General features: G+C 43.5%; 2 protein-coding genes across 2 annotated transcripts; one reads left to right on the top strand and one right to left on the bottom strand.

The window, feature by feature from the left end:
• Window positions 1-18,168: 18,168 nt before the first annotated feature.
• Window positions 18,169-42,462, top strand: YDJC (YdjC chitooligosaccharide deacetylase homolog). Its single transcript, XM_065418020.1, has 5 exons — window positions 18,169-18,332; window positions 35,685-35,844; window positions 37,642-37,741; window positions 39,839-40,016; window positions 42,120-42,462. Exons 1-5 carry the CDS (start codon window positions 18,169-18,171, stop codon window positions 42,460-42,462), a joined length of 945 nt encoding a protein of 314 aa, XP_065274092.1.
• Window positions 42,463-46,532: 4,070 nt separating this feature from the next.
• On the bottom strand, window positions 46,533-70,549 carry UBE2L3 (ubiquitin conjugating enzyme E2 L3). The gene is made up of 4 exons (XM_065417734.1): window positions 70,475-70,549; window positions 60,732-60,827; window positions 53,199-53,385; window positions 46,533-47,636 (listed from the first exon to the last, which is right to left on the bottom strand). The coding sequence occupies exons 1-4, from the start codon at window positions 70,499-70,501 to the stop codon at window positions 47,482-47,484; spliced, it is 465 nt and encodes a 154-aa protein (XP_065273806.1). The 5' UTR covers window positions 70,502-70,549; the 3' UTR covers window positions 46,533-47,481.
• Between the last annotated feature and the right edge of the window lie 1,540 nt (window positions 70,550-72,089).

Raw genomic sequence — 72,089 nt, 5'->3', positions numbered from 1 at the left:
TTAATTTTTTTAACTGCGATTAATTTTTTTGAATTAATCGTGTAAGTTAACTGCGATTAATTGACAGCCCTAAATAATAGGCATACTAAGCTTTGATAAAATAGTGTTTGGTTAAAGAAATAAACTGAAAGCCAAGGAACTTTATTCATTGGTATGTTTATGATTGATCTGTGATCACACCAAAACGTCTGGATTTCCACAAGTCTCATAATATCATAGGAGAATTAGTTGAATTCTTGAATAAGTTCCCTTGAAGTATTTTTTGGAAGACAATAGTGTACTTAACTGACTAGTATTTATGTGCAACCCTGCCATCTACTGGAAGAAATTAAAACTGCTCAGCTGCATGTTAGGTCGAAATGGGCAAATAATTCACAGAGAATTATTTCTGCAATGAATTTCACCTTTTTCCCCCCTGCTTGTGAATCGTCAAAACACATCACAAAATCCTTGAGCATATTTGTTGTTCACATTCAGTCACAAATTTCGTCATCGAATTAATGCTAGTTTGCAGATTGCTTGCAATTTGTTACAATATTGTGATGCAGACAATTCACAGTTATTGAAGGGTAAGCTAGCAACAGCCAGAGCTCACAGCAATAAAACACAAATAAACAAGAAAACTGTACATAAATGTTTTTGAGAGTTTCCCAAAACAAAGTTGGGAGGAGCAGTGCAATTAGATTTTCTTGGACAGATTTGGAATCCAGTTGGCAATCAAACTATATATAGCTCTTCTGCCTATCTAGATCATGTACTTATAGCCTTTATTACTATAGTATGTGAGTACCTCACAATCATTTAGCATCACAACACCCATGTGCAATAGGACAGTGCTATTTATCCCCATTTTACAGACAGGAAATGAGGCACAGAGAAGCTAAGTAACTTGCCCAAGGTCACACAGGAAGTCTGTGGCACTCCAGGGACTTGACCCAGAACTCCTAAGTCCTAGGCTAGTGTCCTAACTACTGGACCCTCAATCTTCTCTTGTAAGCTACTGGTTGTCCCCTGTAATTTTATGCTTCTGAGACCCCTGTTTGTCCTGACCACAAACCAGACAGATCACTTGCTTTTATCTTTTGGAGGAGACAATGTTAGCTCACAGGAAATACAGTTTTTCTCACAGAGATTTCTCAGCTTGGTTGGAGAGAGGAGAGAGGTTTCCAGCCCTCCAGCAGCAGGTGTTTGCACAGAGGGTCAAATTCAGAAATAGTGTGTAAGATGGTGTAAGTTAGGCTATGCTTCCCCTAGATCTACACTGCTACCTCGATATAACGTGACCTGATATAACACGAATTTGGATATAACGCGGTAAAGCAGCGCTCCGGGGGGGGCAGGGCTGCGCACCTGGTGGATCAAAGCAAGTTCAATATAACGCGGTTTCACCTATAACGCGGTAAGATTTTTTGGCTCCCGAGGACAGCGTTATATCGAGCTAGAGGTGTACTTACTCCCACTCTACCAATGTTTGAGGACACTGATTGTAATTTACATGCTGAGAAGCTGGAAGAAGCTAGAAGACGCTAGTATTATTTAAAGTAGAGTGGAAGATTCTAAAATTTACACTTTCTTCTAGCTCCTCAGCATGTAAGTTCACCAAGTTTGCTCCTTTACGCCTCAGCAGGGTGTGTGTAAGTTGAGCTAAGGCAGTCTGAGGGAATGAAAGGGGGTCTGTACATTACACCACCTTATGCAGCACTTCTGCATTTGGGCCAAAGGTTTTGTAGCTGGTCCACATAAATGAGTTTATTAGTCAAAGACAACTTCAGCCCTCTGTATTCAATAGACGTGATAGTCCTGGCTGCATGTAGGATTAGGTCCTTACAACCTGTGTGGGAGAGCGAGCTTGTATATTCCCACCACCACCAGTCCTGCCCTCAGCTAGGGGAGCCTAGAGCCCTTTCAGTGTAAATGCAATGTGGAATATTATGTTTTTGAGAGGATCAGGTGTGTGGGGAAGGGAAGAACAGCCAAGCCAGGTGGTTGTGGGGAGGGGAGAAGTGTGCAAGGGGCAGGTGTGGGCAAAGACAGAGGGCTGGTTATGAGGGGAGGAGGAAGGAGAGACAGGCCTCTACTACCCACTTAAAGAAGAACTGGAGAGAACTCATTTACACTTCTGAAATGATTCACCCATCAAAATCAAGAGAGGAAACACCTAGGCACTTGTCGTTTCTGCCATAATCTTCCTAGCCAAGAAGCTCTGCCTGCCCAGGAAACGCTTGAGGGATTTAACTCACAAAACCAGACTCACTACTATTTGATCCACCCTGGAAAATGCAGATTGGGTATTTTTTCAAAACTTGCTTGTTTTCCTCTGATTGCTTGTAATTAAAAGCCTCAGAGTACTTGGGAGTAATATATTCCTGTTTATCTTTTGACAAACCAATAAATCCTAGAACCAGCAGCACAATTAAAGACTCAGAAGACTAATTTTTCAAGGTGATAAAAACATATTAAACGTTTCATTACTTATTGATGGCAAATTGCCATCCTGTTGATCATTAGTCAGCACACAATTAAATACCGATAGGAATAATACACCAAGCGTAATGGATAGTCTACTAACTTACAGTATATAAAGAATGCTCTTTGAAAGCAGCTTGGAATAAAAGTGCTTTTTAAAAATATATTTCTAGCTGTGTCACATGCTTGGCTTATAGTCACTCCAGTTCTTTATGCATTTTAAAATGTAGGTCTCTCTTTCTGTCTATCTTAAGGTTTTAATCTATTGCCTATCAATGTTGTGTTTGAGCACCTTCCCCGTAAAACTGATAGCGCTCAATTTCCTATCATCACTCACAATTTCTCTGCCACTAAAGCTGAAAAGGTTATTTATTATTTGACAGTGCTCAACATGTACTAGGTGCCTCCCAATACAGATAAAAGAACAAAGGAGCTTACAAGCCATGTCACAGATTCAACACATCTCTTAAGCATGTGCTTAACTTTAAGCGTGTGAGTAGTCCCATTGACTTCAGTGCAACAACTAACAAGGTTGACGTTAAGTACGTGTATAAGCCTTTGCAGGATCCGGGCTTTGTTTCAGACATCCTCTCTCCCTGCATAGTGTCATAAGAAGGACCAGAAATCACCTACTACAGGACAGGCCCAACAAGGACAATAACAGAACACCACTGGCCATCACATACAGCCCCCAGCTAAAACCTCTCCAGTGCATTATCCACGATCTACAACCTATCCTGGAAAATGATCCCTCACTCTCACAGACCTTGGGAGGCAGGCCAGTCCTCGCTTACAGACAACCCCCCAACCTGAAGCAAATACTCACCAGCAACTACACACCACACCACAGAAACACCAACCCAGGAACCAATCCCTGTAGCAAACCTCGTTGCCTACTCTGTCCCCATATCTACTCTGGCGACACCATCAGAGGACCCAACCACATCAGCCACACCATCAAGGGCTCATTCACCTGCACATCCACTAATGTTATATATGCCATCATGTGCCAGCAATGCCCCTCTGCCATGTACATTGGCCAAAGCGGACAGTCCCTCCGCAAAAGAATAAATGGACACAAATCGGACATCAGGAATGGTAACATACATAAGCCAGTAAGTGAACACTTCAATCTCCCTGGTCATTCTATTACAGATTTAAAAGTCACTATCATTGAACAAAAAAACTTCAGAAACAGACTTCAAAGAGAAACAGCAGAACTAAAATTCATTTGCAAATTTAACACCATTAATCTGGGCTTGAATAGGGACTGGGAGTGGCTGGCTCATTACAGAAGCAGCTTTTCCTCTCCTGGAATTGACACCTCATCTATTATTGGGAGTGGACTACATCCACCCTGATTGAATTGGCCCTGTCAGCACTGGTTCTCCACTTGCGAAGTAACTCCCTGCTCTCCATGTGTCAGTATATAATGCCTGCATCTGTAACTTTCACTCTATGCATCCGAAGAAGTGAGGTTTTTACCCACGAAAGCTTATGCCCAAATAAATCTGTTAGTCTTTAAGGTGCCACCAGACTCCTTGTTGTTTTTATAAGAAGGACCTGATCCAAAACCACTGAAGTCAATGGGAATCTTTCCAATAACTTTGATGGAATCTTGATCAGACAGACCCCAAGACAGCAAGAAGAGCTACAGGCAAGAAGGGCAGGGGTAACATTAATATGCAGTTGCTCAGGCCAGATCTATACTAGGAAAGTTTTGCCAGTATAGCTACAATCGGCAAACTCCCCTAAGCTTTGTCTACACTAGCACTTTTGTCCATAAAATTTTTGTCAGGGGTGTGAAAAAACAACCCCCCTGACCGGCATAAGTTTCACCAACAAAAGCACCAGTGTGGACAGCGCTATGTCGGTGGGAGACACTCTCCTGCTGACATAGCTTCCACTGCTCGTTAGGGGTGGTTTAATTATGCTGGCGGGAGAGCTCTCTCCCACCAGCATAGAGCGGCTACACGGGAACGCTTACAGTGGCAATTTTCTTCCTCAATCAGTGCCACTGTATGGTCTGTAGTGTAGACAAAGCCCTAGTGTAGATACAGTTTATATCGGGGGGAAATGCTTTTGCTGGTATACCTTATAACAGTTCCTTGACTGAAATAAACTATACTGTCAAAAACAATTCTATGCCACTATTACTCAGTCTACTCTAGGGTTTTTGCTGGTATAGGACTGTCATAAAATAAATCACACCCCTAACTGACACTGCTATACTGGCAAAAGTTTCTAGTGTAGAACTGACCTCTTTGAGGCTAATGCCCAGCACAATGGAGTAAAGAACTTGTGCTTGGTTAAATACGTGCAATATATAAAAGTCCTTGCTGGCTAGTTTCTCATGGCATAGGGTAGTAGCCTTGGGATCAGCTCAGGAAGTGGTTTCTGGGAGGAGGGGGCAGCATGGAAGGGATTCAGAAATGTCCTCAATTTGCTGAGAGAGAGAAAAAAAAGATTTCAAAAGGGGGCAAAATGGCAAACTATAAATGTCTCTTAAGGTGTGGCTCTACCTCCTGCAGCCCTGATTCTGCAAAGGTTTAACATGTGCTTAGCTTTAAGCATGTGAGTTATTCCAGTTAAACCTGCATGAAAGTCTTTGCAGGATTGGGGCCTAAGAATAAAACATAAATAAGAAGAATAAATAAAATAAGAAGAATAAAACCTGTGTTACTACAGCATGCCTAGGAACCTTCTTTGCTCTTCTCTGTCCATAATGGCTCCTGACAGCCCTTTTGTGGCACTGATTGAGGAAGAAAATTGCAGGCTCCTTCTGTCTAAAACCTTGTCCCCAAGCTGTTACCTAATCCTAGCTTTGCCTCCCCTGTGATTAGAGCTCAGTTCCCCTCCCCAAGGTGCCCATATATAACAGCTAACAGTTACTCGTTTCAGGTCATCTTATAGAATCATAGACATGTAGGGCTGGAAGGGACCTCAAGGGATTATCAAGTCCAGCCCTCTGTGCTGAGGCAGGACCAAGTAAGCCTTGACCATCCATGACAGGTGTTTGTTCAACCTGTTCTTAAAAACCTCCAATGCCGGCGATTCACAGCCTGCCTTGGAAGCCTGTTCCAGTGCTTAACTATCCTTTAGCCTGGTCTACACTACGACTTTAATTCGGATTTAGCTGCCTTAATTCGAATTAACGCTTGACCCGTCCACACAACGAAGCCATTTAATTCGAATTAAAGGGCCCTTTAATTCGATTTCTGTACTCCACCCCGACGAGCGGAGTAGCGCCAAAATCGAATTTGTCAATTCGAATTAGCGTTAGTGTGGCCGCAATTCGATGTTATTGGCCTCCAGGAGCTATCCCACAGTGCACCATTGTGACCGCTCTGGCCAGCAATCTGAACTCGCATGCACTGGCCAGGTGGACAGGAAAAGCCCCGGGAACATTTGAATTTCATTTCCTGTTTGCACAGCGTGGAGAGCACAGGTGACCACAGAGAGCTCATCAGCACAGGTAACCATGCAGGCTGATAATCGAAAAAGAGCACCAGCATGGACCGTACAGGAGGTACTGGATTTGATCTCTATATGGGGAGAGGATTCAGTGCTAGCTGAACTGCGTTCGAAAAGACGAAATGCCAAAACTTATGAAAAAATTTCCAAGGGCATGATGGAGAGAGGCCACAATAGGGACACAGATCAGTGCCGCGTGAAAGTCAAGGAGCTCAGACAAGCCTATCAAAAAGCAAAGGAGGCAAACGGTCGCTCCGGGTCAGAGCCGCGGACATGCCGCTTCTACGCTGAGCTAAATGCATTTCTAGGGGGGGCCGCCACCACTACCCCACCTCTGACTGTGGATTCCGAGCTGGGGATAATCTCATCAGGTACACCTGATGATTCCGTGGAAGGGGAAGAGGAGGAGGAGGAGGACGAGCTGGCAGAGAGCACCCAGTTCTCCGTTCTCCCCAACAGCCAGGAACTGTTTCTCACCCTGACTGAAGTACCCTCCCAAGCCTCCCAAGCCAGCACCCAAGACCATGACCCCATGGAAGGGACCTCAGGTGAGTTTACCTTTTAAAATAGAAAACATGGTTTAAAAGCAAGCATTTTTAATGATTAATTTGCCCTGAGCACTTGGGATGCATTCGCAGCCAGTACAGCTACTGGAAAAGTCTGTTAACATGTCTGGGGATGGAGCGGAAATCCTCCAGGGACATCTCCATGAAGCTCTCCTGGAGGTACTCCAAAAGCCTTGCCACAAGGTTTCTGGGCAGTGCAGCCTTATTCCGTCCTCCATGGTAGGACACTTGACCACGCCATGCTAGTAGCAAGTAATCTGGTATCATTGCCTGACAGAGCCTGGCAGCGTATGGTCCCGGTGTTTGCTGGCATTCAAGCAACATCCGTTCTTTATCTTGCTGTGTAATCCTCAGGAGAGTGATATCGCTTAGGGTAACCTGGTTGAAATAAGGGAATTTAATTAAGGGGACTGAGGTGGCCGTTCCTACTGGGCTGTTTGCCTGTGGCTGAAAAGAAATCCTTCCCTGCATTTAGCCAAGTGCAAAGGGGGGGGGGAGGATTGGCCCAGAGCTTTTCGCGTTTTGCTAGCAGGGATCTTCCCTGATACCAGCCAGGCGGTGGGGGGAGGGAGAAAGCACTCATCCCAGAGAATTCATGGCGGGTGGGGGGGGGGGGTGTTAGTTTGGTTCCTGCAGGGATCTTCCCTGATACCAGCCACGCGGTGGGGGGAGGGAGAAAGCACTCATCCCAGAGAATTCATGGCGGGTGGGGGGGGGGGGTGTTAGTTTGGTTCCTGCAGGGATCTTCCCTGATACCAGCCACGCGGTGGGGGGAGGGAGAAAGCACTCATCCCAGAGAATTCATGGCGGGTGGGGGGGGGGGTGTTAGTTTGGTTCCTGCAGGGATCTTCCCTGATACCAGCCACGCGGTGGGGGGAGGGAGAAAGCACTCATCCCAGAGAATTCATGGCGGGTGGGGGGGGGGTTGTTAGTTTGGTTCCTGCAGGGATCTTCCCTGATACCAGCCAGGCGGTGGGGGGAGGGAGAAAGCACTCATCCCAGAGAATTCATGGCGGGTTTGGGGGGGGTGTTGTTAGTTTGGTTCCTGCAGGGATCTTCCCTGATACCAGCCAGGCGGTGGGGGGAGGGAGAAAGCACTCATCCCAGAGAATTCATGGCGGGTTTGGGGGGGGTGTTGTTAGTTTGGTTCCTGCAGGGATCTTCCCTGATACCAGCCACGCGGTGGGGGGAGGGAGAAAGCACTCATCCCAGAGAATTGGATGGGGGGGGGGGGTGTTAACCTTCAGCAGCAGAAAACAAGCTAACAGGAAAACTGCAGCACAACGGGCTTTGCTTGGTATGTGGGAAAGCAGGGCGCAGAAGCCTAAAGACAGTGGCTTACCATGGCAGCATGCAAGGTGAATTCTGTTGCCCCGACCTGCGTCTGTGATCTCTAGCAGCAAAGCCACAGGCACTCAATATTAAGAGGCAAAATGCGACCTTGCACAGAAATCACATGTGCTATGTAATGTGAATAGTATACACCGTGAAAGAGTATAAGCATTGTTCTGAAAAATGTATCTTTTAAAAAAATTCTCTCCTTTTTTCACTCCCTCCAGCAGGTGCAAATGTTTCAAGCCTCCCTCCTCCTTCCCGAAGGCTATCCCAGATAAGGCGTCGTAAAAAAAAGACGAGAGAAGAGATGTTTTCCGAAATCATGCAATCCACCAGGAATGAAAGAGCTCATCTGAATGAGTGGAAGGAGACGGTTTGCAAGTATAGGAAAGAAGCCAGTGACCGTGAGGACAGGAGGGACCAACGTGAGGACATGAGGGACCAACGTGAGGACAGAAGGGACCAACGTGAGGAGAGGAGAGACGCTCGAGATGAGAGGTGGCGGCAGGAAGATCAGAGGAGTCGGGAAGCAACGCTGGGGCTGCTGCGTGAGCAAACAGACATGCTCCGGCGTCTGGTGGAGCTTCAGGAACGGCTGCTGGAGAACAGAGTGCCGCTACAGCCCCTGTATAACCCCCCTACCTCCTCACCATGTCCCATAGCCTCCACACCCAGACGTGTAAGAACACGGGGGGGGAGGCTCCGTACACCCTCCCATTCCACCCCAGTGGACAGCCCAAGCAAAAGGCTGCCATTTTTTTAACCTTTTTTTACTGGGCTTTTCCTTCCCGCAGATCCTCCTCCCAAACCCCACTCAGGTTCTGTGCCGCTACAGCCCCTGTATAACCCCCCTACCTCCTCACCATGTTCCATAGCCTCCACACCCAGATGTGTAAGAACACGGGGGGGAGGCTCCGTACACCCTCCCATTCCACCCCAGTGGACAGCCCAAGCAAAAGGCTGCCATTTTTTTAACCTTTTTTTACTGGGCTTTTCCTTCCCGCAGATCCTCCTCCCAAACCCCACTCAGGTTCTGTGCCGCTACAGCCCCTGTATAACCCCCCTACCTCCTCACCATGTTCCATAGCCTCCACACCCAGATGTGTAAGAACACGGGGGGGAGGCTCCGTACACCCTCCCATTCCACCCCAGTGGACAGCCCAAGCAAAAGGCTGCCATTTTTTTAACCTTTTTTTACTGGGCTTTTCCTTCCCGCAGATCCTCCTCCCAAACCCCACTCAGGTTCTGTGCCGCTACAGCCCCTGTATAACCCCCCTACCTCCTCACCATGTTCCATAGCCTCCACACCCAGATGTGTAAGAACACGGGGGGGAGGCTCCGTACACCCTCCCATTCCACCCCAGTGGACAGCCCAAGCAAAAGGCTGCCATTTTCTTAACCTTTTTTTACTGGGCTTTTCCTTCCCGCTGATCCTCCTCCCAAACCCCACTCAGGTTCTCTCCCTCTTTTTATAATCAATTAATAAAGAATAAATTATTTTTAAACAATGGTGACTTTATTTCCTTTGAAAGCAAGCTGGGGGAAGGGGGAGGGTGGGTTCCTTACAGAGAATGAGTCAATAAAGGGAGCGGGTTTTCAGGAAGGATAAACAAACATAAATTTCACACTGTAGCCTGGCCAGTCATGAAACTGGTTTTCAAAGCTTCCCTAATGCGCAGCGCTTCATCGTGTGCTCTTCTAATCGCCCTGGTGTCTGGCTGCGAGTAATCAGCAGCCAGGCGATTTGCCTCAGCCTCCCACCCTGCCATAAAGGTCTCCCCCTTGCTCTCACAGAGATTGTGAAGCACACAGCAAGCAGTAATAACAATGGGGATATTGGTTTGGCTGAGGTCTGAGCGAGTCAATAAGGATCGCCAGCGACCTTTTAAACGGCCAAATGCACATTCTACCACCATTCTGCACTTGCTCAGCCTGTAGTTGAACAACTCCTGACTCCTGTCCAGGCTGCCTGTGTATGGCTTCATGAGCCATGGCATTAAGGGGTAGGCTGGGTCCCCAAGAATAACAATTGGCATTTCAACATCCCCCACGGTTATTTTCTGGTCCGGAAAGTAAGTCCCTTGCTGCAGCCGTTTAAACAGATTGGTGTTCCTGAAGACGCGAGCGTCATGAACCCTTCCCGGCCAGCCCACATGGATGTTGGTGAAACGTCCCTTGTGATCCACAAGTGCTTGCAGCACCATTGAGAAGTACCCCTTGCGGTTTATGTACTGGGTACCCTGGTGCTCCGGTGCCAAGATAGGAATATGGGTTCCATCTATTGCCCCACCACAGTTAGGGAATCCCATTGCAGCAAAGCCATCCACTATGACCTGCACATTTCCCAGAGTCACTACCTTTCGTAGCAGCACCTCCGTGATTGCTTTGGCTACTTGCATCACAGCAGCCCCCACAGTAGATTTGCCCACTCCAAATTGATTCCCGACTGACCGGTAGCTGTCTGGCGTTGCAAGCTTCCACAGGGCTATCGCCACTCGCTTCTCAACTGTGAGGGCTGCTCTCATCTTGGTATTCTGGCGCTTCAGGGCAGGGGAAAGCAAGTCACAAAGTTCCATGAAAGTGCCCTTACGCATGCGAAAGTTTCTCAGCCATTGGGAATCGTCCCACACCTGCAACACTATGCGGTCCCACCAGTCTGTGCTTGTTTCCCGGGCCCAGAATCGGCGTTCCAAGCCTATAACCTGGCCCATTAACATCATAATCTCCAAAGCACCGGGGCCCGCGGTCTCAGAGAATTCTGTGTCCGTGTCCATGTCCTCATCACGCTGGTCGCTGCGCTGCAATCGCCGCCTCCTCCTCCTCGCCTCTTTTTTCTGGTCCTGTGTAAGCATAAACTCCACGAGAAAGCGCGAGGTGTTTATAATGTTCAAGACTGCGTTCTGGAGCACAACGGGATCCATGCTTGATGCAGAATGGAGTCTGCAGAGTTCACTCAGGAAAAAAGGCGCGAAATGGTTGTCTGCCGTTGCTTTCAGGGAGGGAGGGGGAGGCTGTACCCAGAACTACCTGCGACAATGTTTTTTGCCCCATCATGCACTGGGGTCTCAACCCAGAATTCCAAGGGGGGTGGAGACTGCGGGAACTATGGGATAGCTATGTAAAAGCTACCCACAATGCAACGCTCTGGAAATCGATGCTACTATGGTAGCTTGGACGCAAACCACCGAATTAATGGTGCCTAGTGTGGCCGAATACATTCGAATTTATAAAATCGGTTTCCTAAATTCGAATTATATAAATTCGAATTAATCCTGTAGTGTAGACATACCCTTAGAGTTAGAAAGATTTTCCTAATATCTAACCTAAATCTCCCTTGCAGCAGATTAAGCCTGTTACTTCTTGTCCTACGTCCCGTAGATATGGAGAACAATTGATCACCCTCCTCTTTATAACAACCCTTACATATTTGAAGACTGTATTCAGGTCCCTCCCCCTCCCCCACTCTTCTTTTCTCAAGATTAAACATGCCCAGTTTTAAAAAACTTTCCTCATAAGACTCCGTGGGTGCTCCGGGGCTGGACAAGATGGTCATTTCCTTTGTGGGAAGCTTGCTCACACGATACATTCCTTTTGGAAACCATTTTCCACTGACTCATGTTTAACTTTCGCCCTCTCCCAAACATAAATGACTGTTTTCTGGGTGTGTCCATGTCTCATCTCTTTCTCTCTGAGAGTTGTGTCCATATTCAGTCATTTGTCGGGCTAATGACTCTAAACAACATCAGCATCTGCAAGGAACTCCCTGAGATTTGGATTTCTTATCCTAGGATTCCACAGAATTGAGAAAAGGCTTTTGGTTCCTGGAGAAACCTGCCAAAAGGGATTTGTCTAAATACAGGCAATTTTAACAGGATCCCACACACAACAATGGAGTACTTCGGTTAGCCTCTCCTTAGTCCAGTGGTTCTCAAACTTTTGTACTGGTGACTCCTTTCACATAGCAAGCCTCTGAGTGCGACCCCCCCCCCTTTTAAATTAAAAACACTTTATAAACGCTTTATAAAACCATTATAAATGCTGGAGGCAAAGCTGGGTTTGGGGTGGAGGCTGACCGCTCGCGACCACCCATGTAATAACCTCCCGACCTCCTGAGGGGGTCCCGTCCCCCAGTTTGAGAACCCTGCCCTAGTCCAACACCAGCTACTCTATTTAACCTTGCTACTTCTTCTTCTGGCCTACGCAAGAAGAGTACAGCAGTAGTCTGAACATTTAGGGACAATCCTAACAACTGAGATGAGGCTCACTGAACATTGATGAAACTTGGTCCCCTACTTTCATAGTTGAGAACATTGATAATATGTCTTACTCAACATTTTTGGGACTATTCACACAATCTATTAAACCTTTTTTCTCTCTGTATTAAGGAAAAGAAGCAGTTAAAAGCCCAAAGAAACAGGATTTTACATGCAACATAAGGGATAGGCCTGCATCCAATACTAAATGGTAGCTTGTGATCTAAGCTATGTTCCCCCAGACGATTTATCTATTCCACCCAATGCCCCTCCCCAGGATAGGAAGTTTAGGCACTTCCTGATTAAGGTCTATTGGATTGGATTTCAGCACTAGATCAACACTTAAGCTCAGAGCTGCAAACAAACAAAGGTAGGTAAAAAACAGGGCTGAGCAGCTACCCTGGCAATTCATGAACCAAATGGTGCCAGTGAAAAAAGATTTTGATTCATTTTACACTGAGGAAACAAAAGAAAACATCTCGTGTGATTGCACTAGTCATGCCATTTACAGCTGCAGGTACAAATCTAACTTCATCAGTAGGTCTGAGAAAGGGAATCATCTCTTTGTATGGTGAGTGTTGTGGGCATGTTGTCTGGGAGAAAAGGATATTCTATCTATCTGTCTATTTCAGGGCTTTCTATACCACTCATTACTGTAGTATCTAAGCACTTCCCAGGCATGGTAAGGCTGTGTTTGGGAATAGTTTTATATCTGAATCCATCGGGGCATGTTGGGGTGCAACAGGGGGAAATATACACCAAGGTCATATCAGAAAATATTAAATACAGTATAACCTCAGTTTTATGAATGTCTCACAGGACACCCAAGACCTTTGTAAATGTGAGGATTCAGATAACTCAGGTTTTCTTGATAATTGGTTGGTTGATTTAGCACACAAGAGCTTCAGTTTCATGGATCTTAGTGGCCCTGTAGAGCTTAGCAGATGGCGAGGAGTGTAGCTTCAGTCAGTGCAGCATTTGGGGGCCTACCTGCTGTATTGTTGAATAGAGTTTGGACAGTTGGATTTGCTCTAGGAAGCCCAGCTTAGTTGATCCAATAGGGGTTTCTTTCATTCTGAATAACATGCATTTCCTACTGGTGGGATTCAGGTTCTCATGAACCTGAGAATGCAACACAAAACTCAGCTGAAACCAGAGCATTTCAATTAGTTTTGTGACAAAGCTGTACAACGATGCAAACTGATGTGAAACCATAAATCAGCCCCAGGTTCAGCTATGGAAAAAAAAAAATTAGCCCAAGGTCCCTGGAAACATCCAGCATTTTAGTGCATCTTTGCATAAATGTAGACTGAGTTTTTGCATTTATAACAAAGCAGGAAAGCAGGAGAGGTGCCTGTGTTTTCTAGTTTCAGGAGTAAAGTTTGGTAATAATACCATCCAATCTTCTTGCTGTCTCGTACCATGGTGCTGGGTTAGGAGCACCCCGCCCTTTTGGTATAAATGAGGACACCCGCCATGCTCAGGTACTATGGCAATGAGTTCTATGGAAATGCCCACCAACAATGACAAGGTAAATAAAATATCTTTTATTGGACCAACTTCCAATGGGGAGAGAGAGAGAGAGAGACAAGCTTTCCAGCCATGCAGAGCTCTTCTTTAGGTGTGGGAAAGGAACTCCCAGGGTCAAAGCAAAATCCAAGGTGGAACAGATTGTTAAGCAAAAGTAGTTCACACATATTGTAAGAGACCATTCAGGGTCGAGTGGCCTGTTAATACCTTTGCTGTCACAGGACAAAAAGAGGGGGTTAGTGGGTTACATATTGTTGTAGTAGTTCAGTCCATGATTTTTGATGTCTGGCACAGTAATGAATTTAAGCTCCCAGGCGCATCTTTTGAAACTGTTGTGCAGGTTTCCTCTGAGGATGAGGACTGACAGGTCAGATATACAGAAATCGCTTTGTGAAAAATGTTCGCGCACAGGTGATATGGTGTTTTTGTGTTTTATCATTTTCCTGTATGAGTTCATTCAAGAGCATAGTGATTGTCTGGTTTCATCCACATAGTTGTTATTGGGGCAGTTAGTGCACTGGAGGAGGTATACCACATGTTGTGATAGGCATGTGTAGGATCTTGAAAGGTGTGTTGTTTGGGGGTGTGGGATCGTTATAGCAGTGTCAATATGTCTGCAGGTTTTGCATCTGTTGTTCTGGCAGGGTCTGGTGCTGCTTTGAGTTGGTGTGTCCTGGTCTGTGGGGAGCTTGCTTCTGATGTGAGCTTGGAGAAGTTGTGGGGTTGTTTGAAGGACAGAAGCGGGGTTTCCAGAAAGATTTCTTTCAGGATGGGGTCCCCATCGAGTAAGGGTTGTAGGTATTTGATGATAGCCAGTATGGGTTCCAGTGTGAGATGGTAGGTGACAACTAGGGGATGTAGGCAGAGGGGGGTTTATTTCTGAATTGAAGCAGGACAGGTTTTCTTGGGGTATTTGGGTGGCCTATTCCATGATGCAATCTACTTCTCTGGTGTAGTGTCCTTGTTTGGTGAAAGTGGTTTTAAGTGTGTTAAGGTATATCTTGGACTTTCTCCTTAGAGCATATTCTGTGATATCTGAGTGCCTGGCTGTAGATAACAGATTTCTTGGTGTGTTTGGGGTGGATCTATGAAGGTAGGTGTGGTGATCCATGGGTTTCTTGTATATTGTTGTCTGTCGGGTTCTATTATTGAAGCTGATTGTGGTGTCCAGGAAGTTGATGCTAGTGTGGGAGTGTTCCAGAGAGAGTTTAATGGATGTGAGTTTGTTGTTGAAGTTGTAGTGGAAATCTATGAGGGAGTTTAAGTCGTCTGTCCAGAGGAGAAAATATCATCAATGTATTTCAGGTATATCACTAGTTATGTGGTGCATTTGTCTAGAAATTCTTCTTCAAGGTGGCCCGGGAAGAGACTGGCATATTGGGAAGCCATCCTAGTTCCTATGTCTATGGCCATGGTTTGGATAAAGTGTTTGCTGTTGATTGTAAAACTGTTATGGGTGAGGATGAAATGGATGGAGGTGTTATCTGGCCACTCTACCTGGAATGGTCCCTTATAATCGCTGCTAACTACTGATGCTAAACAATCCCTTCCACCTTGGATTGTGCTGTGAGTTCTCTGTGTGGCTTGAAAGCTTGTCTCCTTCACCAACCGAAGTTGGTCCACTAAAAGATATTACCTCACCCACCTTGTCTCTCTAATATCCTGGGACCCACTTGGCTACAACTACCCTGAATACAACAATGACGCCATATCAGGCCCCCTCCTTTGGGAAGTGCCCTTCAGAGCTCTGCCAGCAGTGCTTTATTTGTAAGGAAAGAGGTGATGGGGCTCAAAGAATTTTTTTTTTACATTCATAACTGAGGCGGCAAGCCCAGAGGCAGGGCCGTAGCAACAAAGAACGTGGCCCCCTCCGAACGGTGGCCCCCTCCGAACATATGTCCGGGCGGGGCCCCTTACAATGCAGAAACTGGAATGCGGTATTTATTTTGCCACTTTTAGGGGCCCCCTTCCTTGCGGGGCCCCCTCCGGTCGGAGGGCACTCGCTACGCCTCTGCCCAGAGGTGCAGGGGCTATGAACTGCCAAGCCCTAGAGGTGCCCGGGCTCAGCCCTGACACAAATTAAACGCTGTCTGCCAATCACTCCAGTGCACGGGGTACATCCCTCTTTTTACTGCCTGCTGATCGGCCAGTGCCCCAGCTCCAGCAGGGCCCTCGAAATCCGAGCCACCGTCGCCCGCTTTCACCACTTGGGGGCGCACACGCCACAGCCCGGGAGCCGCTGAGCCTCCCCCAGCGGCTCTGTGCAGCGCATCACTGCGGAGGCGCCTGGCTCGGGAACGGGTCATGGATGCTGCAGCTGCTGCCAGGGGCGATGCGGGCGCTTCATGATGGCTGAGTCCGGGGACCCTCCCGGCCAGGGGGCACGTGCCCTGGCTTGCACGGGTCCCGCTTCCCGCCCTTTGCCCCGGAGCTGGAGGGAGGGAAGCGGCAGCGCCGGCTGGGGCGTTCCAGGGGAGGAAGGCGGCCGCAGCGCGGGGCTGGCCCCTGTGGACGCCGCAGCATGTTGGACACTAGCTTAGCGGCCCAGCGCTGGCTGTAAGTACCTGGGCCGGGGGCGGCGCTCCTGGGAGTGGCAGCCCCCTTGCAATGGGGAGGGGGTCCCCTCCTTTGCTCAGTGCGGGGGAGCTGGCCGAGGAGCCCGGCTCGCAGGGCAGGGATTGGGCAATGGAGTTGTGGGGCTGGGGAGCCTTGTGTGCAGGCAGGGGGCTTAACTCAGGGACTAGCCAGGAAATCATTAGGGCAACGCCTTCACCCCCGGACTTTATAGGGTCTAACAGCAGCTTGCAGGGGTCAGAAGCCCTCCCATCACTGATTGATCAGGGGCTTTTTGGTGCCTGTCTGTCTTCTCCAGGACAATTCCATCCTTGCCCCAGCAGGGGACCTCCCCTGCTCCTGGTTGTTTCAGGGGATCAGGGCAGTTGCTGTCACTCCACAAATGGGATCTGAATGTCCCTGCAGTTAGGAATTCTTGTAATGAAATATTGTAGCGGACAGTGTTAAGTGCTCCAGTTAGGGTGACCAGATGTCCCTGATTTTATAGGGATAGTCCCAATATTTGGGTTTTTTTCTGATATAGGCATCTATTACCCTCCACTCCCATCCCGATTTTTCACACTTGTTATCTGGTCATCCTAGCTCCAATGGGGGGTGGTTTGTTGCTATATTTTTATATGATTTATGAGCAAAGACAGCATGGCCCTGTGAATAAGCCGATTGATTATACTGAAAAATCACGTACAAAACGAGACAAGTACGCTATTGCTTCAGCCAGTTACTTTCTGCCCTATTGATTTTGGGCCGCTGTTATGAATTCTAGGTCTCTTACCCTCTTCGTAAGCAAACACTGTGTGGCGTATATAAATAGCTCACTTCTCTGCTGCTTGATTCACTGCTCCACACTTCCTGCTTGTTCTCAGCGCATGCACCGCAGCCTCCTTACTATTGCTGGAGTCCCAGCTCAAAAACAAAGGCACAGAGATGATGAATCGCTTCTAAATGGAAAGAAGAAAGGAAGAGCAATAGAGGGGGTGAAAAAAAAAACAAAAGAGGGTGTGATTGACTCCCAAGGTGCGCTCTGCTCTCAGAGCTGTTCTGGTGAAGCAGAAAACCTCCAGCTTCCTGTGTGTCAAATGCTGAACAAACACCATATGCTCAATAGTTAAACAAACCTCAGATCTGTGTGACAGGAAAGTGCGAATACCGATGTGAAGGAATCTTGCTTACTCTTCATCAGAGGAGGCATGCAAATTGGAAAGGGAGAGACGGTGTGAGGAAATTAAGACTCTAACCTCTTTCCCTTGTCCACTGTTTTACTTAAAAAAACCCACCCCAAATGTAATGCCTGTTTGAAACCCTGACGTAGGAGAATGTAAGCTGCTTCTGTGGAATAACTGCAGAATTCAGACAGCGTATACAGAACCAGGAACCTTCTTCGGACTGGACTTTCATTGAGATTTGGCTATTGGAAGAAGTCAGTCTTTTAACATAGACTAACGGTTTAGTTTCTTCTAGGGTCTGAGTTCTGCATTCCGGATGTTTCTCCTCTTCAGATACTGTAAGCTAGCAGCTCAATATGATGGAGTCCAGAAACCAGAGGGTTCTGAACCTTGATGTACCATCAATCATTTAAATCATCATGTAAATCAGTGACCTGTTAAACTGGAAAAACTACTCTTAATCCAGCTGGGTAATATAGCATGACACTCCTTCCTTCCCTGAATAGAAAAGTGAAGGAGGCTGATCTTGGCACTGAGGGAAGGGCAGAGTACTGTGTGTGAGAGCCACAATTACGGTAAAATGAAACTAGCACGCCAGTATATTAGTCATTACCATTGTAAACAGCTAAGGTGGAGCAGCAGATCTGGCAGGAGGCAGAGTCACTTTTTGATTCATTTCTCTATTCTCTCTCTATTTCTCATTCATATATACTGATCCTGCCTTTTCCTGTATCCCTTTAAGGTGCTACAGCGTTCCTTGCTTTGATTTTGTCTCCTTTGATTTCCTGTCAGGGCTGACCCCTAAGGATGCTTCAGGCCGGAGTGAAGTTAATTGTAACCGGAGATGACTTTGGCTACTGCCCAAGGAGGAACCAAGGAATGGTGGAGTGTTTCCTGGCTGGAGCAGTTTCCAATGTTTCCCTTCTGGTCAATGGCAGTGCTGCGCCAGATGCAGCACAACTGGCAAGAAGGTGAGCTACTTACTTAGTCCCTTTCACATGCAACCTCCCCAGGCCATATGAGCAGAGCCCAAACTGTAACATTCACTGAATCCATAACATTCATAGCCAAATGGAAAAACTCAACTTTCCCAGGCTTTTGCAGGAAAACTAGAGCTAGTGCATAGAGAGACAAGGTGGGTGAGGTAATATCATTTATTGGACCAACTTCTGTTGGTGAAGAGGAGAAGTTTTCGAGCTTACACAGAGCTTTTCTTCAGGTCTGGGAAAGGTACTCAGAGTGTCACACCTTGTATTTAGTTGTAACGACTTCTTTAGCATAAGGACTTAACACATGTTGCAAGAGTCCACTCAAGGTCAAGTGGGCAGTAATTTCATTGCAGTTGTAGGACAAGGGAGGGTTAATGGATTACAGATTGTTGTAATGAGCCATACATCCAGTGTCTATCCAGTCCATGATTTTTAATGTCTAGCACAGGTATGAATTTAAGCTCTCAGGCTCGTCTTTTGACGGTGTTATGCACATTCACCAACAGAAGTTGATCTAATAAGAGATATTACCAGCCTGACCCACCTTGTCTCTAATATACTGGGACTGATATAGCTACAATACTACTTTATTAACATAGTCAAACAAAATATACTCATCTGCAAACGTTACTCTAAGAGTGCATCTACCCTGCAGTTCAACACCTGCGGCTGACCCGGGTCAGCTGACTCGGGCTTGTGCTAAGGGACTGTTGAATTGCAGTGTAGATGTTTGGGCTCGGGCTGGAGCTTGAACTCTATGACCTGCCTCTCCTGGGATCCCAGAGCCTGGGCTTCAGCCGGAGCTCCAATGTCTGCACTGCAGTTAAACAGCCCTGTAGCCCAAGCCCCACAAGCCTGAATCAGCTGGCACGGGCCAGCCGTGGGTTTTTAATTGCAGTGTAGATGTACCCTAAATGGTTCTGCTTCCTCTTAGCCACTACTTTGCACATTTTTCCCCTGACATGTATCGGGGGTGGAATGGAGATTATCCTGATTATTATTTCTTTCATTGTCACAATCTGGGCTTGTTGGTCTCTCGCTTTCCAGAGCACTTCAAGGGACACCATCAGTGAAAAGTCCATGCTTTAAAAAGCAAATGTTCTTTCCGAACTGCTTACACCCTAGATTATTAGAATTGAATGAATTTTAAACATTTCACTTATTTTTACCATTTATGCTGTTTGTTTACTTTTTGCATTTCACTCAGCTTGGACACTGAAAGTAAACTAGTGGGTTCCACTCTCTGGTTCTCAGGCACTAGCACAATTCTGCAATGTTTGGGTTGCAAACCTGTGCAATTCCAACCAAAAAAACCATTTTTTTTTTAACAGTCATGAAAGCATTTTACTCATATTAGGTTTTGTAAAACCATAAATAAAACACACACACACAAAGAATGTTTTGGGGTGTCAGGTACCTGAATTATTATATATATTCCTGATTGCTGCAGGGGCTTTTTAAGAGATGCTGTCACACTTGGCTCTGTATCACATCACATGGTATGTTCAGGGCTCCTGGACTAACCCAGCAAATCCTTTAATATGAAGTATTATTTGTAACTCATTTAGAAGGTAAAACCCAGCTTATACCGCAGCTCCAGACGGGGTTAGCACTTGGAAAGAGAAGTACTTCCTGAAACAGTGAGCAGCTCGGTAACCTGGACCTGGAAAGCTCTGTGTAGACTAAAAAGCATCTTTTTAAAAAGAGGGCTCTGCTGGGACTCTGAAACCTTGTGTCCCATTTCCCAACTCCAGTTGTTCACAGGGGACAGCTTTATATTAGCAATTTCATGCTAGTTCTCTGTGCGCATCCAAAGCCACCTTTGGAAGAGGTTTGGATATGCTTGGAGGGTGGCATGTGTGTTTTGCATGATGTGTATAACTGTAGTCATATTTTAAAGACAAGAATGTCTTCAGTGAATTTGGCCATCAGGGAAGGGGCCCAATTGGCAGCCCTACGGACTGTGATCTAGCCACAGATCATAGGTGGCACCAGTGCAGGTTTCCCACCATCATACATCAACCCTGAGCCAGGGACTTTCTCTAAGGGAAAGGCCTCCAGGCCCCTTCAGTCCACGGCCTCTCTGCCTACAAGAGACCAATTATTAGTGGCAAGTTTGTCTGTTGTTAGAAATGACATGCAACTGTTGCCAGGAGAGCAGATCAGGCAGAAGGAAGTGTCAGGGAGAAATGTAACCTAGAGGCCTGCTTATTAGTAAATCAAAAAAATCACGTAAAACAGTGAGGTTAATCAAACACTTTCCCAAGATACAGATATACCATGAAAAGCTTTAAACCCTGGCACTCTGGTAATAGTCTGGCATTATAACTCTACTTTTGAGCCCTACTCACTGGCAGGTTTTTAAATATAGACTCCACCTGGCCTAGTTTCTGGTTACGTACACTTCTGTATTCAGAAAGTAGGCCATTTGACTGCAGTTTAAAAAGGCATAACTGAATCCAGGTCAGAGCATTTATACTGTCAGCTGATTAAGTGTGCTAGAGCAGGGTTGGAGGGACATTTGTCAGTACAAACTACAGCCCTCCTTTCCCCTCCCTTATTTTATTAGAACAAACTGGGATTGTTTTGGATTCTAAATGTGTGAAATTGATTTAAATCATTTCTGGGAAAACAAGCTGGTTGGCCTGGGAAACATTTTAATACTGACAAGTGTCAGGGGGTAGCCGTCTTAGTCTGTTTCCACAAAAACAACAAGGAGTCTGGTGACACCTTAACGACGAATAGATTTATTTGGGCATAAGCTTTCGTGGGTAAAAAAAAACCACTTCTTCAGATGCATGGAGTGAGAATTACAGATGCAGGCATTGTTATGCTGACAGGTGAAGAGAAGGGAGTTACCTCACAAGTGGAGAACCATTGTTGACAGGGCCAATACAATCAGGGTGGATGTAGTTCACTCCCAACAATTGATGAGGAGGTGTCAACTCCAGGAGAGGAAAAGCTGCTTCTGTAATGAGCCAGCCACTCCCAGTCCCTATTCAAGCCCAGATTAATGGTGTTAAATTTGCAAATGAATTTTAGTTTTGCAGTTTCTCTTTGAAGTCTGTTCCTGAAGTTTTTTTGTTCAACTATGGCTACTTTTAAATCTGCAATAGAATGTCCAGGAAGATTGAAGCATTCTCCGACTGGCTTTTGTATGTTACCATTCCTGATGTCCGATTTGTGTCCATTTATTCTTTTACGTAGAGACTGTCTGGTTTGGCCAATGTACATGGCAGGGGGGCATTGCTGGCACATGATGGCATATATCACATTGGTAGATGTGCAGGTGAATGAATCCCTAATGGTGTGGCTGATGTGGTTGGGTCCTCTGATGGTGTCGCTAGAGTAGATATGGGGACAGGGGAGGCAACAAGGTTTGTTACAGGGATTGGTTCCTGGGTTAGTGTTTCTGTGGTGTGGTGTGTAGTTGCTGGTGAGTATTTGCTTCAGGTTGGGGGGCTGTCTGTAAGCGAGGACTGGCCTGCCTCCCAAGGTCTGTGAGAGTGAGGGATCATTTTCCAGGATAGGTTGTAGATCGTTGATGTGCTGGAGAGGTTTTAGCTGGGGGCCGTATGTGATGGCCAGTGGTGTTCTGTTATTTTCCTTGTTGGGCCTGTCCTGTAGTAGGTGACTTCTGGGTACCCGTCTTGCTCTGTCAATCTGTTTCCTCACTTCCCCAGGTGGGTATTGTAGTTTTAAGAATGCTTGATAAAGATCTTGTAGGTGTTTGTCTCTGTCCGAGGGATTGGAGCAAATTCGGTTGTATCTTAGGGCTTGGTTGTAGACAGTGGATTGTGTGATGTGTCCTGGATGGAAGCTGGAGGCATGTAAGGAAGTATAGCAGTCAGTAGGTTTCCAGTATAGGGTGGTGTTTATGTGACCATCACTTATTTGCACTGTAGTGTCCAGGAAATGGATTTCTTGTGTGGACTGGTCCAGGCTGAGGTTGATGGTGGGGTGGAAATTGTTGAAATCCAGGTGGAATTCTTCAAGGGCCTCCTTCCCGTGGGTCCAGATGATGAAGATGTCATCAATGTAGCGCAAGTAGAGGAGGGGCACTAGGGGACGAGAGCTGAGGAAGCGTTGTTCTAGGTCAGCCATAAAAATGTTGGCATACTGTGGGGCCATGCGGGTACCCATCGCAGTGCGGCTGACTTGAAGGTATAAGTTGTCCCCAAATCTGAAATGGTTGTGGGTGAGGACAAAGTCACAAAGCTAAGCCACTAGGTGTGCCGTGGCCTCATCAGGGATACTGTTCTTGACAGCTTGTGGTCCATCCTTGTGTGGAATATTGGTGTAAAGAGCTTCTACATCCATGGTGGCCAGGATGGTGTTTTCAGGAAGATCACCAATGCATTGTAGTTTCCTCAGGAAGTCGGTGGTGTCTCGAAGATAGCTAGGAGTGCCGGTAGCATAGAGTCTGAGGAGAGAGTCCAAATAGCCAGACAATCCTGCTGTAAGAGTGCCAATGCCTGAGATGATGGGGCATCCAGGGTTTCCAGGTTTATGGATCTTGGGTAGCAGATAGAATACCCCTGGTCGGGGTTCTGGGGGTATGTCCAAGTAGAGAAGGAGCCTTAAAGTAACTGGCCTCAAATTTATCAGACACAGACATAGCTTAACTATTGAGTACAAATAAATGAGGGCTCTTCTCTCTCTCAGATATCTCCTTTCAGAATGACGTGGGAATTAGTTTTTTTTTGTGCCACACTATGGATTTGTCTAAATGAATACTTAGTTCATTGCTAGCTGGGGTGTGAACATATCCTGCTGCAGACTGTCTGCGTGGACCCTGCTGCCATGCAATAAGAGCTCCCTAGTGCATTTTGATCTATCATAGTTTGACACAGGAGTAGATCAAAGTACACTAGGGAACTATTAGTGAGCGTCAGCAGGGTCCACATGAAACTTAGCGCACAGCAGGCTAGTGCGGGGTAGATTCACACCCCAGCTTGCTGCAAACTAAGTATTTGTTCAGACAAGCCCTATGATGGTGAAGTGTGTGTCATCCTAGACTTTACTTCGCCACCACTTTGCTAGGCCTCCTTTGGAGCACCATATGTTGCCTTATGCTGTGGTTGGGCGACTCAGCAGGAGTAAGACAGCAGGAATTAGCAGGTCTTCATAGCAGCTATAAAGCAAAACAAGCGACTGTAGAGTGTGGGAAACAGCAGCAAAAAAATAAAAATACCAACTCCCCCCAACTTGCAACATCCAGATGTAGATCTTTGCCTTCCCACAGTGTCCCCTGCCTGGCTGTTCTCCAGCCACTCATATCGTCCCTGAGCCCCCATGCAAGGAATACCGGAATTCAGCCTTATTTGCTGTGGAGCTGTACTGCGTGGCCCTCTGCCCCAGGAAACTTTGGGGGAAGTCTGTGTGTAGGTTTTCAGCATCTGCAAAAGTCTATAGTGAAGTGTTGCTCTAAGATGCCCGTGGATCTGCACGCATTAGTGTTGCAAGGAACAGTGAGCATGGGTGAAACCCCACTGCAGAGAAGCAGTAGCTGTCAATGGCGTCTCCGGGAAATTGCTTAACCCTGCACTTTGACGAGAGGAGCTGCTTCAGCCATCGGGAGTTCTGAGTATGGAAGTATTTAGCCAGTCTCTGTCCCAGGCCATCCACAACGGGGACAGATGGCTTGTGTTTCCCCCCCAAGCATCTGCAGCCTTTGTGAGCCAAACAGCCAGCACATAATTATTCCCGTGCACAAGGCAGGGCTGCCTTGGGTAATGTTAACTTGTAATGCCTTTGCAATCAGAAATTATGCAGTGTTGAGATGGACAACTTGGCAAATATCAAGTTTTCCATCCCTCACGGCACTGCTTTGCAGATCCCACCCTCACTTTCACTGAATCTATGACTGGGATTATCGATTCCAAGGCCACAAGGCACTATTGTGATCATCTAGTCTGACCTCCTGTCTAACACAGGCCATGGAACTTCCCCAAAATAATTCCTATAGGAGAGCTTTTAGAAAAGCATCCAATCTTGATTTAAAAATTGTCAGTGATGGATAATCCACTACAACCCTTGGTAAATGGTTCCAATGATTACGGTAATTATCGTCACTGTTAAAAACGTACACCTTATTTCCAGTGTGAATTTGTCTAGCTTCAACTTTCAGCCATCGGATCACGTTATGTCTTTCTCTGCTAGACTGAAGAGCCCATTATTAAATATTTGTTCCCCATGTAGGTACTTATACACTGTAATCACATCACCCCTTAACCTTCTCTTTGTTAAACTAAATAGATTGAGCTCCTTGAGTCTGTCACTATAAGGCAGGTTTTCTAATCCCTTAATCATTCTCTTGGCTTTTCTCTGAACCCTCTTCAATTTATCAACATTGTTCTTGAACTGTGGACACCAGAACTGGACACAGTATTCCAGCAGCAGTCACCCAGTGCCAAATACAGAGGTAAAATCACCTCTCTACTCCTGCGCGAGATTCCCCTGTTTATGCATCCAAGGACTGCATTAGCCGTTTTGGCCACAGTGTTGCATTGGGAGCTGATGTTGAGCTGATTATCTACTCCATTCCCCAAATCTTTTTCAGAGTCACTGCTTCCCAGGATAGAGTCCCCCATCGTGTATATAAGGTCTACATTCTTTGTTCCTAGATATATACATTTACATTTAGCTGTGTTTAAACACATGTTGTTAGCTTGTGCCCATTTTACTAATTGATCCAGATCACTCTCTATCAGTGACCTGTCTCTCTCCATTATTTACCATGTCCCCAATTTTTGTGTCATCTACAAATGTTATCAGTGACGATTTTATGTTTTCTTGCAAATCATTAATAAAAATGTTAACTAGTGTAGGGCCAAGAACCGTGATCCTTGCAGGACCCCACTAGAAATACACCTGTTTGATGATGATGATTTCCCTTTACAATTACATTTTGAGACCCATTAATTAGCCAGCTTTTAATGCATTTAATGTGTGCCATGTTAAATTTATATCTTTCTAGTTTTTTAATCAGAATGTCATATGGTATCAAGTCAAATACCTTACATTAGTCTGTAAGTCTGTTACATCAACACTATTACCTTTCTCAACAAAACTTGTAATCTTATTCAAAAAAAAAAAAAAAGATATTGTTAGTTGGACAGGATCTGTTTTCTATAAACCCATGTGATCAGCATTAATCATATAACCCTCCTTTATTTATTAATTGAGTCCCATATCAGCTGCTCTATTATTTTGCCTGGGATTGAGGTCAGACTGACAGGCCTATAATTACTCTGGTCATCCCATTTACCCTTTTAAAATATTGCACAACATTAGCTTTCCTCCAGTTTTCTGGAACTTCTCTGGTGTTCCAAGACTTATTGAAAATCAGCCCTGACAGTCCAGCGAGCTCTTTAAAACTCTTGGATGCAAGTTTATTTCAATCCATTCATTTAAAAATGTCTAACTTTAGTAACTGCTGTTTAACATCCTTTGACATACTAGTAGAATGGAAATAATGTTATCATACGATATGACTACATCATCTGTTTTTTCCCCAAATACAGAACAAAACTATTTATTGAACACTTCTGCCTTTTCAGCATTATTATTGATAATTCTATCATTTCCATCTAATGGACCAATACCATTGTTAGGATTCTTTTTGTTCCTCGTATACTTAAAAAATTGCTTATTGTCCTTAACTCTGCTGGCCATACATCTCTCCTTGTGTCCCTTTGCTTCCCTTATCCGTTTTCTAAAATTCCTAGTTTCTGATTTATATTCATTACTGTCAACTTCCCCTTTCTTCCAGTTGTTGCATTTTTTATAGCTGCTTTCATATCTCCTCTAAACCAGGTTGGTTTTTTAATCAATACAGCCTTCTTCCTCAATTGTGGGATTGTGGCTTTGGGGCATCTAGTAAAGCATTCTTAAACAATTTCCAATTTTCATTCACATTTTTCTGATTAAAGTCTTGGTTTGCATATGGGAAATCCCTTTGCATATGTGGGGTTTTATACCACTGTTGGGGTTGTGTTCTGGTTTTGTCTCACAACACTTAGCTTGTCAGTTTTCAGTATAGCTTGGCTTACTTTGTACTGCTCTTCTTTGTTCCATAGCTCACAAGACACTAGTCTACAGCCATGTTTGCAGGTTTTAAGAAGCTGAATAAATACAGCCTCAAAGAAATAAGATGCTGGTCTAGTAGTCTGAAAAAATATATACAACCTGAATGTCCCCGGGAGTCAACACCTACAAAGTTTGAAACATCTTTTTTCCTTGTTAGGCCCCTCATTATATCCTGCTTTGAATATTGGCTCCCAGTCTAATGTGGCACCTCCCATCATGCCCCAGCTGAAGACCCCTCCACAGCTACAGTAGGATATTGGGTGTTCTTGCAAAGTTATATTAAAAAAGCACAATGAAGCCTGGCTTAAGACAGCCACCCAATGGGCCAACAAAATTTGGTTGCCTGATGTAGACAGGACGTTCACTGAAGGTCAACTTAATTCACACTGGAAAGCTTGGAGACGTTTTAGAGATATCACCGAAGACAAGGCTTGCCTATTGGAAATGGCCCTGAGTGCAGGTTTCACTGTATCAATCCCCCAGTGGGACAGAAAAATATCTAAGGAACTGAAGTATACTTCAGGGGAATTCCCTGCCCCCTCTGCTGGTTTGGTTGCACCAGCCGTGTGCTGCAGCAGGCTTGTGTGGCTGGTGGGATGCTGCTAGCATCAGTGCAGGAGTTGGTGATCAGAACAAGGCCTGGATGTTGCAAGACTTGAAAAACAACTTTAATATCTTGTCTCTCTCAGCTAGTTGTGAGACACTCGTAAAAAGTTTATTGTTCACCCTGAATTGCAACTCCATCAGTATCAACCGCAGTACATAGGAGTGGAGGAGACTAAGACCTGCTATTCTTAGGTTATTCTGTTGCACTATGTAGATAGATTCCAACATCTTATCTTTACTGGTCTTTTTAAACATTTTCCACAGTATTTTCTTCATTCTTTTGTCAGCTCCATTGTGATTGAACATCAGTGTCCCTTATCTGTTACGAGCGGCTTAAACCAAAACATTTGATGAAAAAAATTAAACATTGTCAAATGGAAGTTGATAGTCTTCCCTAGTCTCATTTGGTTTTTTGTAGCTCAGATGCAGAATGTTAGTTGCACAAACTCTACCACATCTGGGTACATTTAGAAGAAAAATTCTAACCAAACCACATCATTGCCCTCTGTTTTCACTTCCTTTCCCGTCAACGCTAATTGCAAAACGTGTGTGTAAACAGTGACTTCATTCTGATCCTCCTGCTTGACATTTACCTAATCTGGAAGTATTTCTGCTGCTCCCTCCACCCTCTCATCTGATTGCTAACCACATCGCCCTCACTTCCTCAGTGAGCTGTGATGACCCAACCATTGAATGAATGGGGGCAGCACAGTATAAGGCCTTGTCTGCCTCCGAAGTAGCGTACTCAGCCTCCAGATCACCCCTCTGACATCAGGGTGCAATGCTGCAAGGGGCCCTTGTTGCCAGTGCCTCCTGGAAGCTGTCTGCCTCTCACCAGGTCTCTTGTGGCTCAGCCCTCTGGCCAAGTCAGAAAGTTCAGTCCCCTTCTGGGGTAGCACAAGGTCCAACTGACAGTCCAAGCTAAATGTCCAAATAATAATTCTTCCACCCTCTCAGACTCCATTGCAATGTTTCTATGGGCCCTTCCTCAGGCCTCCCTCACAGGAGCCTGACCTGCTCCGGCAGAGTTCGCCCTTTGTTACTTCTTGTCTTAGCAGGTTTTCCCTCACTGCCTCCTTGGCAGGTTCCCCATGACATCTCCTTACTCTGGTCAGCCCTGGCTCAGGGCTTCCCCCACAGGAGCCTAACCTACTCCCTGGGGGCCCTTCTACCTGACTTTGTCCTTGGTTAAACCCTAGCTCAGAGCTTCTACCCCCACAGGTGCCGGACCTTGCTCTGCAATCCACTCTCCCCGCACTGAACTCCTAGCTCTATGTGAGTAGCAGTTCATGATTCCCTGCAGCTGGGATCACTAATGATCATTAAACTGCCGTATCACTATCAGCTGGGGGCTAGTTAGTATGTGATAGAAAAGGCTGAGCCTGGCTTGCCTCGAGGGCCAGCCAGTGACATTACCCTAGATAGGGTTTATTGGGATAGCTATTCCAGCAAACCCTCCTACTGTAGGCGCAGCTTATACCAGCAAAAGTGTGCTTTTGCTGCTGTCGTTTATTTCATTCAGGTAATTGGTATCCGATTACTCCAACAAAAGAGTGCTTTTACCGGTATAGCTTATACAAGCTCCCCACATGAAGTAACCTATATGGCAAAAGGACTTTTTTGCAGGTATAAACTGCGTCTACTTGAGGGCTTTTGCCAGTATAAAAGTGTCATAATAAAACTACACCCCTAACCAACATTACTATACCAACAAAAGTTTTTAATGTAGATCAGGCCTAAGAAGCCTTGTCTCTGTATAAAAGACTTTGTAATCAGGAATAATGGGAAGAAAAACAAGAACAAGATGCATGACAATTAGATGTGTTCTTTGACCAGATCTTAACGTTTGCCAGAGGGAGGCAGTGACCAACTCTTATGCAACAACCTTCTTTGTGTAAATGTGTTTGTATTTGCCAAGCAGAAATCCAAAGGTGCTCTGCCGGCATAAGTTCTTGTAAGCAGTGCACAGCAGAGCATTGCTTTCCCTGGTGTCAGACACGGTGATATTTACTAACGTGACATCTGTATGCAGAGATTTCTATCTTTATCCTGTCACCACTTGTAATAAAAGCCGACAAGCCCAGCCAGCTGGCGGTTTCCAAGGTAGGGATATAAACAGGATGCCAACAGAGATCCATTTACTTATAAAGGAAGAGAATAGAATTCACCCACCAGCACTGCTATTCGATGACATAGAATCATAGAAGATCAGGGTTGGAAGGGACCTCAGGAGGTCATCTAGTCCAACCCCCTGCTCAAAGCAGGACCAATTCCCAACTAAATCATCCCAGCCAGGGCTTTGTCAAGCCTGACCTTAAAAACCTCCAAGGAAGGAGACTCCACCACCTCCCTAGGTAACGCATTCCAGTGCTTCACCACCCTCCTAGTGAAATAGTGTTTCCTAATATCCAACCTAGACCTCCCACACTGCAACTTGAGACCATTGCTCCTTGTTCTGTCATCTGCCACCATTGAGAACAGCCGAGTTCCATCCTCTTTGGAACCCCCCTTCAGGTAGTTGTAGGCTATCAATTCCCCCCTCATTCTTCTCTTCTGGAGACTAAACAATCCCAGTTCCCTCAGCCTCTCCTCATAAGTCATGCACTCCAGACCCCTAATCATTTTTGTTGCCCTCCGCTGGACTCTTTCCAATTTTTCCACATCCTTCTTGTAGTGTGGGGCCCAAAACTGGACACAGTACTCCAGATGAGGCCTCACCAATGTCGAATAAAGGGGAACGATCACGTCCCTCGATCTGCTGGCAATGCCCCTACTTATACAGCCCAAAATGCCGTTAGCCTTCTTGGCAACAAGAGCATACTGTTGACTCATATCCAGCTTCTCGTCCACTGTGACCCCTAGGTCCTTTTCTGCAGAACTGCTACCTAGCCATTCGGTCCCTAGTCTGTAGCTGTGCATGGGATTCTTCCGTCCTAAGTGCAGGACTCTGCACTTGTCCTTGTTGAACCTTATCAGGTTTCTTTTGGCCCAATCCTCTAATTTGTCTAGGTCCCTCTGTATCCGATCCCTACCCTCTAGTGTATCTACCACGCCTCCTAGTTTAGTGTCATCGGCAAACTTGCTGAGAGTGCAGTCCACTCCATCCTCCAGATCATTAATAAAGATATTAAACAAAACCGGCCCCAGGACCGACCCTTGGGGCACTCCGCTTGAAACTGGCTGCCAACTAGACGTGGAGCCATTGATCACTACCCGTTGAGCCCGACGATCTAGCCAGCTTTCTATCCACCTTATAGTCCATTCATCCATCCCATACTTCTTTAACTTGGCAGCAAGAATACTGTGGGAGACCGTATCAAAAGCTTTGCTAAAGTCAAGGAATAACACATCCACTGCTTTCCCCTCATCCACAGAGCCAGTTATCTCATCATAGAAGGCAATTAGGTTAGTCAGGCACGACTTCCCCTTGGTGAATCCATGCTGACTGTTCCTGATCACTTTCCTCTCCTCTAAGTGTTTCATAATTGATTCCTTGAGGACCTGCTCCATGATTTTTCCAGGGACTGAGGTGAGGCTGACTGGCCTGTAGTTCCCCAGATCCTCCTCCTTCCCTTTTTTAAAGATGGGCACTACATTAGCCTTTTTCAGCAAGGATTTCACTGTTTAGCCAAGCTGGTCGCCTGCCATATTTACTATTCTTTCTATACATCGGGATGGTTTGTTCCTGCAACCGCAATAAGGATTCTTTAAAATACAGCCAGCTCTCCTGGACCCCTTTGCCCTTCATGTTATTCTCCCAGGGGATCCTGCCCATCTGTTCCCTGAGGGAGTCAAAGTCTGCTTTTCTGAAGTCCAGGGTCCGTATTCTGCTGCTCTCCTTTCTTCCTTGTGTCAGGATCCTGAACTCGACCATCTCATGGTCACTGCCTCCCAGGTTCCCATCCACTTTTGCTTCCCCTACTAATTCTTCCCTGTTTGTGAGCAGCAGGTCAAGAAAAGCTCTGCCCCTAGTTGGTTCCTCCAGCACTTGCACCAGGAAATTGTCCCCTACACTTTCCAAAAACTTCCTGGATTGTCTGCACCGCTGTATTGCTCTCCCAGCAGATATCAGGGTGATTAAAGTCTCCCATGAGAACCAGGGCCTGCGATCTAGCAACTTCTGCTAGTTGCCAGAAGAAAGCCTCGTCCACCTCATCCCCCTGGTCTGGTGGTCTATAGCAGACTCCGACCACGACATCACCCTTGTTGCTCACACTTCTCAACTTTATCCAGAGACACTCAGGTTTTTCTGCAGTTTCATACCGGAGCTCTGAGCAGTCATACTCCTCTCTTACATACAACGCAACTCCCCCACCTTTTCTGCCCTGCCTGTCCTTCCTGAACAGTTTATATCCATCCATGATAGTACTCCAGTCATGTGAGTTATCCCACCAAGTCTCTGTTATTCCAATCGCATCATAGTTCCCTGACTGTGCCAGGACTTCCAGTTCTCCCTGCTTGTTTCCCAGGCTTCTTGCATTTGTGTATAGGCACTTAAGATAACTCATTGATCGTCCCTCTTTCTCAGGAGTATGAGACAGGAGTCCTCCCCTCTTGCGCTCTCCTGCTTGTGCTTCCTCCCAGGATCCCATTTCCCCACTTACCTCAGGGCTTTGGTCTCCGTCCCCCGGTGAACCTAGTTTAAAGCCCTCCTCACTAGGTTAGCCAGCCTGCTGGCGAAGATGCTCTTCCCTCTCTTCGTTAGGTGGAGCAAGAGCTTAAAGCAAGAGCTCTGTGTAAGGGCCTAGGAAGATCCCTTCCAGATTCCCAGCTAGGAATTCAAAACAACTGAAGATACTGGTCTCAAAGAATGAATCCCAGGTTTTGCACTGGGCCCAGCATATGGCTGGTCAGGACTTGGGGTCAGGAGACAGACATGTTCAGAAAGCTGATGGATATGTTAACAGCAAGTTTAATGCAGTTATGCATGAAGCTCCCAGTAACCAGAGATACTCAACTACATTCTGAACTCGGCATTTATTGTGACTGCGGAAAGGTCAATTGTTTCAGCAGGAACATTTGCTTAGAGCACTCACGCTGAGAAACAACAGATCCTTGAAAAGGAAACGATTCCAGTGACTCATTTACCTGGTTTATTCCCCTCCCTTGTTTGCATTTACCACAAGAGTGTGTTCTCCTTCCCTACCCCTGATTTGGATGATGCATAAAGGTTTTTGAGAACACAGCCAGTGGGCTGGCTTTGACAGTTACCCTTCACTCAGGAGAAGTAACTGGATGCTGTCCCATTATTGAGTGCTGACAATATGCTCAGTGTGGTACAGAACACAAAACAGACTAGAATTCTGCCCCAAGGAGCTTACTAAATCCTCCTTGTCTGATTCCTGTGGATAGCTCCATTGGGTATTAGTCACGAGGTGTGCGCCCGAGTTCACAGAAATTGTGTCATTTAGGCTTTGTTTAATCACAATTTAGTTAAACCCTGATGCTGCACAGCTGTTGCCTCTCTGTATATTACCCAGAGATTATCCAGACAATCTTGTAAACATACATTTGCAGGTCTCTGTCAACTGATCCTAGAATTGTGGTTATTGCTTAACACACTGGGTAAAATTGATTTAGAGACCAAGTGAATTCCCCAGCTTACTTTAGGGACTCTCTTCAATACATTCAGTGTTTTGCATTTCAGGCCGTTGACAGCAACTGTGGTTGTGATAAATCAGCGGTGTCATCAGATACAATTATTCTGCTTTACAAATGGTATCAGTTGAATTAGATGGGGTTTGGATTCGGATTGTTTAAAAACCATTTGTGTTAGTGGCCAGGAGTGACTGACAACGCTCATTCCGGAAGGGGGCCCGTGTATAGTAAATGGGTGGAGAGGGTACCAGACTGCAAGCCAGGAGAGCTGCATTCTGTTTGGCCACCGAGCTGCTGTGTAACCTTGGACAAGTTATTGTCTGTGTGTGTCAATCAGTGCAGTGAGGATAACAATCCCTCCCCTCCTTTGTAAAGAGCCGTGCAAGAGTAAAGTATTGCTACTGTGTAGGTGTGAGACAATTATCTGCCCCAGGCTGGAAATTTTCTTCTAAGGAAGGGTAAGGGTTGTCCCTCCCTGTTCCTAATGGACGTGAGTCTTTGGGATCCTCCCCACATATCTCAGCTTTCACCATCCCTTTCCGTTCTTATTGCTTATCAGTGGCTGGAGAGGTTCCTTTTCGGTGCTGAGAGGTACTGAAGCCTGTAGACGTAATGCCCATTGGAGTCAGTGGAAAAGCTCCTATTGACTTCAGTGGACACTGGGTCAGGTTCTGGTGTTGTTCCCTCCATACACCTGTACCCCACTGACCTGAATAAAGTGTGCCTGGCATCAGGAACAGAGCCCTGGCCCCTCGTGGCAGTGCAGATCACTGCCAAAATATTACTTTTGCTTTTGTTTTCCATCCAGTTTAGTTAACGTGGGAGAGTATCTGTCCCCAGCGTTGGAATTGTTAGGAACACCACTCATTGCAGAGCATCTGTTGCTGAATACATGCAGGGACTCAGCGTTAAATGGCTTATGGTATCCCAGAGAAAACACACACATGTAGAACAGGAAGATGACACGTTATCAATACCCCTCAGAGGACTATAAAGTTAGAGATCTACAAGAGCAGAGGGTCAATCCCTTTGCCAGAGCAGAATATAGCTCCTCAATAGAGGACTTACCAGATGGTCAACTGATCTTAGCCAAAGTTTTGGAACATGCTCTGGAGTTACCTCAAAGCCTCCTTTTACAGTGAAAACAAGCCCAGCTCTCTTACCCTTGTGACTTCAGCATATCTGCTGAGGGGAAGGGAAGCCAAGAAGCAACACCGTTGGAGCGGGATGTGCTCATGGATTCCCCACAATCCAGGGGACTGTCCACTGCATTCCCTATGGATCCAGTGGCCTCTAGAGCCTTTCTTCAGGCTTTCCTATCCCCTCCCCACAACTAGAAAACTCCTACATGCAAACCATACAGAATATCCATTGTAAGTATTCCAGCCCCATCGAGTGCCCTGTCGTTGGGAAAGATCAAACCCCATAAGCAGAGCTACACCGGGGAAGGGTAACATAGTTCCCAGGTGGGTTCAGCTGCATTGGTATTAACTGCATTGGGGCCCTTGTGTAGAAGGTTCTCTGGCTCCAGCAGCGGTTTTCGGCGCCGTGTCAGGTAAATGTGTTCAGAGGACGTGGCTGGAAACCGCTGCTGGAGCCAGAGCCCTGTCCATACTAGGGCACCCCATGTAGCTGACACCAGTGCTGCCGCCCCAAGTAGTCTAAACGTGGGGCTTATAGAAGTCAGGACACACTGGGGAACCCAGGAGTGGGGCTAGTTAGCGTGTGGAGTTTTGAAATAATAAGTTCACTTTTGCTGGCTTTGTTGTGGAATCCATCATGCCGGAGAGTTCCTACTGCCCTTTGTAGCAGCTACATGGAAAGGTCACATGAAAGGTTGGATTTAAATTGTTAAAAACCCGACAGTTTTCAGTTATGAAGGTACAATGGCAAAGTCCCTCTAAGTGGCCACTCAGAGCCTCGTACTTGAGAGAGTTGGGAGTGCTCTAACACCGCAGCCTGGTGGCAGCAGAGCTAGAGAGAGAGGCACTATATTATTCCTCCACCCCTTCCTGGGTCTTTAGGAGACCCAGGAGTAGCCCTGGGAGAGGTTTCAAAGCAGAATTTAGCCAACACAGATGCGTTTCCAGAAGCAATAGAGAAACTAACAACATATCTAAGCACTTGTGGTTCCTGTATTCATTGTAGGGGAAACCATAATAAACACTGAGCAAGAAAATGTAATTGCTATGCAAAGCATTTCAGTAAATTACATTTTAAGAGATCTGCTGGCTTTTGTTAATTTTTAATCCGCAGTTATTAAGTCAGACCCTTGCTGTTATTTAAGTATAGGCTTTGCATTTATCCTCTGCCAACTCTCTGCTGTTAGCACTTCTCTCTATTAGAGAAGGATGGTAATTTGTACAACACCATCCATGTTGTTCAGTCAGCAATTGTCCTTGTACATAAACAGAAGACCTGGGCACTGTCTGTGATCACAAATCCAGCCTGTTGAACTGAGTTGCCCTTAAACTCTGGTGTTTCTTACCATACACTCGTAGCTTGCACTGTTACCATAATATCTATATGTCTTATGTACTGTCTATAACTGGATTTTATCAAAGGGCATCTTAAAAATAAGCTGTCAGGCAAACCTGGAATATCCCGTAAACAATGTATTTTTAATGTAATAAATGCCATCTCTGGATGCATTGTCTATGAAAATACCAATGAACTGCTGTCAGAAGCAGGGTGATGAGGGCCAAATTCACTACAGTGGAGTTACAGCGGGGCAGAGTTTGGCCCAAGATGTTTCATTGCTACTGTTCCTGCCAGTCTGTCGCACAGAATCAAAGACATTTGAAGTGGAAGGGACCTATCAGATTGTCTCCCAACAGACAACACAGGATTGATCCCTGGAGAGGATCTACTCTTGTTCAGCATCTCGCTCTGCCTCTCTTTCCAGAGGAGCAGCATCTCTAAATTCCATAATTAAAAGAGACAATGAAACCCCTCCACATAAATCCAGCTCCTTAACTAGGCTCTCACTCACTGGCTACAGGAAGGGGAAACTTAACCAGCCTTTTGTTCATATTCTAGGCATAACATTCCAATAGGTCTGCACGCCAACCTGTCCGAGGGCTCTCCTGTCTGCACGGCACTCAAGAAGAACTCCTCCCTGCTCAACAAAGACGGATTCTTCCACGGAAAGATGGGATTCAGGACGGTTCTAGCAAAAGGTCTCCTGAAAATGTCAGAGGTGGGAGAAAAAGCAGCCGACACTACCCAAACACTTTCCATAGACATAACTTGCCCTAAAATCATTTTGCTTTATTGCTCATCCATAGGTCATGTGGAAAGCTTCTCCAGGTCAGAGCTCAGGGTGTAGTTGGAGCAGGAGCCTGGCAGGCAGGCGCTCTGGGTTCTACTCCTAGATCTGCCTTGTGACTATGGGCAAGTCACAGCGCTTCTCCGTGCCTCAGTTTCCCCACATGCGGCTATGTTATAACCGCTTACCTAAGTGGATGGGGTTTTACAGGAATTATTGTTTATAAGGTGTCCTGAGATCATTGCATGGGAAATCAATAGAAGTGCTTATTAGGATTAATTTGCCTGCTGAGAAACTGTTTGATTCTGATAGTTGTCAGCTTGAATCATCAGAGTATGTTAAACACATTGACTTGGTGGGTTGGTGCAAGAGGTTTTCATCTGTGTTCAAACAGGATTTTGGTAGCAAGCGAGAGACATTTCGTGGCTTAAATCTAGTCCCCAGTGACTCTTTCAGAACACGAAGCCACCACACAATTTAACACCTCTGGGTGTATCTTCAGGAGAGGCCCAGGAGCGTAGTAACAAGTGCTAAGGTGCATGGGCGGGTCAGGGTAGGAATCACCCATACAAAGACTGGCGAAAGCCAAGAGCCTTCACTTCCCTGTTGCTTGTGAAGAGCTGCGCATTCAGCCATGGATAACAACATTCAAGGATCAGAGGGGTAGCCCTGTTAGTGTGGATCTGTAAAAAGCAACAACGAGTCCTGTGGCACCTTATAGATGATGAGGTTAGTTCAATCTGGGAGGATGAGGCCCTCTTCTAAAGACTGTGAAGGGCTAGCCAATCACAAAAGCAGCCTCTCCTCCCTTGGTGTTCACACCTCAACATTCAAGGAAAGGCTTCTCAGCGAACCTGGCAGTGGTGTCTAAAGGCCCCAGCCAGGACAGCCCCATTGCACAGACCGAAAGGTTGGCAGTGCCTGCCTCAAAGAGCATACAGGGATGTTGGGCTGAGATTGTCAGAGCTGAACTATTTCCCATTCACTTTAATGGGAACTGGAAATCCAGCTCCCTTAGGAAGAGCTGCAGCAAAAAAACTTCAGGACCAGTCTTCAAAGAGAAACTGTTGAACTTGAGTTCATTTGCAAATTTGACACCTCAGGATTAAACAAAGACTGTGAATGGCTAGCCAACTACAAAAGCAGTTTCTCCTCCATTGGTGTTCACACCTCAAGTGCTAGAAGAGGGCCTCATCCTCCCTGATTGAACTAACCTCGTTATCTCTAGACTGATTCTTGCCTGCATATTTATACCTGCCTCTGGAAATTTCCACTGCATGCATCTGACGAAATGGGTATTCACCCACGAAAGCTTATGCTCCAATACGTCTGTTAGTCTATAAGGTGCCACAGGACTCTTTGTCGCTTTTTACAGATCCAGACTAACACGGCTACCCCTCTGATACTTAGGTGACTTTGACAATCTCACTCTGCATGTATAGCCCCGTGCACACAGATGGTGCTCTAGGGGCCTGATCCTAGAAAGCTAATGGGAACCAAGGGCCCTTGGCAAATTACAGAGCAGAGTCCAGGGTTGGCTTTGCTGCCAGTTGAGGGTGCTCAGCACCTCCAAGGAGCAGGCCCTACATGAGTAATAATGGACGGTGTCGTGGATGGGGCAGGGTGTCCTCCAGTGAACACCTTGTACCAGACGTCTCCTATTCGCTGCACTAGTGACAACTCTCTCTTTCTCTCCCCCCCCCTTCCCCTGCCATCTTCATTATTTAGGTGAAACAGGAGCTAACGGCACAAGTTGACCTCTTTCGTGAATTGACAGGTCATGTCCCTCATCACATGGACGGACACCAGCATGTTCATGTTCTCCCAGGTAGGGTGGTGGTGATATTCCTCCCAGCCCCCCAGAATTAAGGATAATTCTGCTTTGAGGGAACCCTCCCACTCTCGGTTTGCTGAATGATCCTTTACACAAAGGTATTTGGTCAAGAACTATAGCGTGAAATGTTCCCATCCAGCATGAGAGACCCTTTAATCCCTGGGGGGGGGGGGGGGGGATGTACAGTAATACGAATGGCAGTTAGGTGACTGACTATATTTTGTGCCTTTGAACATCTTCCCTTCTCCCCCCGGATGTCTGTGCTGGGCTCTCCTTTAATGGCAAGGCTCTCTGGCTTGTGATATGCAGGAGATCTGGCTAGCTGATTGTAAGGGTCCCTTCTGGCCTTAAATGCTCTGAATCTATGAATCGTTCTGACTCCCTGCCCAAACCAGCAGTTGTTTTGTTGCCATTCACTGCAGCTTTATAATCTCAGCAGCACATTTCTTATAATTAAGTAGAAGGAATTGCACACAATACATTAGAGCTCATATGTTTCTCCCTCTTCACTGGGCACAGAGGAGAGATTTGTGGGTGGGAGGAAGGGAGCTATGCTATACCGTCCTGTGCCCCTTTCTGTCACATACATGCAGTGCAGAGGTCTGTGTTCAAAGAGGCAGGTGGCAGGTCCAGTCAGAGAGGAGTTGGGAAGACATATAATGCTGCCTGTTTCCCAGACATGTCTGGATCATAGATGCTGAAAACACCCCGGGAAGTTAAAGCTTCTGAGTGGAGGGTGGAGATTTCCCTGGCTTCCCTTCTTACAGAACAACTCAAATGCTGCCTGTTAATACTTAATTATAACAACAAAGGGCAATAAATATTAGATTTAATTATAATAGGAAGAACTGATCAAATTACACTTCCAAGAGGACCCGGCCTGGTGAGAGAAGTTATTGTACTGATCACACTGTCCTAGGGGGATTTTGTGTAGCAATAGGAGGTGCCAAACCTTCTGAAGTGCTAACACCAGAGCTTCGCCTGTAAATACCCAGAAGTATATCATGCACTTTTGAAGGTTTCAGCCAAGCTGTTTATCCACCATAGCTGTGGTGCTGGCTTCAGGGAGCAGTAAATGGAGTACAGCTGCTGACAAGACTGGAGAGGTTTTCATTTCTGCCAGTCTCCCATGACAACAGTAATTGATCAGCTGAGCCTCACTCAAAGATGTACATTGGGAGATCTGACAGTGGGCCACGGAGCTGCTACTTCTAGGGTGAGGAATTTCTAGGGTGAGGCCCCACTCTTCCAGCAAGTCTCTGAGAATCACCGGGCCTGACTGGAGTCACCTTTCACCCGTCAGCAGAGATTCAGATAGAGAGCGAGCCTCATTGTAGGCCAATCAGCTCATTGCAGCAATGGAAAACTTCACTGGAGGCTGGTGATTTTAAAGCAACTAGGTGAAATTGACATATAAAGGTGCACTCAGAGCCAGCTTGTATCAGCAGGGTCATGATGTATGAGTCACAATATCTCAGGATGTGTCCATCCTGAAGAGCCTCCACTGCAAAATCCCACGGTAGCAGATCACATTAAAGCTGATGATGTCTTCAAGGACAAACAGCCCCTAATGCCAATAATGCTTTGTATTTATGGAGCACTTTCCATCCAGAGATCTCAGTGTGCTTTACAAAGGTGGGGAGAGCATCTTTATTCCCATTTTACAGCCAGTGGCACTGGAACCCTTTTAATAGTGGGGATGCTGAAAGCCAGTCCCCTTACCCGTGTCCGCGCCTCCCTCCCCCCCACAGCTGGGACCGGGAGCAGTGCCGTGTCTCCGGGAGTGGGGGACCCAGACAGGGGTAAAAGGCTGGGGGCGGGCACGGGGCTTGCAGCTGGCACCCCATGTGCGGGGCCAGTAGCACAGCTCCGGCTGCAGAGTAATGTTACCAGGTGCTGATGGGATTCTTTGGACACTGTGCTTTGTGGGTTGGAGGGAGGTAAAGGGAGAGGGTCTTGGGATGCCCCACCGATGACCCTTTCAGGGGGAGAAAGGCCATGTGGGATTATATTTTTCAATCGTAAGGAAAAGGGGAGCTGATTTCCTAGTTATCTAATTTCTAACTACATTCTCTCTGGCTTTTCTTGTAGAGGTTAGACATGTGTTTGCACAGGTGTTAGAAGAGTATGGGATCAAGTATACACGTGTGCCGATAGAACTAGGCCTTCACAGCTGTGCGTGGATAGAGCCACCTCTAATGGACTTTTATCTGGGAGTAGAAAAAGATTCCCTTGACACAGTAGATGTGTTTACAAGACATGGAATAAGGTAAGACAGACACACCCATCGCATATATACATTAAAGAATTCAGATCCTACCAGTTCTTGATGTTCTTCATCTTCCCACGCAGACCATTACAGAAACAGAGCGCAGGCATTCTCCTACCTCAAAGGGGCAGTTTCTGTAGTGTTTTGTCTCTCTTTTGGACTCAAAGGCACAGATACAAGCACTAGGTTACTTACAGGAAACACCATCTTGAATCAGGCAATTAGCCTACAACTGCTGCTGATTTATAGCCTCCCACAGCACCACAGGGTGGTAGATATGTGGCACTGCAGGCTCCCACTGAGACATGAGGAAAAGTGTAAATATCAACTTCGGTTTGCAGTGTTGTAGCCATGTCAGTGCCAGGATATTAGAGAGAGAAGGTGGGTGAGGTCATATCTTTTATTGGACCAGCCCTCTGTTGGTGAGAGAAACAAGCTTTCAGCTTCAGGACCTGCAGAAGAGCTCTGTGTGGCTTAAAAGCTTGCCTCACTAACAGAGGTTGAGCCAATAAAAGAGATTACCTCACCCACCTTGTCTCTCTAACTTCTGTTTGTTCGTGTCTATTTTAGTTCCACTTCTCCATCTAGTCTCCTGCGGGCCAAAGGTGGCAAACTGTGATAAAACAAACACATGCAACAAAAAACAATCACAGAGAGATGGAGGGAGACAAAATGGCTGAAGCCAAAAGGCAGCAGAGCCAGAGACCCATGAAACTGATCTCTAGCATCTGTGCAGGCCATTCAAACCAAAGTTCTTAAAGTGCTCTGGCCAGGACTCTGTATAATTGATATGACCCTATGTTTATTGTGTAGTAATGGTGCTATGTCAAATTTCATCAGTTTACAATTAAAAAGACTGAGTTGCTGTCAGACCTGCAAACTCAGCCTGAAATCTGAAAGCCACGTTGGGGTCTTGCCTGCTTATGCACCGTTAGCAGTAATACAGGTTAAAGCAGCCACTCACGCGACATTCTGGTGCTTCCGGGAGCAGCGTGGGCCCGCCCCTGCTGGCATGATCTCATATGCCCAGTGCGTGAGGTCACGCCACACAGAGGAGGCTCCATCTTTAAGAGCTTGCTACCCTGCCCCCATCGGCATGATCTTGTACATATGGTGCATTCAAGGTCATGCCACACAGAGGTGCGATTTTGAAGAGCTGGAGGGGGCAGAGCAGCATTCTCCCAGCCAATACCAGACAAAACCACATCCAGTACCAGACGGGACAAATCTTTCAAAAAGAGGACTGTCCAGTTTAACACCAGACAAGTGGCCTTCCTAGGCCAAGTTCTGTCCTCAGTTATACCTGGGAACTTTAATTCTGCACTCCCTTACACCTGTCGAACCCATTTGGGATTGCACAGGTGAAACATCAAGAATTTGGCCCTGCAGCTGGAACATAGCTAACAATTCTGTTGCTAATGTGTAAGAATGCATAGCCTCCCTGTTGGGTTTGTTGGCTCTTCAGTACGAACTGTAGTAAACCCCTGTAATTTTGCCCCTAAAGTAAGCAAGCATGTCTCTGCTATACATGGGGGCAGATCTGTTAGCAAGCTTTCCCATTTTACAGAGTCAGCTTTACGCAAAATTAAGCTATTAGAGGTAACTATAACCTGAAATTATGATTTATTCATTTTTTAAAAATGAAACTTTCAATAAAAACACACTATTTTCATATAGAGTAGTAAACAGTATCCTGCATGGTCACCATCCTTCCTCCCCACATTCTAAAGTGGGTCTACAGCCACAGGGCCCCAGCAAGAGCTGTATCATGCCCCATTTAAACATTCTCCAACCAAAGCAGCGGGCCAAGGGTTGACTTCATTGGGGCTCTGTGGGAGCAGGGTCCTCCCACACCGCATAGCCTGCAGGAATGGGGCCTTTGTTCAAAAACTGATGTGTCAAATGAGAATGCTCTGTGTTGGTGTCTGTTAATAATGAAAGGATGAGTTATCCTGTTCAGTGGTAGTTGTATTTGGTATTATTCTGTATTTAAATATTTACACTAACAGAAGATCATTTGAAATTAATTTTTTTTAAAGTCTACACTACAGCTACATTTCATACCTTTTGTTCATATTAATTTTTGTATCCTCCCTCCAACAGGTGGGCTGACATTTATATAGGTTTGAGTACCATGGGCAAAAACATGTCTGTCAGCAACATTCAGAGCGCCATTGATACTGCCGTGGCGGCTTTTGCTACCAAGGAAAACTCTCTGATGACTCAATTTTCACCTCAACATCAGCAAAGCAGAACAGTCACAATTGAACTGATGGTACATCCGGGGTACCCCACTATTCCACCTGTTGGAGGCTGTGGAGAAGGACCAGATGATTTTTCACAGTCATGGGAACGCTTGCATGAACTCCAAACATTAATGAATCCAGAGTTGCAAAGCTATTACAAAACAAGGAACATTCAACTTTGTGCATTTAAAAATCTTTAAGCAAGAGAAGATAAATATAGCTTGTACTGAGAGGGGGGAGGAATCTGTAGCTGATGGTATACCTCATTAATGCAGAAAGGAACTGTGAATGGACTGGGAGCAGCCTATAAACTAATTAGAAATACCTGGACTCTCCAATGCACCTAGCAGCAATATCCCAGCCTGTATCTCTCTCATTGTCATCAGATTTATAAGACACCTCAGCTGATTTAAAAGTGATGGTTATCTTTTGTGTATCATATTCACGCTCCACCCCAAAATTTAACTTGAAAGCCAAGGCCTAACTGTCAGACTAACAAACAGTTCCTGCAGATGCAGCAATAGCAGATAGCACATCCACCCATGGCTGGCAATCATGCATCAACTTTTTGAAAGATTTTTTGTGTGTGCGGTGGCAGGGAGTAGTTGCAAAAAGATAACAGCCTAGAAAGTAAGACTCACCTGGGCAAGGGAGGCGGATTTCTGTAAGCCTAGTAACTTTGAGCATTCCCTTCAGAAATTACTGTATTTTCCTTTCATTTTTTTACTTGAACTGTTGCATCTTTACTCATGCCTACAGAAAAGGAATGGTCATTGCAAACATTTTTTTCTTCACTAAAAGTAATCAACTTGTATTAGCCTTCTGATGTCTTCAATCATACTCCATGCAAGTAGCTGGATGCAGAGTTACTGTTCTATTGAAGTAGGCTCTAGCCATTACGCAGTCAAAAGAAAATTTTAATGCCAGCACTTCCAGACAGGCTTTTTAGATGATTTTACAAGAACAGCAATCGTTGACCCAATTAGCTATTTCATGATGACTGTTACCTGTAAAAATCCTACCGGCACCTGTCAATACACCACACTCTGCCCTTTCTACGTGCTGTGATGGCCACTTACTGTAAGCAGAAAGATGTTCTAACATCTAGAGGGAGCAATGACAATGCGAAGGGAAAAACTCTGATTATCATCAAAGCTTTCTAATTTCTACACTTCCACTACAGGTCAGTTTTCATTCCTCTGGTACTTTCTGAAAAATCCTCCTTGTTGTATGAGATTTTTCTGAGCTTCATGTCTGCCCAAAGCATAGTTTAATGTGTCAGTATTGTTCAGCCATCTTGGATATATAAAGAGATGGAAAAATGCACTTCATCTAAGCCTGACCAGTATTTTTCCCCTTTTAGCTAACTCAAACCTCATTTTAGCACAAGGCCTTTATTTTTATAAAGTCTTAGCCATTTGATGCATAACCTGTAGAAAAATCAAAGTCTACAAGGGCCCAGTCATACCAGGGCTGTGTGCACAGAGGGCATGATTTTTTCCATGATTAACAGGACTTATTTGGCCTCTGGTTCCTAGCCAACTGGGAACTTTCTTTGTGTAAGGGAAAAAAAACAAACAAAACTAACATTAAGATTGCTATATCAAGCACCTTTCAGGCAATTCCATAAACTTAGATTAGGCTACAGTATTAATTCCAGATTTACAATCTCTATTGTAATAGGTACATGGTGTACAATGTGGCTGAGGCAAAATTACAAAATAAACCAATTTTTGGAAGTGCTTGATATGTCAAACAACTTTACATTAACACCAGTCTTTACATTTAGTGGTAAAGTTTCCAGGTTACTGATTGTGATAAAGTATAATAAAAGAACAAGGGATGTAAGAGTTGCACTCAACAATGAAAGAATGAGATTGTAAAAGTGCTGTTAGAAGTATGAGTGCCACCTAGTGTTTACTATATGTTGTTCATGTGCAGTAATATGCCTGGAGGCACTGTGGATTATCTAATACTGTATCTCAGATTTTTACACGACATGACCTTGTTTTATTACATAATTTTTAACCTTTGATTTATTCTCATGAGTACTTACTATAAATTTGCTTTGATCACACAATCATCAGAACATCCCTTCTCTTTTCATGTATTGTACTGTTATTTGTACTCATTTTCTGCTTCCTTCACACTAACTGAACACTGTAAAATCAGCATGAGAGTGGTCTTAACCCATTGTTCTGTACTGTGAATATTAGACAATTTTGTAAATGTCCATATTTCTAAATAAATAGGACAAAAACAGGATTTTAACATTCAAATGAATTGAAAGCACTTTAAAGTGGAAGTGTGAGTAAAGAACTCCTCATTTTAAGTACATGGACTTTTAGCTGAACTATTTTTATGTAAATAGGGAAATGATAAAGTGTTCTGAGAAAGTCTTGAGAGATACGAAGTTCGCAATAAGAACATTCAACAAACCAACTATAAGCTTTCCCTATATACAGATATTTTCAAAATTCAGTCTGTCTAAAAATAAACCATGCCACAAAGCCTTTGAGAGCATTTTTATTACAGGTAGCAGAATGGAATTGCAGAAAGCCTATACCAATACTCCTGGGTGTATAGTTTCACCAGTATGCTGTAGTTTTGGGTCTTAAACTGCATGTTTAGAATTGAGCATGGCTTAGGGAACCAGAGAGAACAGCTTGAATTCCTGAGTTAACACAGGACTGGCTTAGTACTTTTCATATGTCTACTCCCACTTCAACAATACAGTAACACACTTATTTGGTCTGTATCTTTTGCAAAGAGAGTCACCTATAAGTAAAAGCTACTACTTGTGTTTCACATCTTGTGGTTTGGGTACTGGACTATAAAGAAAGCAAGAAGAGAATTGAGATTAATATTTTCTTCCACCTGATCCCTAGACATAAAATTAGATAATAGGCATGACCTTGCTATAGGCTGATGTGAATTTGAACTGCAGTTCCTGGAATTATCCAACCTCTTCAGTTCCCTTTAAGTGGTATCTAATGGCACCAATTCACATGTATGCAGCATTTAACCTGAGAGGTTTACAATCAGAAGGTATATTCACTTTTTTATAGAAACAAGAGTGACAAACAGGTGCTACAGTTTTTATAAATATGAAAGGATAATTTGGGCAATGGCAAGTTTCCATGCTAACAGACGTGATCAAGAGGAGAGAAAAACAGTGGGTCATTTAGGTATCTGATGCAGAAGTTACACACACTTCAGTTTGACAGATAATTTGGCTTTTTTTTTTTTATTATGAATCAGTGAGCGTGAATGAAACAAAATCAGTACCAACTTTCTGCAAATGAAGACACAAAGATGTGAAAATTTGGTAATAGACAGTGCTCTCACCAAGCCTGAAAACACTTAGGAAATGCAAGTTTCCTTAAATAAGGTGACCATGGTTTAACTTTATTTACCTGCCAAAGAATCTGTCTAAGAATACTTAAACATAAAAGTTCTTAAGCTCCCTCACTTATAAAATGTTTTACTTTTCAACAGAGGTACTGGGCTGTCATTCTTTATGCTAAATTCTAAATCAAAGCTGGATCTAGATAAAAAGGGCTGAGCAGAAAAGACAGGAAACATACAAGACATTAAAACCAAAAGGGTCTCTCTTACTGCTCCCTACACACACAAGTCCTGAAACATTGCAAAGACAGATGCTGTACTAATGCTGATCGTAGGAGTACAAATAACCATCTGGGTGTGAAGAATTTACTAATACAGCTTCCTGCACATCAAAATGATATGCACTCCTAATTTCTGGAAATAACCCTGCTTGTTCAATAAGATATCAAAATTCTAATGGTTGGGAAGAGAAGGCGGTTTGTGTGGCTATGACCTCACTTTAGATTTTTTTGGGGGGGGGGGGGGGAACAGGCAGCTAAAAAAATATGAAAAACAGTTAGATTATAAAGGGTATTGAGTCCTGAACAGTCCTTTTATCTGAGCAGGCATGCCTTGGATTGAAGGGAAAATAACTTATTCAAGTAAAAATAAGGTAGGAGGGAGTGTTACTTTAAATACTCATTGAATCATCTAACTCAAGCGTAGTATATTATTTCTTACAGATATTTATGAACAGTACTAGTGAAATGTATTCTATTTATTAGTTTATTGCTTAATGCTATTCTCATACCATTTTCAAAAAAAATCATACAATAACTGGGGGGAGGGGAAGGGGCAGGGGAGGGCCCATCCCAAAAAATACAGATGGTTTCATAATACATTTTGATGGAAATATGTACTCAAATGACTAGCCGTGGTGTCAGATTTAGCTTTTAATTTCAAAATTAACATTTCCAAAAAGTATTGATTTTTAATTCAAACACAGTTTGTTACTTTGGTACCTATTGGTCCCCAATTTCTGAAACTCTTCTAAAGTGGTTGCAATGCTGTTCTGTGCAAGTTTTTCCTAGCTAGTCTGCATAGATATTAAGAATTAAAGTGAAAGAACTTCATAATCACATTCCACTATTCATTTGCTACAGAATTTTGTTTTCAGTTTTCCGAAACCAGCACATAAGTCATATTTTAATTCAATCACGCACACAAAACTTGGGTTTCCCCATTTAATAAACATTATTGTGGTAACATCAGCCAGATTTACATAAGACCTAGGCTTTGTTTCTGATTGTTTTTGTGGGGGTTTGTTTTTGTTTATTATGTTACAAACTGAAGTTAAGGGGAACTTGCAACCTAAGTTCCACAAAGCACAGTGCAACATTTAAAGAGAAAAGTAAACAGAACTGCCAAACATTCAACCATTTTCTGTCAGGACAGGAATATATTTTCTAAGACATCAGTTTGGGGGAAGAAAATTAAATGAAAAATTAAATGAACGCAAGATAGTGGGAACTGCAAGGGAAAAGAAGAAATAACAGCCACAACCTTTCGAATTTTTAAGGGCAGAATATAAGTCTAAGATATTTTTGATAAATTCTGACAAGAAAAAGAAACAGCATCCTTTAAAGTATACTGAAGCAGTGATTTTTAAACAAAGAAAGCAGAACTAGAACATCTTAAATGTTTAATCCTTTCTTTACAGGTTACCTAGACCACTTTTGATTAAGAAAACTGTAGAAAGTTAGTAACAGCCACAAGTAAACACCAAAAGGTGGCACTTGTCAATTTTCCATAGAGTCCTGCTTTGTGGTGTGTCTGAAATGCACTGCTCCGGATCTTCTAACACACGTTGCTGACATCAATCGTGTCAGATTTTAGTCCACTGGTCGCTTTTCACCATATTTCTTTGTAAACTCTTCAGCATTCTTACAGAATTTTTTACGGTCCTTAGAGTATTCTTCAGCTAGGTCAGCCCGAAGGGGGTGCTCGGGCTGTGGGTCATTCACCAGTGCTATGAGGGACTGGATTACTGTCAAAAGAAGTACAAGTACTGTCAGTGACTTGAACATTTAATTTTTAAATAGCCAAAATGTAAGTGATGCACTAAAAATAAGAGTTTAAATGTGTTAAAGAATGTCCCTATAAATCTGTATGCTTTCCAAAGACAGACCAATACATTATATAAACAAGTACAAAGCAACTGCATACCGTTCAAAATTTTAGTTTGGTAGTGATTCTGAATTCATAGTTCATCTCAAGAAGGAAAAACTGGAAGTTGACACTAGAAAACTAATAGACAAATCCCATACAGCTCAAACTGCATTCCAGATTTTCTGGCTAAGTAATGGGCACGATTGATGACATATATTTTATCTACCTACATATGGATGAAACTACCATTGTTACAAACAACCTGGTCTAAAATGAATACAATAAATTGGATATTCTCTCACTTCCTGAAACAATTTCTACCATTACTCCGACATGAATTGCCAAATATACCTGCTGGTGAAGATATACTGGATGAACAAACTGGTAATACTTCAGGGTGATTCTCACCCCAATATTCATGACCATGCTCTAAAACAGTCAATGCTCTTCATGAGAAATAGGAGTCTTAACTAACCACATTAAACTAAACTAGACACAGCACTCAAATGATGGACTTGACATACTGCTGTGAAATCTAAAGCTACTTTTTTTTTTTTTTTTTAAATGAAAAGCAACAGAGAGTCCTGTGGCACCTTTAAGACTAACAGATGTATTGGAGCATAAGCTTTCGTGGGTGAATACGAAATATGTCTGACATGCGTCTGACGAAGTGGGCATTCACCCACAAAAGCTTATGCTCCAATACATCTGTTAGTCTTAAAGGTGCCACAGGACTCTCTGTTGCTTTTTACAGATCCAGACTAACACGGCTACCCCTCTGATACTTTTTTTTTTTAATGTTCCTTTGGCCATTAGGAACTAATTAGCTAAACGGACAGGCTGCAGCAATCACAAATTCTCATACTGTACTACACTGTGTGCAGTCATTAAGAGGAGGATGCACAAATGGAAGGTAGGTTATCTGTGATAAATATCTTAGATCTACAGAAAATAGGTGTGTGGAAAAAAAACTAAGAGTTCACTGTCTGACGTTCATTCATAATACCCCAATCCAGTCAGATTTAGGGGTCTTGAACAATATACAACATTGCTCCCATGCTTTTCAATCACGTCAAAACTTTATTAACTGAATATTTTCCACACTGGTAACCAGCTGTCATATGGAATGGAAAACAGCTCTCTGGAATGTTTGGTTATAAAAATCATTTAAAGGAAGCTTCCTTCCCTCAACACCACAGTTGCTTGATAAATATAGTACTTGTATAACAGGGGGAAGAGGGAAGTCTCTACTATAGTAAGTACTGTAGAACACTAACGCTGCTTCTCTCTACAGCAGTGGTTTCCAACCGCAAATGAAAATTGCTCTATATTTAATAGACAGGAAGTAGTTTTATAGTAGCAAAATTTTGAAATGCCCTGAAGGTCAGAAGACTCTAGCTAAAAGCACACTGCAGACAGACAACTTACTTTTTGCTATGGGATTATCAGACTCTTGCAACAACTATCCTGAACTGCAAGTTAAAAATAAATAAATAAATAAAAAACCACCAACCAAAAAACTACTCAGACTTCCTGGGAGGAGGGAAAAAAACACTGACAAAGGAAACCAAGGGAAATAAGTGTAATAGGATTAAATAAATCACTGGTTTTGCAAAGTTTTATAGGAGATTACATAGTCAAAAGTACACAAATTAGTAAACATCTGAAAGCTTTAATTCACTTTTATATAGTGTTAAAAGCGAGCAGGAGCTTTGGTAAATGGGACCAAGACACATTACACATGAGGGTGATGATCAAGAGGCAGGTGATCTCACAGTTTCAGGCAGCACATTCCTGGATATCAGATACATGCCATGGAATATAATATATAGGGACAAAGGCAGACTAAGATTTGTTTTTTAAACACCTGCTCTGAAATAAGTTGGACAAAGTGTCAATTGCAAGTTTCTTGGGGTAGGGACCATAACTTCCTCGTTGTTTCGTACATGGACAAGCACATCAGTAGTGCTGAATGTTGAAATGAGCTATGCTGCATTGTCAAATAGTGCAGAATAAGCCTAGAGAGAACACTTACAGTAAACTGACCACTACATTCCTGTATTTATAGTCAACCCTTCCACACAATATATGATAACGCCCAATTTTAAACAGGTCTGTTATAGAAATAACACTGGTTAAATGAGGATTTCTACCCTGTAATTATTTCTACGAATGGTATGATGGTTATGGCTACGATTCTGTCACGGACAATTAACAAAAATTCACAGAAGCTGTGACCTGTCCATGACTTTTACTAAAAATGTCCATGACAAAACAGAGAGGGAGGAGGGTTGAGCACCCTGCCCTGTTGTGGCTTGGAGCTGCGGCCCCTCCCCGACCCAGTGGCTGGGAGGGACCATCGCCTGTGGCAGCTGGGGAGCTGCTGGGGATCCCCTGCCGCCCGGGAGCTATAGGAAATTTCCCATCGCCCAGGGAGCTCTGGGGGATTCCCCCCCAGACTGGGGAGCTCCAGGGGTCCCCAGCACCCATGGGGACTGGGGAGCTCCGGGGGATTCCCCCACCGGCAGCAGCAGCTGAGGAGCTCCCAGGGATCCCCCACCGCAGCTGGTGAGTGGACATGGATTCTCCACCACCTGCGGGGGATCCCCGCATCTGCGGTGGCTGGCGAGCTGCAGGGGACCCCCGCCATTCTGGGTCCCCCGCAGCTCCCAGCCACCACGGGAGGTGGGGGTACCTTGCAGCTCTCAGCTGCTGCGGGCTGAAGTCATGGAGGTGTGCGGAAGTCATGGATTCCGTGACCAAATCATAACCTTAATGATGGTGCATGAAAGACTATCATGAATATGTATTATAAACCGAGTTTGACAAAAGTGGTCTTGATAAGTTATATTTTATCTATAAAGTACTGAAAGAGGTTCCCAATGTACAAGACACATCACTCCCATGTTAAATATGTTGACACTATAGTCCCAACTACACTGTACAACAACCTTTACAATACAACCTATTGTGGTTACAACACAGCATCCTGAAATGTGCTACAGACTCTTGTAACATGTTGCAAAGGCTGTAGCAAAATTCAAGGGGCATGGTTAAAACACGGTTCAGTCTCATCAATGCTATAAGGATGAACCAGAGGATAACTGTGTTTGGACATGTTTTCGAGAGTTTGGAACAGCCTCAAATCAGGCTACAAATTACTGTTCTCCTGCAGGCACATCATCTTCCTTCTCCATACCTCCCAACTTTAAATGCACTCAGATTTCCCCATGCTCCCCTATTCCCTCAACTCCACAACAACGTCTCAGCAGATGAGGATTTGGACTCTGTTCATCACTCCGGCATCCATCACGTCATTTCAGAGTTCACCAAAGTGGTTACTAGAATACTACATGCGGTGCTTCTGCCAGAGGGTGTAACACATTGCATTCACATCACTCTCCAACCTGAGAGCAAGCGACATAGCTCGAGACCAAAACTTGGATCCCACTAGGATAACCTATTCCTCTACTGCTAAGGTAGGGGTTGGCTTACAGGTGCTTACCTTAAACTAGAGTTGTTTAAATAAAGTATGAGAAATGTAGTGTTGATATTGGCTGATTTCACAATTGACTTATGAGACTGCTACATCTGAGAGCTGTTGCCATATTAATGCTTGCATACCAAGCCATATATCAACACTACAGTATGCCACAGCTCCTCTTTCACACACATTACATAATTAAATTAAAAAATATTACAGCAATATTTAACACACACAAGTCAGACCCTAAAATAGTATTAAGATGAGTCTTAACAGTAATTCCATCACACTGCACATGTATCTTTTTTAATATTAAGCGGCTGTAACCTTAATATGTAGTCTAGCCTTAAGAGGTGCACTTAGTATATGAAAGGTGGGATGAGTTGAGACCCCTAACTTTCCCCTTTCCTGACATTTGTGTGTTTAAAGCTATCTTGATATTGCATTGAGTGATGTTGCTTTTTTTCCTTTGGTTCATGCAGACTTTGAAAGTCATATCTCACAGCACAGAACGGGGATGAGGAAGCGTGCAGGGAACTGGACTAGATGACCTCGAGGTCCCTTCCAGTCTTACGATTCTATGATAAGAGGAATGTGCACCTCAGCCAGACTGCCAATATTTGGTTGCAGACAGTTTTATGCAAGGCTGGGGTAACAAGACTCTTTGCCACTGCAAGAGAAACTGAATTCTTTTAAACACAGCTTAAACTTGCAAAATGCAGCAAAAATGGTAGGATCGGAAATGTTTTTTCATATTCCTGCTTTTAAGCCAGTTTTATTTTTTCCCTTTGTTTATTTTAAAAGAGGATTTTGCTATTTTCAATTATTAGTATCAGTTGAAACTGCTGAGCAAAGTCCAGGTGTAAGGCCAGGTAGAGAGACTGTATAGTTCTCCTTTTACTCTTCTGTACCAGACAGCAGACTGCTGTAGCACCACCTTAAGTTTTTAGCAGATGCACAGTTCTAACTTAAATTTTTCCCCAAGTTTGGCTAAAGGGCTATTCCTCCTGGAGGACTCGCCACATAATAGATTTGGTGGCTTTTATTTGGCTATTTAAGTTACTGGTGGGCAAAAATACCTCAATTATTTTCCTAAATCCTTCTCTGGGCTGAGATCAAGCATAGTATTAGGAAGTTATAAGTATATGGAAGTGAAAAGGGGAGCTCAGAGATGTATGGGTTTTCATGGACATCCATATGTATCTATAGTATTTGGTTCGGTCAACACATAGTTCACGGCGAGAAACTGACAGATGGGGGCTGGGAGAAGGGAAATTTTTGGTCAAGGAAACCTGCACAGACTCTGCCTCCTACATAAAAAAAGCTCTTTATGGTCACTAAAGCTCTGATGAAAGATAGAATCTCTCTATTATTAATTTGGGTTTATAACACTAAAAACCCCATACAAAAAAGGAGCTCCCTAACAATAGTTATACTTACAATAATCACCCAACAGCATTCAATACCAATGTATAAACAAATTAGCTCTGCCAGCCAGCATCAAACGGAGACAAATTCTCACCCTGACAACAAATGGAAACAGAAAAGTCCCTCAAACCCAATCGTACCCTAAAATGTTTAAGGTCTTATCCAAGAGACCTCCACACTAAGTCTGATAGTACTCAATTTATCATGTTTTAAGAACTAAGAGAGGAGCCATCTCTGTTAGGATTTGAATCTGTAGTTCTATGGTTTCTAGATATTTCAAACCTGATGCTCTGATCATCAATGACAGAGCTCCACAACAACACATGCTAAGTCACTGCATTATCTTAACATATAACTGAAGATCAACTACCATTGATTCACTACATTCCCAGAGGGAGTAATCCATTGCACAAACCTACAGACAACTGATACCTTGGGATATCAGCTACCACACGATAATACCAAGCATCCATTGGCTTTAACTAACACAGTTACTTGAGATTAAGTTCACCATACAGAGTGTCTTACCTTGGTCAGTTTTGGTTGCTGGCTTCCAGTTTTCAGCACTAATTACTGGCAGACAAACCTGCCCCTTTTCATCGATGTTAGGGTGATAGATCTTTGTTTTAAATGTAATCTTAGGAGGTTTGAATGGATACTCTGCTGGAAAGTTGATTTCGATTCTGAAGGCTCCCTTATCATATGGAGGATTGTCCTGCAATGAGAAGACAGAACATTAAGGGATTTCAGACATCAGAACAGATACACTTGAAGGGACTGTGTGCTATAGATCTCAGTCTTTTGAATGGTCCATGTTTAAGATACACCTGTTGTCTGTATAGGCCTTCAAGTCCATTCACATGTCTAGATTTAGGTTTATGTGCCAGAAAACATCAAAACCATAATATTCTTTTGCAAAGGGGTAATAGTGTTTTATCAGTATCTGTATTTATCTTGAAAGGGAAAAAAAAGACATGTTATGGCAGCACTGAGGGGTGACTGACATTTCTACTTGGTGAAAGCAGAACTTTGTGACATTGATAAAGAGGCCTCCAATCTCACAATTGTTTGTTATTCCCAATTTCATAAAGTTTTCAGGTCCTTTCTTAGATACCAATTTTCTTCCTCAAGTTTTCGGTTTCTGTCTCTAAACCTAGTTATTTCATTTCTCCCAATATGGTGGTAAAAACAACAGAGCAATTTGACTTGTCAGGTTTCCCTCTATGTTCCGAGAGAACCTTTTTGCTTTAGCTGACTGCATAAAATCTGCTGACCATTCTTTTTTTTTTACTAAACATAGATATTCACTGCATCTGCTGATGAGAACACTAAATTCGTATGCAGTTTCAGGTTCCTTTCATCAGATCATCTTGGGAGGAGTACGGTGAGAGGACTATGAAAGTAGGGAGAGTGATTCTTCATGCTGAAACTGAACAAGACTGCTCAGAAACTGCTGCTAGACACTGTAGACCTAGTTTCAAAAATGTTTTTCAATTATTTTATGAGAAACCCAGAAGAAAAATCAACTTGATATTTTTAGAGTTTATCAAAATATAACATTTTATACTGCAAACAATGATTTCAGCATGATAAAACTACTCAGGATACTGGGGAAAGGGAGATTCAGAATAGCTGGAAGTGAGTTTTTACTCAGTGTACAGTTTAACTTCCCCCACCTAGCAGCCAGTCAGTTCAATCCCTTTAATCAAAGCCATTTTAGAAGTTAAAAATGAGCTCTCCAGTATTAGCATCTTTAGGAAAAACAACAACACTCTACACGGAAAGAAAAATGGTATTAAACCTATGGGGAGAGATTCTGTGTTGTCCCTGAAGACAGAACAGAACTCACAAGCCAGGATGTGGGGTGGCAAAGGTGGCTTTAAGCCACTTTACATCCATCCAGTCTTCTCAAGTGACCCTGGAATAAATTTGGTCAGCCTTGGAAGCTTGTTTAACTTACAACAGCGTGCACAGGGTGTCCTATGAGCTGTAGTGCTACCTGGAATCTCTGCAACACTTCATACTGAGGCTTCACCCTGGCCCAGATACACTCTTGAGTCAGGACTTGCAGATCCTGTGCTGGCCAGATCCTGGGCTTTTACAGCTACTTTATACAGCTATAACCCTTATTCCCAGAATCAAGAAGTCAGAGCAGGGGTAAGGATCTGACTCATGAAGTGGAATTAAAAGACTGCATGCAAAGGGTTGTTCATCACTTACACTTTAACATGAATGACTGTAATGCTCACTTGGAATGTTTGTGCTATACCTTTCACTCCCCAAAAGGCCATCCATTGTGACCAGTATTTAAAAAGAAGATTTCGTTAATGATACATCAATAAATGTATTTTACAAGGGCAGATGGAGTCTCAGACAGGTGTTCTTTTATGTTTCATATGTTGAAATTGAAACAAATACAGTATAGAAATTCAATGACATGCATAAATTTATTTCAATGTATAGAACACGAAACCATCTTATCCTGAAAGTTGTTTTTTTAAATTAATGTCCTGTTATGTCATGTAAAACAAGCAATATAAAAAAAATCTGACACACGCATCTGTAGAGGAAAAACCCAAGATAACAAGCTGTTTTTGACTTGTTTCATAACCATGTGACTGCTTATTTCTTTAACAATGTTCTAGGGACAAATATAGCAGGCTGGGCTACTTCTAGAACTGTATCCTCCACAACAACCTTAACTGAGCATTACACAAAATATCACTCAATAAGCCTGCCTACTGCATATGCCAGATAAATTCTCAATTGTACATCAAGCATCATTTCTACAAGAGCTGTGGAGAGGGGCTGCCCAGAAGGGAGATTAAAAATACAGAACTGGACAATCAATAACTAGCCAAAGCTAGTTGAAATTCTGATAATTTGTTTTTAAAAAGTGCCGACAATGATTCTAAAAAAATACATATACCTGGTACTTCAAAAGCAAATTTAACATCAAAAAGCTTTCATCTGTACCCAGATTATGTCTGCCGATTAAAAAAAAAAGTTTATTCACAGTGTGATAGCTGAATTTCAGACAATTCTAGACCAGTTAAGCAAACAAAGGATAGGAATATTATTTGAATTGATTGTGTCCTCCCTTTAAATGGTGACCCAAGGTGCTTTTTAAACACGTACAAAAACTTAAGATCCTTAATACATGTAGATTCAGTGACAAAATGTTATTTTAAAATAATTTCCTCAATCATGCCAAAACACGAGTTCAAAGTTCTGTTTCTCCTGCAAAAGCACGTAACAAAAATCTAACGCTGTCTTTGGGATGCAGCTCCCTGCAATGCTGTTTTTGGTGTTTGTGAGGTCATGAACCTTTGCAGAGGAAAGTATTCCAAATTCAAGTCTTAATGAGCAGAAATCTTTATTTAAAACAGACACCTCATTTTTAAAGCTACATATTTTCTGTTAATTTTTTTTTTAGCTCAAACATTTTGAGGTGGGTTGTTTTGGTTTTTTTATTTGGTTTTTAAGGAATAGATCACCATAAAATGTTTTTCTTTCAAAAGAAACGCATACTCTCAGCTTTATACTGGTTAGGAAGAATGCCAAAGCAGTAAAATGCTGTACAAGAGCCATAAACAGTGTTTTATTAAAAATATATTACTTAATAGAAATCTCCTCTCTCAAATCCTGCTCACTTTATTCACAAAAGAGGCACCAAAGACTCAAAGGGATTATTTGCATCAGTCGTTCTACAGTGTTTCAAATCCAAAGGATCAGCAAGAATCTTGATGTAGCACGCATGATCCATGTTCAGGAGTGGCTTTTAACTAACAAAGCCAGAAGCACTGCAGAGTTGATGTTGAAAGTTTTTAAGATCACATGCAGATTATATTTCTCTCCAGCTTACTACTGCATCTAACCAAAAGGTAGCATTGATGTCCAAGTAGCCCAACTCTCCTTTCCACAAACTAGATGCAGCTGTTCATCCAGGAAAGGGAGCACGGAACTCGGTAGTGGAAAATGCCCAAAATAAAGAAGGTGAAAATCCATACGACTTCAACCAGACAATCCAATACACTGGATTCCTCCCTTCCCCTTTCCAACAAATCCCTCTCCGGCTCCGCTCCAGCTCCAAGCAAAAACCAGGCAAAAACCTACTGCTCCACACTCCACTCCAAAGCCCTGATTTTGACTAGTATAGTAGTAATTTACTTTTAGGGTTTGTCTAAACAGTGGGGTAATGCGGTCTACAGAGGTGTGATTTCTAAAGGGCTCTAACATATCAATTTATCCCTGTGGATCCTGCTGGTGCGCACTAAAGGTTCCCTAGTGAGCTTTCACATAATACAAAAGCATGCTGTTAAAGCACACCAGCAGGTTCTACATAGACCAATTAATGCACAGCACCTTAATGCACTTTAGAAATCATACCCCCATATAATGCATTACCCCACCATGTAGACAAGCCCAAAAGTTGCCTATTAACACTTCTCTTTCAAAGATACAAAATCACGGGCAAGGTTTTTAAAAGTGGATGCCTAAAGTTAGGTACCTAATCCTTACCTAAGTGCATAAATAAGTGGCCTGTTTTCCAAGAGGTGCTGAGATTTTTTAAAACCCAGTGCTTAGAGCCTAACTTAAAATACCCAATCCTGAAAATCCAGGCCAAATTCTTTCGCACACCTTGGACTCCAGTTATTTTTGTACTGCCTGCACCAGTTTAAGACCTGTTAGTTTAGGCCCACCTTCACTGACATAAAAAGCATACTAGCAGAGCCGTTTTAAACCAATTTCAAAATTATTCCTGCTAAAAAGAGGTAAATATGGTTTGCCTGGCTCAGGGCCGGCTCCAGGGTTTTGGCCGCCCCAAGCAGCCAAAAAAAAAAAAAAAAAGACGCGATTGCGATCTGCGGTGGCAATTTGGCGGAAGGTCCTTCGCTCCGAGCAGGAGTGAGGGACCGTCCCGAATTGCCGCCGAATGGCTGGACCTGCTGCCCCTCTCCGGAGTGGCCGTCCCAAGCACCTGCTTGCCAAGCTGGTGCCTGGAGCCGGCCCTGGCCTGGCTACTATGATACAACCATAACTGTTTTAATACTCTTATCACCATGTCATAATGGCCAGGAAAACTATGTTTACACCAAATTAGCAGGAACCATTTTAAAATAGTAAAAATAGAGTCACTAACATGATCTAAGTGCCAACATACACAAAGCATTAGAGCTTTTGTATTTGCTTAGTCTAGCTGTTTCAAAACACAAGATTCTTTACAAGTTACTGCGTGACCCACGAATTATGAGCTACCTCCACATAAACAGATACCTGGAAAATAGTAGCGTGCCTACATCTCTCTCTCTCTCCCTCCTCCAACTAAGTTGACAATAAGTGATTGTTAAGCAACTTAAATGCTCAAGTCACCTTACAACAGTGTTGGTTTTATAGTCTACACAGCTTTTTAAAAATCTCATTTAAAATGCATAATGCCTTTCAGAGCAAGTAAAATTCTTGGATAAAATTTTCAAAAGTGCCTAAGTAACTTAGAACCCTAAGTCTCATAGAAAAATCAATGGGACTTCAAGTGCTTTTTAAAACATTACCCCTTATATATACACTAAACTCTAACTTCCCCATCTCAGACTAAATTATGAAAAATTCTAGTTGCTAAATTTGTACACAGAATCTTCATACCTCCGCATTGAAAGCCTCATCTAGCTTAAAAGATGTTAAAACTTAATGTTAAATAGGAATTCCATGACAGGGTGTTGTTTTTTTAATTGTAAGATAACATTTGTTATAAACATGATTTTTTTTCCCCAGAGAAAATTCTGGTCTCAATACTATGATAGAACACTGGGACTATAAAACAATGCCATTTGGGGACTATGACACTTCAGTTAAAGATACTTTGTTTACAAACTAACCTGATACAGTTTTTTTTTTTAATTTAACATTTTAAGATTAAAAGTGTCTGTACACTAAAAAAGCAGGGCAACAACATCACAATATGACTAAGGCCCCAATCCTGTTCACATGGAGCCAGTTGCAGGATCAGGCCTAAAGTTTTCAAGCATCTATCTAGGTACTAATATGACGCCCATCACAACAGCATTGGAGCCTCTCCCAAGTATCTATGGATTTATCCTCACACCTATGTGAGATAAGGTAATACCTACACCCCAATTGTCTCAGAGGATAGGAGATAAGTAACTTGCCCAAGGTCATGAAGGAAGTTTGTGATAGAGCTGAAAACTGAATCCAGATCTCCCAAAATCCACTTTAGCACCTTAATCTCAAAACCTCCTTCCTCCCTTGAGACTTCTAAAAATTTCATTATGCATCACATACAAACCTAGGTTACATTTAGTGCTGGCAGAACTCAATTTTTTCTATTTTTTTATTGTTGAAAATAAAAATAAATTTAATTTTTTTTAAAAAAAGGTTTTTTCCCCTATTTTAAACTATTTTGATTTTTACTGTTGTGGAGGGTAGGGCTGGGGTTAGGGCAGCGCTAACAGCAGGGTTGCAGGGGGTTTCCTGTGCAGCTGAGGGGCCCAAGACACCAGGTACATGGGAGGCTGCAGTCATCCTGGCCCAGTGGAGATCTCCTCAGTCCTGGCCAGGGTAAGGATTAGCCCCAGGGAGGCAGGCCCCACTGCTGAACTGTTCCTGCTTGGGGATGGCTCCCATGCTCTGGGCTGGTGAATCAACAAGTGGGGCTCTGACAATGGAGCTACAGAGGGCTCCCTGCAAGGCCGCAGGGCCGGTGACACTGGATCCCTGCAGGCACAAGGTGCGGGGAAAGCTGGGGTCCTGGCGGGGCACAGCACAGACCCCCATCCAGGACTGCAAGGAGGAGGACGATGACAAAGACGAGTCCCTGGCTGTGGAGGAGGCCACCCCACTGCTAAATGGCTCTTGCCCAGCAATGGAGCCATTCAGCAGTGGGGTGGCCTCCTCCACGGCTGGGGACAATACTGACTCCTCCTCGCCAGGAGGTCCTGGCCAGGGGTCTCTAGTCTGCCGGGCCAGTATCACAGCTTTCCCTGCATCTTGTGCCTGCAGTGATTAGGTGTCACCAGCCCCACTCACTCACCCTCCAGCCAGGAACGTGTGGGATCCCCAGGCAGGAACTCTTCAACGACAGGGTGGTCTCTTGCACAGCCAGGGGCTTGAGGTCCTCCTTTGCAATCCTGGCCAGGGATCTCTGTGCCGATGGGCCAGGATAATTGCAGCCTCCCCCACACCCAATGCCTGCAAGGATTGGGTGTCACTGGTGCTGCAGCTGTCTAGAGAGCCCTCTGAAACTCTGCTGTCACACAAGTAAGGGAGTGGGGCTGAGACAGTGAAGTTGCAGTGGGCTCCCTACATGGCCACAGCACTGGGGATACCCGATCCCTACAGGTGCAAGATGCAGGGAAAGTTGCAGTCTCCTGGCACTCTCAGCTGGTGTGTGAGAAAGCAGGTCCGTGCTAGTGAGGCTGCAGAGGGCTCCCTGAACTGTTGCAGGAGCCATTCAGCAGTGGGTTGGTCTCCCCCACAGCCAGAGGCTTGTCCTCCTTTCCCTTGCAGTCCCAGCCAGGGGGCTCGGCTCTATCCCCATTGTGGGATCAGGTGAGGCGCAGAGAGCCCTCTGCAGCTGGACCCACTCACTCACTCCCCTGACAATAGGGCTCCGAAGTACTCCCCGAATGGCCGGAGGGACCAGCGACACTTGATTGCTGGAGGCACAGTGACTGTTACCAATTGATTTTCTTTTTTGTCAATTTCACTGTATCATCTGAAATCAACATTTACCAACAGTTATAAATTAAAACTGAATCCTGCTAAGCCTAGTTATTTTTATAACCAGTAAACAACAGGTATGTTTTCAGTGCAACCATTCACTGGATCTTTTCTTCTTCAAACATAACCAGAATAACCAAAGTAATGTTTTATAACAGCAAATAATCACCCATTTGTCAGGGTGCAACAATTATGTAATGGCCACCTACAGTACTAATAGACTATGGATTTGTGAGAGTTTTTTCCACCCTCAATACAAATCATCACCAGGTACAAATGGTCTGTGGATTGCTTTAAAGCACAATATAAGTGTTCTATACTCACAGGAACAATAAGCCCTTGCCAAGTCAATAAATTAGCTTCATCAACCTGGATATTACGGAAGTTTTTCATTCCACATTTGCGGATTTCTTCAAGCTCCTGAAAAGCAAGCAGAGTGTAAGTATAACATTAATAACAGTAATAAGCAGCATGTTCATTTATTTTTTTCAAGAAACTTAGAGATGAAAATGGGTTCCTTTGTTTTATATTAAATGAGTTTGTGGTCTCAGAAGTGACAAGCCACATAATTAATAAAACAAATGGAATTCCTGCACCTATAAAGAATCAAGGTTATCTAAGCCAGGGAATCAAAATCTTTATTTGTTGAATTAAGAGATAAGCCATGAAGCTACAACAGAAGCATGGTTAATAATATTGCATCATAGCTATATATTTTATTTACACTTTTGTTACACTCACTTGTGTATCAGATATTCATTTGTTTAAAAAGTTTATTCTCAAAGAATTTGTGGATTGAGAATATTGTATCAACTTGCCAGCTACAAAAACAAGTAACAGATGTGTTAGGACTTGTTTACACGAGAAAGATACCTTTAAATAAATCAGTGTATTATTTTAAACCAATCTAATTAAACTGGTACGAACCACTGTGTGGACACTTATTTTGGTTTAAGATTTAAGCTAATCTGAAATATGCCCATTTTAAACCAAAATAAGTTTCCACACAGAGGTTTGTACCAGTCTAATTAGATTGGTTTAAAAACCAATCCAGTGCACCTCCATCATGTAGGCAAAGCTCTAAGTTAAGGTTGAAAACAAAATATAAAGTTAACAGCAATATTACAGCCATTTGGATACTTACTACCTTCAGGAATTGCGATATAGTTAACTAACTGCATGAGCTAAGAAACTACATTTTCCCTTCCTTCAGAAATTATTTCTGAGAGAATGACAGGCCTTGCGAGCCAAAACGTTATTAATTAGTTTTCAGTGACAAATAAGCCAATTACATACAAGTGTACACAATATTTTGAGAGAGTTTAGGTCAAGGAAAATAAACACTATGTTTATTTCCTTTATTAATAAATACATCAGTAGTTTACAAAGGGCACTCCCAGTGAAACAAAAAAACTACTCTTATTCTTTCAGAACTAGACCATTACTATGGCATCATGACTAAATGAAGTTCAACAGGAAGACCAAAGTCCAAACTCACATACAACATACTTAAAGGTTCATTTTCTAGTGTATGTCAAAACAGATATAAGCACAGATAAGGAGCATGTCCAGAACATAAGGTTCAGACTGGTCTTCGGGACACTAGAAATGACTAGTTAGTCTGGTTCCCTAGCTCCATTGCCATTAAATGTACCCCAACTTGTTCAATATTACAGAAATAGGGTTTTTGTGATAAGATTATGCTTTAGAGCATGAAGTCACACATCAAGAGTCTCATGGATTTCCATTCATAGGGATATGCTAAACCTAAACCACGCTGTTCAGTGGAAGATAACCTTTATTAGCAGCAGCAGCAAGGCATCACATGTCCATTTTAACTAAGGGCTGGTCTACACTGGGGGTGGGGGGGTCGATCCAAGATACGCAACTTCAGCTACGCGAAAAGCGTAGCTGAAGTCGAAGTATCTTGGATCGAATTACCTGGGGTCCACACGGCATGGGATCGACGGCCGCGGCTCCCCCGTCGACTGCGCTACCGCCACTCGCTCTGGTGGAGTTCCGGAGTCGACGGTGAGCGCGTTCGGGGATCGATATATCGCGTCTTAACGAGACGCGATATATCGATCCCGGATAAATCGATTGCTACCCGCCGATACGGTGGGTAGTGAAGACGTACCCTAAGAATCTAGTACTATGCTAGGTATTTGGTTTTGGACACTGAAGGTACAAAAGGTCTCAGTTCAAAAGCGCAGAAGATTGTGGTGTTTTTCTGAGAGGCTCAGGAAGGTAAGTAACTAATTCAGTTGCGTTTTCAGCTGGTTCATTTTTTTTTGCATGTAGCACTGTCGTAGAGTCACACTGAACTATCCTTTTTCATAACCCACAATTTTAAACAATGAAGCCCATTCTAAACCAAAAATAACTTATGGGATATCATGAAAAGGGCAAGTTACAGATACAGATAGATCACCAGCACACATTTAAAGCAGAACTTATGCATGACTGATGCCTTCTCCCACAAAACACAGATGGATAGAAAAATTGGTTATTTTAGACATTATCTAACTCTTAATAGATGTTTATATAATATGTATAATTTACATTAGTTTCTCTCAAATGGCCCCCATCTAGGATCAAAATCACATTGTGCTAGGTGTTATACAAAAAACACAGGAAGATATGGTTCCTGACCAGAAAGCTTACAATCTAATACATATAAAAACAGATGAAGGATGAAGTAGTTATATAAAGAAAAGTTAACTATCAACGTGATCAGTCTCTTTGTCTCCGTCAAAATAATTAACACATTTAAGTGTGGTGAGCTTTAGAATGAAAAAAACAAAAACAAATGATGTTAATTTAAAGAGGTAAACTCTCACTTTTGTTTTAAAAACTTGACATGTCTGTAATGTGGTTGATTTAAGAAATGCAATAAATACAGTGCAGAAGTTAACTGTGATCACCACCATTTTATTAAGCTTTGTATGTAACCAAAGAAAGTTTCAAATGAACCAGCAAGCCTCTCTCTGGTTTCCTTAAAATCCTTCACTCAAAGTTGAGAGAATTAAATTTTCCCCCCCAGTAACCCTACTGGCTCTGCAGCGCTTCCATTTGAAATGACATATAATAGTGAAACCCGTTCAAGAGACCCCCCGCCCCATCAAGTATCACCAAATATCTGAGCCTGATTCTCCACGACCTTTCACCTACTGTAGCAACTTCTACTTATGCAAAGGAAGTACAAAATAGGTATTAAAAGTTGCCAACTCAGACTAGAATATAATACATATATTTTAAACAGGCATGGACTACACAAGGTCCAAGATGGTGAAGAATCAAGTCTTTGAGTTCAATCCTACTCTGCCTTTACTAGAAGACCAAGTCCATTAGACAAACGTTTTTTGTCAATCCCTTGTGTGGTTGCTTAAAGTTTCACTTTATACTAAAAAATGACTGTCTGAAAGTAGCACCGTGAGGTTCCATATTTATTGCAAATCGGTAACTTCCATATTAAACTTATTCAGTTTAGAAGAGGCTTTTTGCTTATTGACCCCCCTGCAAATTCAACCAGGAAGCTGCAAATCAAATTGTATTCTTTCTGGCTGGTGCACTGCCAGGAATAAAGATTTTGTAACAGAAATTTAGTTACTTTTGTTGGTGAGACACAATTCATAATGAAATACTAGCACAGCAAAGGCAACATAGATAATGAATAAAAACGTACTTTTGTCAAAGAAGAAAGAAAATATGATTCTGCTGAATGTCCACAGGCAACAGGCTGGTAAAAGGTAGTACCATGTTCAGAGTCAGAAAAATGACTAATTTCACCTTAAGATCACTGACTCTGAAAGGACAAAAAGGACTTTTGGAAGTGAGAGAATGAGGCCAAACATGCATTTTTTTCTAAAAGAAATCTTAAGGTTAGAAATGTAGTGAATAGCTGAATTCCCATTCTCTCCCATCCCCTTTAATGTTGTTGTTTTAAATAATATAAATTAGTGACTATGAGAGAGTGCACTAATAGCTAGAACATAGAAGTGGGAGTGCACACTCCTAATTCTATTTCCAGTTCTGCCACTGACCCTGCGTGTGACCTTGCTGAATCAGATTTCCCTTTTATAACATGGAGATATCTACTTATTTTATAGGGATGTGTTCGGATAAGTTGTAAAGTATTTCAACATGTTCAGATAAAAAACATAGTGCAGTATATAAAATGGAGAACATACTGTTTGATATGTAATATTTAATCTTCAGGTATAGCACTGAAGGGACAGGATCACAAAAAGCATTTAGTATTTTTCCTTACGCATGTTACATTACTGAAAATGAAAAAAGTACTTTTCACCATTTATGCTGTTTGAAAGCATAAATTTCAAATTCAGCTTAAAATTAAAAATTCAAAAGCAAGCAAAAAGTAAAAGAAATGCCACCAACTTGAAATCTAGTCAATTAAAAAAAAGTTAAAAGTAATTTCAAATACTGCACTTGCACCTGAGTCCCTCTGCCAGTTTGTGATTTTATAAACAGGTTTAAAAAAAATTTTTTTTTTAAATGTTCGGGCTCCTTTCTGAAAAAGCCACACAAACAAGGAAAAATGACTTCCGTCCCAATCCTGAAAACTCTTGCGCATATGAACCATCCCAAGACTGGTGCCTGCCTCAATGACTGTCTACACAGGGAAAACAGGGAAACTGACTATACACAAAGGATTTAAACCCAAAGCCCATTGAAATCAATGGGCAGACTCTCATTGACTCCAATAAGCTTTGCATCAGGCACAAAGTAAATAAACTGAATAGAGAAAAGATATTCTGTAATCTGTTATTTATGAACAAGAGTAGGTAAACAATTTCTAAACACAAGTGTTTTTATGATGAATATGTCCCTTAGCCAGTGGTAAGAAGTTGATCTATTTCAATTTCTGGTTCTCTGGTACTGCAAGGTAGTGTTTTTTTTTTTTTTTTTAAACTTCAAATTTAAATAAAAAACCATGAGAATATTTAATTTTCATAAAAGCTATAGTTAAGGCTCCATTGAAACATTACAATTTTGTGTTTTCACGTATTCTTTATTTTCTGAATAATTCTTCTTTCTGGCAGAAAGTTTCTATGTTTGATCTCTGCTCAAAAGTGAATTTTGAGTAAAATATCGTCACCCATTTTTGACTTATAAAATCACACTGTTCTCACTCCTGCTGTAAAATGTGCAAGCTTTTTTTTTTAAAAAACACCAACACGAAAACAGACAAAGTTTGTTTCTTCTGACTAGTTGTTACTGAGGAGTAAAGGCCAGAACAATTAAAAACCTACACATACAAAGTATCAACGCTATAAACTGAAAAAAATCTGATTAAAAATACAAAATTCTCAATAAATTTGGCGTTGTTATACTGTTTACAACACTAAGGCATAACGTAAATATGTGCATCAACATTAATTACATGGGTGTGGTTCTGATATTTATTTCACTGTGGAGTTCATTGCTTCATAAATGTTTGACTATGCAACTGTGGGAGTACACAAAGAAAAGATTAAAATAATCTTCCTTCTGCCCTTCCTCACTTCCTTAAAACACACAAAAACAAAAGCTTACATTAACAGAATATTAATTATACTTTTTTAAACATTAAAAAAAAACAACCAGGAAATGGAAACATTATAGACCTAATAGAAACCTTTACTTGGCCATATTATAGTTGGGACTTCAACAGGAGCTTTACCTGAGGAAGGAGGGTCAGATACTGTCCAAGAGAGTCTTCTGGACTACTAATTATATTTTTAAGTATATATCTCTATAAACAGTAGTCCCAACCCAATTTAATAAAAGTACAAGTTCCATACATGGTATTTTATATTAACATGATATATACCTGCAAAGACAAGTAACGTCACCACCTTTGCCATATAAGCCTCCCTCCCATCTTTAATTGTAACCCCAGCTAATGTCATCTCTCCATCCATCTATCTCAGGGTTTTATACTGTTGCCCATCACTGTAGTATCCAAGTGACTTCCGCATAAAAACAGTAGCAACAACAAAATCCTTTATTATGGACACCATGGAGACTCTGGCACTCCTCCCTTTCTGGGATCAAAACTCTGCTTGCGGTAGGGTTTTTGTGGTGTTGGTGGGTAGGGGTTAGTAACAGTTTGGAAATAAAAGGGGTGTTTGAATTGTGAGCATCAGCTATGGTGTAAAAACTCTCTCAAAAGGGAAGGCCTTACAGGGTTTCCTCAGACAGACTCCAGATTTACCACATCTCTTCTGAAAGACTGTTCCATAGCTGGATCCCCTTGACAGAGAATGCTTTGTCGCCAGCTCTCACATGCTTTGAGATCTGCACTGTCCTAGAGGAGCACAGCTGTCACGGTGGCTCATAGATTAAAATTGGGTCTTTGATGTACTCGGGGCTTAATCCACTAACTGCATTTGTTATGATAAACTTGGGGCCTGATCCTGTAAAATGCTCATGCAACTAGCCCCCAATGACTTCAATTAGACACTTCAGATGAATGAGAGTTTGTGACAAAAGGCCCCTATCTATTTTCTGTTTGTACAGGGCCTAGAACAATGGGGCTCAGGCCCCTAGATACCACCACAACACCCCCCTCCCTGTTTTGAATGTTTATTATTGTAACCATACAATTGCATTTGTGTAAACTTTAGTATGTCATATTAATATTTGTAAGTTATTAAATATAATTTTAGAAAGATTTGATTTTTATTGGTAAATATCAATTTCACTGTCACAAAACAAAACATATTTCAATCAATAATAACTAAAATGTATAGCCAGGCAAAGAAAGAAAAACGCTGCTTGAGAAGAGAGTCAAAATCCAGGGATTTAGACTTTTGAATTAGACTTGTTACAAATGGACTAACGAATGGACTAATAAACACAGCTATGATTTGTTGATTTAAGGATATTTACTTTGTATATTTTGACATATTGACAATTTGTATTTTAAGTTATAAAGCTTGCATTTTTTGAATCTCAGTGTCTACTGTCATTAAAAATCTTCTGATTCCCCAGTGCATAAGACCCATAATTTCACACAAATGTAAAAAATTAAATTGATAAAAATCTAAAAAATGCTCAAAACAAACATCAAATATTATCTATTGAAATTATAACAAATAAAAATTGAATTCTGCCAAGACTAAATAAATACTGGCTCGCTCAATTTAAAGAGAGAGATCAGTTTTCACCTGTAAAGTGGGGATGCTACTCCAATCTCCCACACTTTGTCTTGTCTATTTATACTGTAAGCTCTTCACAGCAAGCACTATCACCTACAACAGGCCTCTGATCTCAAGTGCAGCCTCTTGTTGTGGGTGTAATACAAATAAATAACCATGATCTCAATGGTTCCAAACAACTTCAGTACTTTTAAAATAAAACAATTTCCATTCACTTACATCCCTGTTCACGTGAATGTTATATTTTGAACAATCTGCAGGAGGTTCCAAATTTATTTTCAGTTATAAAACAAACTATATTTAGTTCAAAGATCTGTAAGAAAATTAAGAGATTTTAAAATTATTATTATTATTAACAAGTGTGAAAATACAGAGCTAAAATTGGGTTTCCTTTGAGGTTTCGAGCATTACATTTTATGACCCTAAGCTTTGTTTAAAAAGTATAATTTAAATAACTGAGAAAACATCTAATTATCACTATAAAAAAAAAAAAAAAAAAAGAATCTGTTTGGCAATGGAACACTTACGGGTGCAGTTTGTGGTACTCTGGAGTTGTACTATAGTCCAAAATCCTGAAACTGGGGAGGGGGGGATGGGGGTGAGTAATAATATCTACTAATCGTGGTGTATAAGAAGGTAATTTCTGAACCGTTAAGAGCATAATGCAACTGCTGAACTCATGGGGAAAAGTTTCTGATTACCACGATTCATGAACACGAAACAAAAATGAAAGTAAAATCTAGTAATAGATCTCTATTCCCAACACCACGCTCCCCAATCAATCAATGTCTGGCCACAAATTTCTTCTAGAAGAGATATGTCTAAGTGCAGACAGAAGAATCAAATACTTCAGAAAACTAACATCTATATACTGTCTCCGTAAACATACTGCAGCAATACCATTAACACCATAAAATGTAGCAGAATGATAACTAGCTTTGGTAGCTACTTAGCAAGATTAACTATTGCCTGCCTCTGCAGCCCTCCAGATTTTTAAGATTATATTTTTTGCTCCTGTTTAGAAATGTACTAGGAGTATTTATGTACATTTTTTTACTTTACAAAAATTTTAAAAGGGTAAATATGGCTCTGAATATGAAATTCAATTTCAAACAAAACAGAAAAGCTAAGCTTATTAAAACATAAAATAACTACTCTTGTTCACCATGTAAAATAGAGGGGGTTCTTATTCTGACATATTTGCAACAATAGCTTCATAGGTGGTAGCATAAGATATATTATTAAAAATAGAATATATCAAAAAAACAAGTTAGTTCAGTCTCATCAAGCTCTTTAGGAGTTTATGTTCCTCGCTGAGGTTATGGATATTATCTTGTGTGCATGACTCTGCATCGAAGGTGTTCTACTGTTTAAATTACAATCTACACTCAGAACAAATTTAAAATAGCAAAGCTAATCTTAAATGAAATCAATATTAAACTATCACAATTCTCTATCATTATAATCCTCAGGAACTTTTGAATGTATAAACTATGCATCTGTGTAACTCAAGTTTCAGACCCCAATCCAGCATCAGGGGTCTATCCTTGTCGAGCCAATGTCCGGGTGGAACCCCATTGATCTCAGTGAGGCTCTGGGCAGGGCTCCACCTGCCCGAAGCCAGTTTCAGGATCAAGACTTAAAAGAACAAAACTAATGGAAGTGGCACCAAACTTCTCTCCCATCAAGTACAAAATATGTAAAAAATGAAGAACATTTCACAACATTCAGTTTGGTCCTTGCGTCTATGTATCATGTGGTTAAATTATATCATCTATCTGACTTAGGTTATGAACACCTAGGTGCAAAGATCATAGTATCTTTGTACAGTACCAGGTACACAGATAATTACAGTTGTTGCAGTCCCACTGGGTGCTATACAGAAAGTGTGGCAGATCCCTGCCCTGAGTAGTATACAATCTGAATTGATGATCATGATGTCATCCACTACATGAGACTGTAAACTTCTAGGGGCAGTGACTGTTTTCCTAGGCGTCGGAAAAGCATCTTACACATTGTGAGAGCTACTGCAAGAGAACAAATAATAAAGATACAACACTGAACAACAGAATAGAATAAAACTATTAAATAAAACCATTCTTAAGTAAAAATCAACCACCACAGGCTACGGCCACTCTTTACATAATTATACATAGGTCAGAAGAAATAAAGGTTTAGAAACAGAAAAGGATTTGTGTTTAAGACGAACTCAGTGAAGTAACTTCTGAACCCAGGTCCATATTTCAACTTGATAAACCAGCCATGTCTCCCTCACATGCGGGGCAGATTAACGTTAAAAGCACAAAAACGCCTGACAAAAATAAACTTAAAATAAGCCTGGGAGGGGAGAACCCTCAGTCCGTCCCACCCCATCCCAGCCTCATGGTCCCGGCGGGTCGGGGCTCCTGCCGGCCAGGGGCGGCGGGGCGCTCGGGCAGCACTGCGGCCAGTTCGGGCTAATCATCCCCATCCCGGCCCGGGGGGAGAAAGCCCCAGCCCCCGGCAGGAGCCCAGGCGGCATTTCCTCCCGCACCAGCTTCCTCTTTGCTTAGTCACGGCAGGAGCCCCCTCGGGGAGGAGTATGGCCCGGCCCGGGGCACCCCAGCGCCCTTCGCTGACTCCTCACACGGGGCCAGGCAGCCGCAGGGGCTCCGGGACCCCCTGGAGCCCGGCCCTGGGCAGAGCGGGTGGAGCGAGGCCCCTCCGAGGCGCGGCCTAGATGCCGGCTGTTCCCGTTCCGGTCTCCTCGTCCCGCGGGCTGCCGCGGGGGGAGGGGAGAGCTCCCCGCGCGCCCCGAGTCGGCGGGTCGCTGCCCCCCAGCACGGCAAGGGCCCGGGGCGGAAGCGCTCCCCCCCCCAAGCCACCCCCCGCTCATTCCTTCCCCGGCGCGGCGCTGGATGTTACCTTCATCAGCCTCCTGCTGGCCGCCATCTTGGATCTGCTACTGCTGCCCCACAATGCATGGCGGCTGCGGGCAGGGCGGCTAAAGCCCTGCGCTTCCTGGAACGGAGGGAGGGGGCAGCGAGGGGCCCCTGTCTCCTGCGCCTAGGCTGCCTCCCTCCCCCGCCCATCGCACACCTCGGGGGGCAGGAGAGGAGACGAGACCCCGCCCAGGGGAAAGGGGAAGCTAGAGGCTCCCCACCCCACCCATCTCCCTTGGAGAGCCTGCAGCTCTGGGCAAGGGGAGAGTAAACACCCCTTCCCCTCCTAGGGGGTCTGTACCCTGGGCACAGGAGCGAGGGTGCCCCCTCCCCGGAGGCCTGGATGGGAAAATAAACTCCCCTTCCCCAGACACACACTGCGAGTGAGAGCTGCACACTCATGGGAAGGGGGAACACAGGGGCTGAGAGAGAGAGACCTCCCTGGACCCTTTGGGGGGGGGCTCCCTCTCAATGCTCCTGGCGACCCCCGTGCGCGTAAGAGCAGAGATCTGCGCACACAGTCCTCTTGGGGCACAGGGGGAAAGAGGGGAGGGGACCCTTCTTCCAGCCCTCGACCCCTCTTGGAAAGCCCTGATGTGGGGCAGAGGAAGAACCCAGCATTCACACTTCTGGGCTGACGGGAGGGAAAACTGGAGAGTGCGTTGCACACACCTTTCTTTGGCACTAGCTTTAAGACAGTTTTAAAAGCCTCTTCCTTTATGCTGTTTGGGTTGGGCTGTTTAGTATTTTCCATTTTTACTGTCTTTATTATTGCTGCTGCTGCGTTGTATTTTATTTACTGTACATCATCTTCCATGGAAACATCTGTGGAAAGAGGAAATGTTACTGAATAAATCCATCTGATTCTCTGAGCCACAAATACTCCCTCTTTGGGTACCCTTACAGGAGGGGGGGGGGGGCTGCAGTTCCAGCATAGACCAGGAACTATCATATGCCCCACTGATATCAGACAAGATGTGCTGAGTAGCCCCACCACAAAATACACTAGTAGCACAGCTAGTTCAGGTGCCATCATCCTGTTGGCTTCCCCTCTGTAGCTGTGCATTCCTACTTTCTCCAGGAAGAATGAAATCTGTGGAATAGTATAGCTAATACTAACCAACACAACAATTTGATGTACTTTATAGCCTTTTCCCAAGTCTCCAAACATGGCTGCTCCCCAACTCCATCTCTCCCCAGCTGGCTTCTCAATTTTCAGTAGACTCTCTAATGCGCATTGTTGGCACAATCCTTTCTGGGAGTACTACCCAACTCCAGTCTGTTTGTATTTGTGCCCCTTAGTTCATCTCTGCATTGGACATGTCCCCAAATGACTGAGACTTGGCAAATCTAACTCTTTAGGAAATGCTGTTCCTCTTTCCTGAAAAGCTTTAAGTCTTACAACAAACTTGTAGAGTCCTGTCAAACTCAGGCAATTTGAAAGGGTGAAATTTCAAACTGTTATGAGAGATTTTAAAAGTCTCATTAAAACATACAGAATAAATTCCTTTGAGTGGCATAGAATGAATCCACCAAATAATAATTATTTCATCAAATATTTTGCCTTTCTGTAGTGCTTTTTGTTCCAAGAACTCAAA

Source organism: Emys orbicularis, chromosome 16, assembly GCF_028017835.1.
Source record: "Emys orbicularis isolate rEmyOrb1 chromosome 16, rEmyOrb1.hap1, whole genome shotgun sequence".
Classification (NCBI taxonomy): domain Eukaryota; kingdom Metazoa; phylum Chordata; order Testudines; family Emydidae; genus Emys; species Emys orbicularis.
This window is presented reverse-complemented; position numbering and strand designations above follow the sequence as displayed.

Bases quoted from the DNA above. Each gene is read 5' to 3' on its own strand.
- YDJC (XM_065418020.1), top strand. From the start codon at position 18,169: ATGCTTCAGGCCGGAGTGAAGTTAATTGTAACCGGAGATGACTTTGGC. The intron at 18,333-35,684 runs GTGAGCTACTTA...TTCATATTCTAG, and splicing joins GCAGCACAACTGGCAAGAAG to GCATAACATTCCAATAGGTC. The intron at 40,017-42,119 runs GTAAGACAGACA...TCCCTCCAACAG, and splicing joins TTTACAAGACATGGAATAAG to GTGGGCTGACATTTATATAG.
- UBE2L3 (XM_065417734.1), bottom strand. From the start codon at position 70,501: ATGGCGGCCAGCAGGAGGCTGATGAAG. The intron at 60,828-70,474 runs GTAACATCCAGC...CTTGCTTTTCAG, and splicing joins CCAGCAGGAGGCTGATGAAG to GAGCTTGAAGAAATCCGCAA. The intron at 47,637-53,198 runs GTAAGACACTCT...TTCTTTTGACAG, and splicing joins AGCAACCAAAACTGACCAAG to TAATCCAGTCCCTCATAGCA.